Raw genomic sequence first — 72,089 nt, forward strand, 5'->3', positions numbered from 1 at the left:
TAAACTGTCCATGCACTGAGTTAGCTGATGTATTTTTTAGTCGATCTATGAGTTAATAATTAGTAAATTAATTAATAATTAATTCACACCACTCATCACTAGTGTATTTGTTAGTCAGACTAAATACAACTAGTTCAACTAAGTCAAACTGAACACAACTCCATCAACTCCTCAATCAACTCCACAAAACTCAATCACTTGAGTTCTAACTGAAGTCCATCATGCAATAGCTCAACTAACCCATAGGAAAAGCGTATTTCCTTCTGGCAGTTGCATGTGCCACATCCGTAGCTCGAACTGAAGTGCTGCAAGAGAATAAGATAATGTTTATAGTCTAAATATTATTAAGAGCTAATAATATTCGACTGTTCTATTTTTAGCCTGGCAGTCTAAAAATAGACTCCGCCCATATGTCTAAAAATAGAATTCCATCTATTTTTACCAACATGACCAATCTTCCACAAATATCATCCTGCAACTCATAGACCATGATCCATATGTCTAAAAATAGACTTTGCGCCAAAAATAGCTTGCGGGCACACTTAGTGAAGGCGACTTCTTTTCACTAAGCTCCATCATCTTATTGTATTTTCAACAGTCTTGTGTTATCTTACTGTATAGGTTCTAATAATAGCGATCGAGCTAGGATTTGAGCATTCAAACCAAGGAAACAATGAATAATACGACATATTCCATGTAGGCTTCATCCTGATATCTATTTAATTTAAGGAAAACATTAGTGCCTTTTCCTTTTTATTGTTCTAGGTCAGTCCGCCAGGCCTAGAGAAGATACTTTTGTCCACAATCGTAGATTATGCATAACATTATGCGTATGATGTCATGCCTTTTGGACTCAAGAATGAACCAACAATATTCTCAAGAATTGCAGTTGCTTCTTTCAGGGATTATATTCATAGGTTTTCAAAGGTTTACATGGATGACTGAACCATCTACATTTTACTAAAGAAGCACTCCAGTTTTCTCCGAGTCATGTTTGACCGGTTTAGACAATCACAGTCTCCTTAAACTTGAAAAATTGCATATTCGCTATCCCTTTCGGAACACTTTTGGGCCATATAGTCTGCAAAGAGGAAGTATGTGTTGATCCCACTAAGGTCACATTGATGTTGAATATGTCCCCGCCAACAAGCATTAAACAATTGAGATCCACCCTTGGCGACACAGGATATTACAAAAGGTTCATCCACAACTATGCCTCAATCACTGCACCACTTGAGAAGATATTGAAGAAATATGAAAGGTTCGCCTGGTCGAATGAATGTGAAGTTTCCTTCAATGTGTTGAAAGAAAAACTGGAAAGTTCTCTAATCTTGGCTTATCCTAATTAGAACAAGCAATTTCATGTTCATATTGACGCATTGGGTATCGCCTTGTGGATCGTCACGGCTCAACCCAAAGAAACAAATATTGATCACTCCATCTACTTTGCTAGCAAAAAATTATTGATGACAGAAAGGAATTATACCACGAGTGAGCATGAAACCCTCGCATTGGTCACTAATAGAAAATGGCTAATTAGTTACTAAAAAATGACTAAAATTCACATATAAATGACCAATTTTCAGTCGATGACCAATAGTAGCTAATTTACAATATCTTATAGCGCGACCAACTTTTTAGTTGTTTTTAGCTTAGTCATTAACTGATTGTCTCAATTTTATTGTCTAGTAGTATATTTAGTCATAAATTTGGTCATTAATTTAGTCATTGATTTAGTCATTAATTGTCACAATTAATGATTAAATATACAACAAAATATATTACTATATGATCAACTAAGAAAACTAATTAATGACCAAAAACATATGACCAAAATGTTGGTCATATTATAAGATACTATAAATTAACTATTAATGGTCATATATATGCAAATTTTAGCCATCGTTTGAAACCAATTAATAACCAAATAAATATCTCTGACTTTTGGTCGTGTTATAAGATACTGTAAATTAGCTACTAATAGTCATACATATGCAAAATTTAGTCGTCAATTGTAATCACAAATTTATCATTTGCGGTAGTCATTTATCATCTTTTGGTAGTTTCATATTCATTATATAAATGACTGATTTAGTAGTTTATATTCATTTCATTTACTTTCATAATAATTATGATAAAAAAAATAAAATAATGACATCAACGCGCGCTCCCCTCTGAGAACCCGCTGCTGCGATCGTTGTTCTTGCTTCGCGGCCGCCTCGGCCTCGGCCTCCTGCCATGGCCCCTCCAAAACCTCCTTCGGAGGGGGTTGATCCACAATGTGCCTTTTCAGATCTGGTGAAATCTCTTCCACCACAACGCCCTCAGCCAGCTCTTTCTAAATTTGTTAAGAAGTTGGATGTGCTTCAAGAAGTTCATTTACCTCCAGTCTTGCCCCGCATGGCCGCTTTGTCTCTTGCAGAAAAAGGTCTTATAGGTCAATTTACAGGCCTCTGGCCTTCTCCAAAAATTGTTCAAAGATGAGTAGAAAGAAATTGGTCTGACAAATTCAAGGGAAAATCTCCATCAGGTTTTGTGGGAAAGGGTATTTCACATTCCACTTTGAATCCAAAGAGGATAAGGATTTAATTTTCAGAAACGGGCCCTATTTCATGGACTCCAGGGGCCTGTACCTCAACAAATGAACCCCAGACTTTGACCCTGAACTGGATGTCCCCAGTGCTGTTCATGTTTGGGTCCGTCTCCCCCATCTCCCACTCCACTGCTGGGGAGATGAATCAGTGCATGCCATTGGGAATGCAGTCAGCAAATATATTGATTGCAGCGAACCGAAAGAAAACATGCAGGCCTGTGCGAGGATTTGTGTCAAAGTGGACCTTGGCAAAGGACTCCCTGAAGCTATAAAACTGAAAGTGGACGAGTGGAGCCATATCCAGCAGCTGGACTATGAGCAGATACCATTTAAATGTAAGGTATGTCATGAATACGGAAACTTTGCCAATCGATGTTCTAAACTTGTTGATGCAGATAACGGCGTTCAAGAAGACCAATTGGAAATTGTCAAAAAGAAGAAGTCTGCCTCTTCGTCCAAAGCCTCCCTTAAATCTGGCCCTCCTGTTCCCAATGCATCTTGTCCCTCTTCATCCTCCCCTCTCTTGTCTGCCCACCCCCCTCCTGACCATCCACCCCTCCCCTCTTCATCTAACCCCTTTCTAGTCTTATCTCCCCCTGAACCTCCTTCCGTGGATCCCTCTCTCCCCCCCTTGATTCTTTCCGAAGCTTCCGACCCTTCTCCCCCCTTGGTCAACCCATCTCAGGCTACTCTAAACCCCCCTCTTATCAGGCTTACCAGAAGCTCCTCTAAAGACCATGGAACTACTAGCGACTCTTACAAGAAACTTGGACCTAGTAGAAAATCAGCCAAGCAGCGCAGAGACGAGAATGCTCAGAAATACATAGCCATGGGCACTCAAACCCCTATAGAATCTTACATCCTGGGGCATCATGAGAAAGAGACAAATCACAAAGATCAAGGGGAGTGAGCACCTCTCCGTTCACCCAATACCCAATGATGAAAATTATGTATTGGAAAAGTAGGGGATTAGGGCACCCCTCCAAAGTTTCAGCCCTCAGAGAACTTATAAACAGTGAAAAACCAGAAATTTTATTGATTCAAGAGACAAAGCAAGACCAACAAGAAATGAGAGGAATAATAGATCAGCAGAAGCAGTACAAAGGCAGTATCAGTGAATCAAGAGGAGCATCCAGAGGAATTGCCACTCTCTGAGATCATAGTAAGTGGAACTGCACATCAGAAAACTCTCATCAGCATTGGATCAAAACTGTTCTGGAAAATAGAATAGACAACCAAACTGCAATCATTTATAATGTTTACGCCCCCAACCACTATAGAGAAAAGGAATGCTGTTGGGATGATCTTAAGGCTAGCATCAATGGTGAAATAAACTCCAATATTATTGTGGCAGGCGATTTTAATCTTATTTTACATGCCAACGAAAAATGGGGAGGTTGCTTTTCACCTGATCCCTTCAGAAGTCGTTTGGAAAATATCATGCAAGACCATGAACTTGTGGACGTTGCACCAAAAAACTGCAGGTATACTTGGAGCAATTGCACGCTGGGCATTGGTAACATAATGGAAAGGCTGGACAAGTTTTTAATTAATGTTTCGTTTCTTTCTTCCTTCTCTGTGGGGTATGCTAGCATCCTTTCCTCTTCAGCCTCTAACCACTATCCTATAACCCTTACTCTGGAAACCCACTGCCCCCTTGGGCCCATTCCGTTTAAATACAGTCCCCTCTGGAATTGTGTTCCAGCTGTCAAAGAAATTGTTCAGGAAACTTGGAATCAACACGTTGAAGGCTCTCCTGGTTTCATATGGGAAACCAAACGAAGAACCAAGCAGGCTATCAAAGAATGGGCAAAATCTAGTTACAAGGACCCTGAGGAGACCAAAAAGAAAATCAAGAATGACTTAGACAACATCCAAATAACAATAGAAGAGCATGGCCTCTCTCAATAGAATAAGGAACAAGAAAGCGCTCTCTATACATAGCTGTGTCATATAAATAGAGAAGAAGAATTAAAATGGCGATTAAAGTCGAGGCAACTCTGGCTGCAAGGTGGTGATAAGAATACAACTTTTTTTCACAAACAGGCCACCACACGAAAAACCAAGAACAATGTAAGCTCTATTTTAGATGCTGAGGGCAATCAGCAAATCACCCAAGAGGCCATTAGAAAGGCTGCCACAAAACATTACAAAGAACTTCTAACTGAAACAAAAGGAGAAGAGGATTACGCTGATTTTCTTCAATATTTTCCCAATGGAATCACCAAGGAAATGAATGACAGCCTGAATAAGGAAATTGATGAGGAGGAAATCAGAAGAACGATTTGGACTCTCCAGCCTGATAAGGCTCCTGGCCCTGATGGATTTCCCATTTGCTTCTATAGGGCGTTCTGGGGACTAATCAAAAAATATTTGACAAAAATGATCAGATGGATCTAGCAAAAGGGTAAAATAGGAGGATATACCAATGCCACTTATCTTGCTCTCATTCCTAAAGAAAATCAGCCCACTTCCTTTTCTCGGTTTCGACCCATTTCCCTCTGCAATTCCTCCTACAAGATCCTGTCCAAAATCTTAGCCTCCCGCCTTAAACCCCTCCTCCCCTCTCTTATTTCAGAAAACCAAGGAGGGTTCCTGGCCAACAGACAAATAACTGATTCCATACTCCTAGTTCAAGAAGCCATTCATTCGAACCTCTCTAGAAAGGAGAAAGGGTTCATCCTCAAGCTTGACCTTGCCAACACCTTTGATAGAGTTAGGCATTCCTACCTTATAGCTATCTTAAAAAAGATGGGTTTTGAGGCGCCCTTTATTAACCTCATCACTGTTTGTATCTCTGGGCCCTGGATTTCCCCTCTGGTTAATGGTAGACCAAGTGAAGCTTTTCAATCCTCTCGTGGTCTCAGACAGAGTTGCCCTCTTTCTCCTTATCTTTTTATTCTTATGGTTGAATCCTTTAGCCAAGCTTTGGACTTCAACCGAAGGGTGGGTCTCATCACTGGAATCAAATTTGGGAATGGAGTCAAAAAATATCAACCACTCACAGTTTGTCGATGACACTTTGCTAATTGGAGGAGCCTCCACCACTATAGCAAGGAGATTTAAGACTCTTTTAAACAAATTTATGAGATATTCTGGCGGTTTGGTCAACCAGTTGAAAAGTTGTATTTATGGATGGAATGCAACAAATCAGGTCATTCACAATATTGCAAATATCTTTGGAGTCCCTTGCAACCATGAGTGGACTCATTTCTCTTACTTGGGCATGCCAGTGAGTCTAGGACCTCTGAAGGCAGAAACTTGGGACATCATCATTGACAAGGTGAAGCGGAAAGTGCAGCAATGGGGATCTGTTTGGCTCAACCCAGCAGGCCGCCTCATCCTTCTTAAATCAGGTATTTCTTCTCTTCCCCTATATCGTTTCTCTCTATACCAAGCTCCAGCTTCCTTTCATTACAAAATGGAAGTTATCCTCCGCCAATTCCTCTGGCAAGGAGGGAAAAACGACAAAAAGAAATTCAATTTAGTCAATTGGAAACAGGTCATTCAATCCCAGGACAGAGGAGGTCTTGGTATTAGATCCCCCAAATTTCTAAACCTAGCCTTTGGAGGGAAAATTGCTTGGAGGCTTATAACTGGTCTTTCTGCCTGGTGGAAAAGGGTACTGGAAATTAAATACTTGAACTTCCCCAGACAGCAGTTGCTAGATCTCGATATTCCTAACAGAGACTCATCAAAAATCTGGTGTTTATGTAAAAAAGCTATTCCGTTCATGGCTCAGAATATTTCCAAAGTTCCCAAGGGAGGAGCCAGTATTAATATTGGAGCTGATAAAATACTGGGACAACAGCCAATAAATAGTCACGAAGAAACCATTCCTATTCTCACTTTTTTTGACAGCATTGGTATCCATTATTTGGATCAAATCTCTTGCTGGGATCCACTTTCTCATCTCTGGCTTGGGTGGTCCTTTCCTATTATCCCCAATGATCTTAAAGCTAGCCTGTCTACTCTGCAATCTCTTCTCCACAGCAAAGCTCCCATCAAAAAGAATGAGATGGATGGATTTCGATGGGACCCAATTGGATCAAATTACACTGTCCAAGCAGCCCACCAACACATCTGCTATAGCATTTTCCCTATGCCAATATGGAATCACTGGAAAATGGTTTGGAAATCAGAGGCTCTTCCAAAAATTAAATTTTTTATTTGGACCCTTCTAAAAGGGAAAATCCTCACAGCAGAAAATTTACAAAAGAGGGGTATCAATGGTCCCTCTCGCTGCCCCAACTGCTACGCTGCTGAAGAATCTATGCATCACCTCTTTGTCGACTGTCCCTTTGCTATTGATTGTTGGAAAAAATTATCCCCCATTGATAATTTCCCTTGGAGTTCCCAGAACTCCATAGGAGATGTGATTCATTATTGGAAAAAGAACTGTCCTTGGAAAAATAAGAAGAGCAATTTAGTGAAGAGGGTCTGGAATACACTCCCCTACACCATGTTATGGAGTATTTGGCTAGTTAGAAACCGTAAAATCTTTAAGGACAAGGACTCGGCTACAAGAACTCTCTGCAATAAGGCAAAGAGTCTCGCTCTTGAAACTATTTCTGTCAAATCTCAAAACAATATCGATGTAACAATGTACAGTGTTGAAGAAAGGAGTTTTATCAGCTATATTCTGGATAAAAATAATAGCATTCAGAATGGAAATATAGTTAAAGACCAGCGTAGCCAGGAAACCCACAGATGGAAAATCAGGTTAAAAGAGGATGAGTTTGCAAATTGGTTACAAAACTGCAACAGTTACTATCTTTTTTTCGACGGAGCATCAAAGTCAAACCCAGGAATTGCTGGAGCAGGGGGACTGATCTTCAATGCCAATGGGGACTGTATCCTCTTCTATGAATGGGGACTTGGGAAAATCTCTAACAACAGGGCAGAAGCGTTGGCCCTATATCAAGGGCTAATCCAGCTCAACAGACTTGGTATAAGAACAACAAAAATATTTGGAGATTCATCGGTTGTTATTAGTTTAATGGCTCAAAATAAAGAATCACCTAATGTTCTCCTACAGCAGGTCATTCAGCGTTGTCAACTCTTGCATCAGACAATGGCTAATTTGAATTTTCATCATATCCTTCGCTCGCTCAATAAGCACGCTGACATGCATGCCAACAAGGCTTGCGACAGGTCAAGGGGCAATTTACTATGCAATGCCGAGGAGACTCAGCAGCCTTTGCCATGAACCGTATCAATTCAAGCTGCAACAAATCTTATAGCTCTGACAGGTGGAAGTGTATTCAGATCTTTCAAACATACAGCGAGACCATGATCAGCATTGGGATTTGGCTCAAAATCGACTCTCATTCCTCTGAATTCAATCAGTAATTTAGCCGATCTCTATCTTATCGACCATGCCCTTCTGACTCCCCAGGACAGCCTCCTAGGATTCCCGCGCCCTATCCATGTTTCTCTCTTCATTCTGGTGACTGCCCCTCATCGTCCCCGCCCTTCTATATATTTCTCCCTCTCCTTCCTCTGTTCAGCGCCCTTCCTTTTATCTGTCCCCCTGTTCTATCGAACTGGGCATTCTTCCCCGAGGTCCTATCTTCCTCTCGCCTCTGATTCTCGTTGGATCTTTGAACCCTAAACGTGTCCTCTACTTCCTCCTCCGTCCAACCTCATCTGCAAAACATCATTGCCACATTCCGGAGTCTCAACCTCTTCTATCCGATCTCTGCAATGGCCCATAGCGAGGACTGCCTCCACTGTGCAGATCTTCAAGCAGAACCAGAGGAAATAAGAGCTCAACAGAAGACCTTAGACGCAAAAATCGACAATCAAAACCGTATCATCAACGACAAGTATCAAGCTGAAATCAATCTGTTTTTGCACAGGGTTTCTTCTTTACATGAGCAGTTTAACCACTTGTCTAACAGGTGCAGCCATGCGGAAGAGTCCATAGAGGTTCTGAAATATATGATGGACAAGCGCAACACTGTTGCCCCAAGCTCCTCAAGTGCCAAGCACATCGATGTAGATTAAAAACCGAAGAAATCCACAGTGCGGCACGTTAGTTACATTAATATAGATTAGATATGTTTTGCAAATGTCAGTTTTTGTTGTTTCAGTTTGTAAGAGTCTATTTCTGTTTAGACTTTCTCAAAGCCAGTAAAGGCAGGATTAAGAAGAAAATTCCTTTTTGTAACTCTTCTAATCCTGGTATACCACGACATTTCATGTACCTCAGGGGTCCAAGCTCCCTCCTTTTTCTTTTCAGATATTTATACAACAACCGACTTTGTAAAAAAAAAAAATTATTATAAACAGCTAATTTAGTCATATTCATTTTATTTATGTTCATTACTAACCAATATAAATTACTAATTTAGTAGTTTTAGATTGTTTTTTTGTCTTCATTATTAATCAGCATAAATTAATTAGTATGGTTTTGCGATTAAATTAAACCAAAAAAAATTATGTTAATTACAATACTAAATGATATTAAGTGCAACTCTAATTAATTTCCACCATATAAATTATATTATATAAAATGTCAAGTATTACAATATGAGCTTCCAACTTAATATTGGTCAAACTACAATTTACACATGAAATATTGTCTCATCACTTCGAAACATTATCATTGTCTTTCCAAGGCAATTATCTAAAGAATTGACCATCAATATGTATATGTGTGTCTCATGTAGGATATTAACTTTAAGGGTATCGTTAGACTAGCTCTCTTATCTCTCTCTCTTTCTGCTTTTGTGACTCCAGTGCTATTGTTCTCCTCTTTCTTCAATTCTTGCTTCTTACCATCAACACTGAGTTCCTCTTCTGAAAATGAGAGAAGATACAATACAGAGTATAAGACATGAAAGACAATGAACACTGAAATATAAAATAAAGTAGACTAAAAAAATTATACGACATATACCTCAACATCAACAATGTCAATGTCATTTCTCCCCATAAAAGCAAGAAACTCGAACAAATTTTCTTCAATTGGGTGATAGTGGCCACTATGTGGTGAAAGGACCTATATAAACAAAGAAAATAAAATGTCATCATAGAAAATAACACCTTAGGACTTATTAATCAACATTTAGGAAAATCTTAGGCACAATCACGCTAACTAAGTTACATGCCAAAAAGCTCAAGTTGTAAATAACTTGTCAAAACAAAAGGAAAGAAGAAGACAACATATAATAAATTATATATGACAAACCACTGGAAAATTGCATCATAGAAGAAGAGAAATATCCTATGGTTACCCATATATGTGGGTAGTTAACCTAACCCAATATGCCATGATCCTTAGGGTCCAGAGGAAGTAAACCTCCTACTAACATAATGATTAACTGGTTGCATCTTGGCCTCCAAATAACTACCATGATTTCCCTTACACATCATATTATTCAAGGATTTAGAAAACAACACAAGAACCAAGGATACAAAATTGCATTCGATAATGATGATATATTCAAAGCATTGTGATGTTAATAAATTAGTTTTGTGCAAATCTAATAAATATGGTAATCTAAAAATTCTCACTATGCCTTTTTTATCACAAATCTAAAAATGTGAAACAAATATCTATGTAATTATTTGATGAATAACATACTTAAACTCATATTATTGTTTAAGAAAAAATAAAAGCATTTTTTCAATCACTAAATATTTTTTAGCACTCATTTCATTGAAAATAAGTGTTATAAAACAATATCCCACTGGAATGAGACAATTAGCAAAAATTGTAATAAATTGGGTACAATGCAACAAGTGAGTTTTAAAAATTGGAACGAAAGGCACCTTCGATGTTTATAGTATTAATTGCTCAGACATCAATGTTTAATTTCATAACAAGATAAAATAATAATGCAATAGCTAAAGCACATATATCCAATATTCAACAGATATATTTTTTAGTTTTACAAAGGTGTCTGAGCATAATTTATTTTGTAGTTTGACACTTGATCAGTGCCAAATATTTCTTTTTAAGCAAGGGTCAAACCCAAAAAAAAAATCATGTTGGTTGGATTTATCAATATAGGAATAATTCTCTAACACTCCTTTCATAATTTTAAAATAAAATTGGGCAAGTTTTCCTCGGACATCAAACAGAATAAATTGATGTTGATCATAAGCAACAAAGAGAAGGAGAGAGGATGAAAGATCTTAACTGAAAATCATAACACATATTCAAGGGTCAAATTGTCATCAATAGATATGTACTTAAAATTTTTTGCACTGCATGAACAAACTTACCAAAGATTCTGCACCATGTTCTTTTAGAAGTTCAATCATAACCTGATAGTTAACACACTTTGCGTCTACAAATGGCTGCAAAAGAAATTGTCTCACTTAAGTCCTCAAACTAAACAATGCACATAGTGGATTCAATACCACTCGTGTTACAAAATTGAAAAACAAAAACAAAATAATAAATACACCAAACAATGTAAACATTTATAACAACAAAAGATTTGGAAGGCAAAAATTGAAATCCTTGCTCTTGATTTATAAAACAAGGTTTCAGTTGGAAATAAGCAGTGATCCCAGAGATGAGAAGTACAATAAAGCTAAAGTGGAAATAGCTAATGATAAAGAAGAGGAATTCAATGCCAAGATGATAATTTGGAAGACTCTTATCTAGGAGTGGGTGAAGGTAGCCATAAAAACCCTTACCTCACCTCTCTCAAAGGATCTATGATTGTTAATCAACACCAAGGAGGGAAGTTGCCTATGGAAGAAAGGAGAATATTGATTAAGGTGAAATGATACATCCCTTCCTATTTTCATTTTATTAGTCTTGAGAAATGAATCTCATTCTGAGAGCCTTTGTTCACAAAGTGCGCTTTTCGCTGCCTTGTAAAGCACATTCCACGCAAATTGTGGTATCATATCAAATTCCTGGTGAATCTATTCTTTCACCTCTTTAGAAAAGTATATTATAATTATCAGCACAAAAATTATAACCCCCTAGAAAAGGCAATACAAACCAGTTAGGAAAAACAAGTTGAAGAGCATATAATGAATAGTTATGGCTTTGAGCTCAGGAATTATATTTAAACCCAAAAGCCACAAAAGGATACAAACAGTGAAATTGTGGAATCCAAGAAAGATCTATAGCCTATATTATGATACTATTGGAGGCGCTTTGCACACGTGTGTGTCAAACCCTCTCCAACAAGTGGTTGGCTACCTAGAAATAGAACCAAGATATAAACTACATTTTTTCTCCAACAGTCTTCTCATTAAGGCAATGGTTACTGTGATGGAGAAGGAATAATAAAAAACCTGGTCCTATTCAATAGTTGATCTTACAAACTCTGAAATTTTTGAACAAGCACCACGGCCATGCTCCAAACAATCAACGGAATTATTAACTGCAAAACATGTTGAGTAAATATGAATTTCGGAGCCACCCAATCTCATCAGAGAACCCAGCATGAACCATAAGAAAATAACATTCTAGTTATCGAGGAAAATAATAGCCTATAAATCTCTCAAAATACACGACATTGCCCCACAAGTGATGGATGAGATTATTCCATGTTCTAGAGGCTCATTGTCAATAGTGGGAGGTCCCTCAGGAAGCACAGTAAGAGGACGACTAGGAAAAACCAGATTTACATGTGCCAAAACTTTCTGATATCAAAGCAAAGTGAAGATCAACCAACCTCTTGAAAAAAATTGAAAAAAAAACTACATTCTAATGTTTGGGCATTGAAATATTTGAAATGTTAAAGTTATACGCTTGAGTATCATATCTAATCCTTCTCTCCTCAAAAGATACTAACAATAAATGAACTCGTGTACCATTTATAAACCATCACCATTACTCTGAATCCTTATCAGGTGTTACCAGTACAAACAGTCACACAATGCAAAGAAGAAGAATGATACAAACCAAGTTCAATGGAACATAGTCATTCAATCAGATAAGCACGTAGTTAAAAGTTAAAACACCAAAAATTCCATTGATCTATAATCTTGAATAAAAGATATAACTTCTTACCTGCACCTTCCCCTTTGTCGGATCAAGAATAACTTCTCCATTGTCTCTCACACCGCAACAAATTGCAGCTAATTAAAAAAAACTTAATTTTTCTAAGAGAATGGACATCAAAGGCAAAACAACAGCTTTAACCAGAACTAAACTTAAGATTTAGAAAATAATGAACAATACCAATAATGTTTCTCAAAGGAATTTGAGCATCCACCAAAGCAGCGCATGCTGCATTGATAGAACATGCTAGCAGCTGAATTCACTTCATTAAGGAATTCTTATTTTTCAAAAATTTAGTTTGATTTGTGACTCAATGGAGAAATTAATCCCTGATGCAAATATAACACACACCATAACTAAACTAAAATCAATAACCTTCATCTTGTTGCATCAAATCATAATTGAAAAAACTTGTAAAAAATGATAATGAAATAGTAGCGAATAAAGATACAACTCCATCATCATTGACAACCTGCAAAATATAGAATCAAAAAGTGCATATTTGAGAATCAAGAGCAAGTGGTGAAGTATAAATGTACTTTAGAGCAAAAGCACTAGCCGTATTACTCCATGCTTAGGCAGACAAAAAAGGCAAACAACAAAACAACTAGTAAAAATTGCTTACAAAAAGCCTAAGCTTAGGTCACAGATCAATATTCTAGGCACAAAGTTGCAACTTGAAAATCCAATGCATGGAAGGTGATAGTGGTGACCAGTGACCACAATGGAATGAACTCAAAATTCTAGTAATGTGTTTAAGTCTTTGAATAGACATGTTGCATAGACAATGTTAATGAATGATGAAATAATAGGAAGACGACTGAGGGATGGCAGGTGTGGGAGGGGTTTTCTATAGCCATGGAGGAATTATAGAATGCAGTTATGCATGAAACCTTTGAAGCAAGACTAGCAATCAGGTAGAGGCTTATGCCTGTTTTCAAGGTCTTCCACTGGAAAAATCTCCAAATTAAATGTTAGTGGAGATTCCAGTTTAATAATCAAGCTTATGCACAAAGGGAACTCTCCAAGAGATAACAGGTTCAATGTCATCCTGGTTAAAATTAAATCCCTTGCAAAAAATTGAGTCCATACAATGGATACATGTTCTTAGACAAAACAATGAACACACTGATCACTTTGGAAATCAAGCTACATTGAAAATTTTTGGGATTTTGTTATTAATGACATTAGAATTTCAATCCATCCCATAGTCACGGATCGAGGAAGGTGTCAATAAGAAAACTTAGAGTCTCCTTTTAGTGCTTGAGTACCAATCTGGATATGAAATTTGTATCTGTTTTTTAAAAAGGAATTATATGGGTTCTATGTCTACTCAGCGACTCTGTTTCAAGAACACTGGCGCAAACTATGGGTGACTTTTTGTATTATCTTTTGGACGCTTTAGCCTCTTTAGCCTCATCCTTTCTATAAATAAAATTTACCACTTTTTGTTTGAAAGAAAATATATATATATATATATAGGAATATGACAAAGGTTCATAATAGGCTAATAGCTTCTATCTCTCAGAACTGAGCAATGCACATTTTGAAAAGAAGCAAACACTGGTAACTTCTACTTTACAGGAATGGAGCTGATACAGGGGTTAGCTTACTCCACTAATCAAAGACATCAATACATTTGGAGGGGACAGAAAGATGGGCCTCAGGCTTAATAAAGAAGTTAGCTTAGCTGAGGTAAGATGCCAACGTCTTTCTATGCACAATTTAGAGCTAGCTCTTAACTTTTTGCCTAGACTAGATATTAGCAGCAAGAACGCTGCTCAATGTTCATACCTAAGCGTGAGAGCTGTAAACTTTCTTTGACTATATAATGTAAAGAAAGTGACCAACTAACTTCCAAAAGGGTGAACAGATCCCACAAAATCAACATTTCCATGCTATTGTGCCAGAGGCCACTCTGAATGTAAAAGGAAAATATATTTGCATATTCAACATGGAGTTGTAGTAAAAAATAAGCTTTGCACAATCCTGACCTTTTGAGATGAATGTAATTGGAAAAGGAACAACCAAGGATATGACAGAACACTTGTTTGTGCAAGACAAGAATGTTGAGCATGAGCATAACATTTTGGTTGATTAGTTTAAAAAAAAGTGGATGTTGGGTGACTCTTGATGCTTATTTCATAACTTGACTGTAAGATCAACAATGGACATTGGATATAACTTGTATAATGAAATTTCAGTAAAATGTTTCTGCCAAATGGACAAACAAGAAATCAATTTGGCTAGAAGTATAATAAATCCAACGGCTACCTTACAACCATTTTTCTCGATAATGGATTATCTACAGAATAATATATGTTGTAGTATTTGGATGAACTGTAGAGAGAAAAATATAATCCAAAGTTCTCTTCAAAATTATCTCACATTCCTTCTCCTTCTTACCTGAAACATAACAACAAATATTCCATGTATAGTTGCAAACTTAAAGTGAATGCCCATTAATGCAGAGCAATGTGCGTCCATCAATAATGAATTGCAAAATTTAACATTGCAATTCTGGATAGAGTCCTCAACGCCCTCCAAACTAACACAACCATATTGCATGGAATAGGCCTCCTAGGCCTCAAAATCAACATGCTTGCATTCACCAATTAAATTTTTACCTTCCAAATGTTTTATTTCTGCTGCAAACTTCCTTCCTTTAATAAAGTAAGAAGAATCGTCACCATCTGGAATATGTGGCCAAGAATCAGGCAGAAGAATGAACTTGAAATCTTCCTGAAGTGTGGGTATCTCTAAGGCTTTCTTGCAGTCTAAAATAACATTTGGAATAGGATCACAACATGGATCATTGACTTCTTTCATAAGATAGTCACGAGCATTCTCATAAGCGACATTAAAATTATGAACATTAAATTTTGTTTCATTGTATGGTAGTTTTAGAAAAGACCAGGCTGCATGATATGTTGTTTCTGTACACAAAGGTCTCCAGCAGAGAAGCGTTATCAGTGTGTCAAGAATCTGGCACATTGGCATTCTCTCACTAGATTCTATTTCCTTACTAGGGTCACCTTGCCAGTGCTAATGTTGCACCCTTTGAGGAAGAATACCCCGTACATCCAATAATGAATTATCCATCTCTTCACTCTGAAATTGGATAGACAACAAGCTCGGAGATGCCAACACCAATTTGTTCCCAGAAAAAATGAAGGATAGCAATCCACTTGAACTTGTCCTTCTATTTGTATCCAGAAGTGTAATATTCATAAATTGTGTTTCCAAAGGCCCAACAACATTGCCCTAACTTTTCTACTCTTCAATTTGAATACTAGTGTTGACCATAGAAATTCCAGATCCTGCAGCTACCTTTGTGCTCTCATTTAGCAAGTCTCCAACAAATAAATGATCATTGCACTCAGGGTTGAAGGTTGTAGTGGCCAATGTTTGTGGGCACAAGAAAACAGTAGCAATACTATTTACCAACTCTTTGTTATTGACTACTTGTAAAAGATGAGATGTTATATACAACGATATAAGAGTGCTCATCTTGGGAAGAGATAAATTAAGGGATGGTAGCAAATCTTGCAAAACCAATAAATAAAGAAAATTATGTGTGATCAGTCTGCTCAAATCAGAAATACTGGCACAAATTATGTCATTGCAGTAATAAAGGTCATATATGATTTCTTCAACTATAGAAAATAATGTTGTTGTAATCTCAGAAACATCATCAACCTGTACTGCATGAACAACAAGAACATCTAATTTTAAGCTTTTCCGCTTGAGGCATTTCACCAAATACGAGTATGATAACATTATTTGGCTTGTGATAAACTTGTTGACACTTTCATCACATCTATATATAGCAAGTGGGAAAGCACGTACAACTGTATGGACCATGGTGTCTCTATAATAAGTGAATTCAACAACCTCACTATACAATGGGAAGGAAAGTACAACATCCTGAGATTCCATATTGAAAGAGAAATTCCTTTTCATTATAAGTTCCAATCGATTGAGTATTGTATTAGCCTTACTTATATTTTTCACCCTTGAACCTTCCTAAAACAAGCGCAATTTTGGAGGTCCTTCAATCTCATCTTGTAGCCTTTTGATAACATTGTACATTTGATCAAATTTCCTGTTCCCCGTCAAGGGTGCCAGATGATTGTTTGATGAGCCCCAAAATCCCTTAACATCAATTTCTGGACAAGCCAGTAGTTCTTCTATAACATTAATTTCTCCAGTACTTCTTAAAGGGTGGCAATCCTAATCCCTCAAAAGGCATTCTACAAGTAGGCAATGGTTACTGTGATGGAGAAGGAATAGTAACTAACCTGGCCCTGTTCAATAGTTGATCTTACAAACTTTGAAATTTTTGAACAAGCAGCATGACCACGCTCCAAACAAGCAAGGTAATTATCAACTGCAAAACATGTAGAGTAAATATGAATTTTGGATCCCCCCAAACTCATCATAGAACCCAACAATGAACCATAAGCAAATAAAATTCTAGTTATCCAGGATAATAATAGCCTAGAAATCTCTCAAAATACCCGACATTGCCCCACAAGTGATGGATGAGATTATTGCATGTTCCAAAGGCTCATTGTCAATAGTGGGAGGTCCCTAGGGAAGCACGGTAAGAGGACAACTTGGAAAAACTAGATTTACATGTGCCAGAACTTTCTGATATCAAAGCAAAGTGAAGATCAACCAACCTCTTGAAAAAAATTGAAAAAAAACTACATTCTAATGTTTGGGCATGGAAATATTTGAAATGTTAAATTTATATGCTTGAGTATCATATCTAATCCTTCTCTCCTCAAAAGATACTAACAATAACTGAACTCATGTACCATTTATAAACCATCACCATTACTCTGGATCCTTGTCAGGTGTTACCACTACAAACAGTCACACAATGCAAAGCAGAAGAATGATACAAACCGAGTTCAATGGAACATAGTCATTCAATCAGATAAGCACGTAGTTAAAAGTTAAAACACCAAAAATTCCATTGATCTATAATCTTGAATAAAAGATATCAATTCTTACCTGCACCTCCACCTTTGTCGGATCAAGAATAACTTCTCCATTGTCTCTCACGTCGCAACAAATTGCAGCTAATTAAAAACAACTTAATTTTTTTAAGAGAGTGGAAATCAGAGGCAAAACAACAACTTTAGCCATAATTCAACTTAAGGTTTAGAAAATAATGAACAATACCAATAATGTTTCTCAAAGGAATTCCAATATCCACCAAAGCAGTGCATGCTGCATTGATAACACGTGCTAGCAACCGAATTCACTTTGTCAAGGAATTCTTATTTTTCAAATATTTAGTTTGATTTGTGACTCAACGAAGAAATTAATCCTTGATGAAAATATAACACAGACCATAACTAAACTAAAAGAATAACCTTCATCTTGCTGCATCAAATCATAACTGAAAAAACTTATAAAAAATGATAATGAAATAGTAGCAAATAAAGATACAGCTCCATCATCATTGACAACCTGCAAAATATAGAATCAAAAAGTGCATATTTGAGAATCAAGAGCAAGTGGGGAAGTATAAATGTACTTGAGAGCAAAAGCACTAGCTGTGTTACTCTATGCTTAGGAAGACAAAAAAGGCAAACAACAAAACAACTAGTAACAATTTCTTACAAAAAGCCTAAGCTTAGGTCACAGATCAATATTCTAGGCACAAAATTGCAACTTGAAAATCCAATGCATGGCAGGTGATAGTGGTGACCACAAAGGAATGAACTCGAAATTCTAGTAATGTGTTTAAGTCTTTGAATAGACGTGTTGCATAGACAATGTTAATGAATGCTGAAATAATATGAAGACGACCCAAGGACGGCAGGTGCGGGAGGGGCTTTCAATAGCCATGGAGGAATTTTAGAATGCAGCTATGCATGGAACCTTGGAAGCAAGACTAACAATCATGCAGAAGCTTATGCCTGTTTTCAAGGTCTGCCACTGGTAAAATATCAAAAATAAATGTTAGTGGAGACTCCAGTTTAATAATCAAGCTTATGCACAAAGGGAACTCTCCAAAAGATAACAGGTTCAATGTCATCCTGGCTAAAATTAAATCCCTTGCAAAAAATTGAGTCCATACGATGGATACATGTTCTTAGACAAAACAATGAACACACTGATCACTTTGCAAATCAAGCTACATTGAAATTTTTTGGGATTTGGTGATTAATGACATTAAAATTTCAATCCATCCCATAGTCACGGATCAAGGAAGGCGTCAATAAGCAAACTTATAGTCTCCTTTTAGTTCTCGAGTACCAATCTGGATATGAAATTTGTATCTGTTTTTTTAAAGAGATTATATGGGTTCTATGTCTACTCAGCCACTATGTTTCAAGAACACTGGTGCAATCTATGGGTTACTTTTTGTATTATCTTTTGGACGCTTTAGCCTCATCCTTTTTACAAATAAAGTTTACGACTTTTTGTTTGAAAAAAGTTAAAATTAAAATTAAAATATATATAGGAATATGACAAAGGTTCATAATAGGCTAATAGCTTTTATCTCTCAGGACTGAGCAATGCACATTTTGAGAAGAAGCAAAGACTGATAACTTCTAGTTTATAGGAATGGAGCTGATACAGGGGTTAGCTTACTCCACTGATCAAAGACATCAAAACATTTGGAGAGGACAAAAAGATGGGCCTCAGGCTTAATAAAGCAGTTAGCTTAGCTGAGGTAAGATACCAACCTCTTGTTATGCACAATTTAGAGTTAGCTCTTAACTTGTTTCCTAGACGAGATATTAGCAGCAAGAAGGTTGCTCAACGTTCATACCTCAGCATGAGAGATGTAAAATTTCTTTGACCATATAATGTAAAGAAAGTGGCCAACTAACTTCCAAAAGGGTGAACAGGTCCCTCAACAAATCAACATTTCCATGCTATTGTGCAAGAGGCCACTCTAAATGTAAAAGGAAAATATAATTTGCACATTCAGCATGAACTTGTAGTAAAAAACAAGCTTTGCACAAACCCGACCTTTTGAGATGAATGTAATTGGAAAAGGAACAACCAAGGATATGACAGAACACTTGTTTGTGCATGACAAGAATGTTGAGCATGAGCATAACACTTTGGTTGATTAGTTTAAAAACAAGTGGATGTTGGGTGACTGTTGATGCTTATTTCATAACTTGACTGTAAGATAAGAAATGGACATTGGATATAACTTGTATAACGAAATTGCAGTAAAAATTTTTATGTCAAATGGACAAACAGGAAATTATTTTGGCTAGAAATATAATAAATCCAACGGCTACCTTACAACCATTTTTCTCAACAATGGATTACCTGCAAAATAATAGATGTTGTAGTATTTGGATGAACTGCAGAGAGAAAAATATAATCCAAAGTTCTCTTCAAAATTAGTTCACATTCCTTCTCCTTATTACCTGAAAGGTAGCAAAAAATATTCCATATATAGTTGAAAACTTAAAGTGAATTCCCATTAAGGCAGAGCAATGTGTGTCCATCAATAATGAATTTCAGACTTTAACATTGCAGTTCTGGCTAGAGTCCCCAATTCCCTCCAAACTAACACAACCATATTCATGGAATAGGCCGCAAAATCAACATGCTTGCCTTCACCAATTAAATTTTTACCTTCCAGATGCTTTGTTTCTGCTGCCAACTTCCTTCCTTTGATAAAGTAAGAAGAATTGTCACCATCTGGAATATGTGGCCAAGAGTCAGGTAGAAGAATGAACTTGAAATCTTCCTAATGTGTGGGTATCTCTAAGGCTTTCTTGCAGTGTTTCCATTCCTCTAAAATAACATTTGGAATAGGATCACAACATGAACTATTTACTTCTTTCATAAGATCATCACGAGCATTCTCATAGGCAACATTAAAATTATGAACATTAAATTTTGTTTCGTTGTATGGAAGTAGTTTTTGAAAAGACCAGGCTGCATGATATGTTGTTTCTGTACACAAAGGTCTCCAGCAGAGAAGCCTTATCAGTGTGTCAAGAATCTGGCACATTGGCATGCTCTCGCTAGATACTAGTTCCTTAGTAGGGTCACCTTGTGAGTGCTTATGTTGCACTCTTTGAGGAAGAATACCCAGTACATCCAACAATGAATTATCCAGCTCTTCACTCTGCAATTGGAAACCCAACAAGCTCGGAGATGCCAACACCAATTTGTTGTTCCCACAAAAAACAAAGGATAGCAATCCACTTGAACTTGTCTTTCTATTTGTATCCAGAAGTGTAATATTCATAAATTGTGTTTCCAAAGTTCCAAGAACATTTCCCTGACTTTGTTGCTCTTCAATTCGAATACTAGTGCTGACCATAGAAATTCCAGATCCTGCAGCTACCCTTGTGCTCTCATTTAGCAAGTCTCCAACAAATAAATGACCATTGCACTCAAGGTTGAAGGTTGTAGTGGCCAATGTTTGTGGACACTAAAAAATAGTGGAAATATTATTCACCAACTCTTTGTTATTGACCACTTGTAAAAGACGAGACGGTATATACAACGATGTAAGAGTGCTCAACTTGGGAAGAGATAAATTAAGGGATGGTAGCAAATCTTTCAAAACCAATAAATGAAGAAAATGATGTGTCATCGGTCTGCTCAAATTAGAAATACTGGCACAAATTATGTCATTCTAGTAATAAAGGTCATCTCTGATTTCTTCAACTATAGAAAATAATGTTGTTGCAATTTCAGAAACATCATCAACCTGTACTGCACGAATAACAAGAACATATAATTTTAAGCTTTTCCCCTTGAGGCATTTCACCAAATCTGAGTATGATAACATTGTGTGGCTTGTGATAAACTTGTTGACACTTTCATGAACTCTATATATAGCAAGTGTCAAAGCACGCACAACTGTATGGACCATGGTATCTCTATAATAAGAAAATTCAACAACCTCACTATACAATGGGAAGGAAAGTACAACATTCTGAGATTCCATATTGAAAGAGAAATGCCTTTTCATTATAAGTTCCAGTCGATTGAGTATTGTATTAGCCTTACTTATATTTTGCACCCTTGAAGCTTCCCACAACAATCGCAATTTTGGATGTCCTTCAATCTCATCTTGTAGCCTTTTGGTAACATTGTAAATTTGATCAAATTTCCTGTTCCCAATCAAGGGTACCATATGATTATTTGATGAGCCCCAAAATCTGTTAACATCAATTTCTGGACAAGCCAACAGTTCTTTTATAACATTAATTTCTTGAGTACTTCTCAAAGGGTGGCTAGCCTAATGCCTCAAAAGGTTTTCTATAAATAGAGCCTTGCAGATTTTGTAGGGAGAAATAACTCTATAGTAAGAAAGATCATCATCTGGCTTCATCCTATGCAAATGTGCAACTAACTCTCTAAGGGTATAGATTGTAATTTCTTCTTGAACGACTCCATCGATTGGGGTAGACCCTGAAGAGATTGAATGCAACATACCCACAAACACTGATACATATTGATATAGATTATGTAACAAGAATTTATCTCCGTTCGAATTTGATTCTTTGAACTTTCCAATAGCGCCAATAATCTTCTTCAGCGTAAATGTCATAACAGAAATTAGTGCACATTTAGGAAGGCATCTAAAATAAATGTACCAGGCTGTATTACTGAATTCGTCACACCTAATTCCTTCAGGGTTTTTCGAGGTGTTCGTTTCAAAATTTACAAAGCCTCAAAAGGAGATGGACTGCTGATTGACTGATAATCATATTCATTTAAGAAGGGCCAAAAGGTACTAGGCACACCTTCCTTTAACGATGTTTCCAGATTTAAAGTCTTAATACCCTATGGCCTACAAATTTCCTTAACAAAGAGTGGAGGAAATGGTTCTGCAACTTCTTCATTGAAAGTATGCCAATGGCCCATTTTCTCAATTAGGAAATTCCCGAAGGAACTACACCATTTCTAGTGTATTCTCCTCTTACCTCGATCAAAAACTAAAACTATGTTGTTGGGTAACTGAGTGGAGGTATTTTTGTTTCTATCTCGATGATGATACATATCCCCCAATTCGTAACTGCCATTTTACAAGAGTTGAAAAGAGTCTCCTTCATAATTTGATCCTTGTTTGAACTTTGGGCAAATTTCATGTTTCTTCCTTGTAAAGTAATCACACATGGAAATAAACCCAAGGTCCTACTACTCTGGGTTGGATCAATAATATTTTCTTTAAGAGTACTAGGGATAGCTGGATTATCCCTCTCCAATATCTTCCTTTCAGGTCCAACGTGTTCTAACAAGGCTTCAAGTCGTCTGATAGACAACTCAACTTGTTGTTCCTTGATAGTGGTAGAATAATGTTGTTGTAATCTCAGAAACATCATCAACCTGTACTGAACAAACAACAAGAACATCTAATTTTAAGCTTTTCTCCTTGAGGCATTTCACCAAATCTTGTTAAAATTGGTAACTAAGGCCAAACTCCATGTGGGTCATCTCATTTATGGCAGCTGATATTTTTCCTACATTTCTCTTGTCGAGAGGTGTAGGATTGATCTAAAGATCATCTGGTTTCGACAAGTATTTATGGAGATACGAATTTATTTGTATTTACTTGACAAATTGTCAAGGTTGGCCAACAGCTAAATGTGTGGCACGCATGCCCAGCTAATCATATAAATACAAGTGAGGTTGATTCATTTTCAACTCATCTCATCTCTCACATTCTTCTCTCTCTCCTTGCATATTGGGTACACCTAAGGAAGAAGATTTCTCTCACGTGGGAAGTAAGAGGACGCAGGCTGAAGGAGGACGCAGGAAAAAAGGACGCATAAATAGTTTACTACATTGACCGAGTTTGACCAGGGCTGCTGAAGGTCTCTTTGACCAGCGTTGACCAAGTTTTGACCTCAAAAAAGTGTGGTTTTGGTGTGGCTGCCTCTCCTAGGCAAGCCGCAGTTTTTGGCACGAAAATCAAGGCAATCCAACCACATGTTTGACCAGCGTTGACTGCGCTAGTTTGGGGCAGCAGGTTGACTTCAGTCAACTGCAGTTTGACTGTGTATTTAGGGTTAATTCTTCAGGCTGTTCGAAGACTAGTTGACTAGGAAATTGACCAAGCATATTGGAGGTCAATTTCATCCCGTTTGACTAAGTTTTCTATCGTTGATTTAGGTTTACTGCTGCTGATATAATATTACAGAATTCTGATTTTGTACTATTTATCTCTGTTGAATTATTAAAGATAAAAGAAGATTTGATCAAATGGTTTCCCCGCATTGGGGTTTGTCCCTGGCTAGCCACCACATCTTCTGTCTCTTGTCTTGGCTTGTTTTCTGTCGATCATTTAATGTTCTATATCGCTTTACTTAATGCATATGTGATTGCTAAATCAATGGTTAATAAGAAGAAAAGAAGTAAACTGCTCTAAGCATAGAACATACCATAACTTAACATGGTATCAAAGCTAAGGTGAAGACAAATCCCAAGCAAGAGCAAGAGCAAGAGCAATCACCGAAGGTTGGCAAGGCTATCCTAAAAACTACATGGGGTCCTCAACACTCTTCCCCGCCGAAGACAAGCTCCGTGAGAAGTCTGACTATCACAGATGGAAGATGTCTCTCGATCTGACTTTAGAAGATCAGGAAGTGTTGGACCATGTGAGAGGCAATATTGTTGCGCCTCCATCAAATGCATCTGTTGTTGCCAGAAGCAAGTGGACCAAGGGAGAAGTCAAAGCAAAGAAGATCATCCGCGACTCTATCAACAAGCGCCTGGTGGCCTATATTTCCAAGCTAACCACCACCAAGGAAATCTATGATAGAGTGGTGAGTTTATTTAAACTTAATGATGCAAATCAAGTTTTGTTCCTTAGAAATAAGCTGAATGAAATTAAGAAGGGCAAAGATGAGAGTATGCAAGCATATTTCTTAAGGATCACCAAGATCAAGAATGATCTCTTATCTATCGGGGAAGTAGTTCCTGACAGGGAAATGACTATCACAACTCTTGGAGGACTGCCACCTGAATGGTATATATTCAGGACTACTCTTCTCAACAATAATGTCATCCCAGGATTTGAGGAATTGATGGCTAGATGTATTCAAGAAGAAACAAGGAAGGAAAAGCAAGAAATGCCCTCACTTAAAGGCAATCCCTCTGCCTTTTCTTATCATGCTAAAAGAAGAAACCATTCTAGGGCTAAATCCAAAAGAAAGGTTGGACCGAAAGGTGGAAGAAAGGGACGATGTTACCATTGCAACAAAATGGGCCACTATGCGAGGGAGTGCCTAGATAAAAGGGACTCACACCATGACGATGATCAAAATCACTCTCAAGGCAATCAAAGGAATGACAGGTCAAATGGAAAAGGTAAAAGAAATGCCGAAAATCAAGGAAGAGGACAACCCTTCAAGAAGGCAAGAAACTCCAAGTATGAATCTAACGTTGTTAACAATAACCAAGATGAATATTGTCTACCAGTGGCCCTCTCTACTACTGCTCCCCCGGACTTGCTAGGAAATTGGCTTATTGATAGTGGTGCCTCAAGGCACTTCACTAGTTACAAAGAAGCTCTCTCTAATCTGATAGAGAAGGAGACCAACCTGGAAATTGTCCTTGGGGACAACGCAAAATATCTCGTGAAAGGTCTAGGGAATGTCACTCTTCAATTGAATCAGGGTAATACAATTCATTTGCAAGAAGTCATATATGTACCTGATCTCAAAAAGAACCTGGTGTCCGTTTAGGCAATGGAAGACAAAGGCTACAAGGTGACCTTCATCGATGGCAAGGTACGCGTATGGAAAAAGAATTTTAAAGAAGCTTTCACTCTTGGGTTTCGAGTTGATTCATTATATTAGGTCGGAGGAAGTCCACTGGGTGTCATGTCTTGTGACACATCACTTCAGTCTGAACTATGGAATCGAAGGTTTGCTCACCTTCATTATAAATCTCTACCCAATGCAAGACAAATGGTGACAGGGATGCCCAAGTTTCGAGCAGAGAAAGAAGGTGTATGTCCTAAATGTTCTGAAGGGAACCTAAAAAGGGGACCATTCCCCTCAATCCAAAGCAAGACCTCCGATATATTGCAGTTGGTTCACTCAGACATATCTGGTATGATGCCTATGAACTCCTTGGGAGGATATTTATATTACCTCACTTTTACAGATGATTATTCTCGCAATATTTCGATATACTTCTTGAAAAAGAAGGATGAAGTGTTCACTTGGTTTCGTCACTTCAAAGCCTTGATCGAGAATCAAACCGAAAATAAGATCAAGATCTTAAGGAATGATAATGGGATTGAGTATAAATCCAATGAATTCCATGACTTTTTCAAAGAGGCTGGCATTAAGAGGGAGACTACAACACCATATAATCCTGAGCAGAATGGTGTGGTGGAAAGGAAGAATCGGACGATTGTGGAAGTTGTCCATGCTATGCTCCATGATCAAAGACTTCCGAAGTTTCTATGGGCCAAAGCTGCGAATACCACCGTATATGTGCAAAACTGATGCCCTCATCAAGCATTGGGTTCCAAGACTCCCGAAGAGATGTTCACTAGTAAGAAACCTGACGTATCTCATTTTAGAATTTTTGGAAGTCCTGTATATTTTCATGTTCCGAAGGAGAAAAGGAATAAATTGGGTGCATTTGGAAAGAAAGGAATCTTCGTGGGCTATAGCGAAAATACTAAGGGCTACAGAATCTATGTGCCTGGTCAAAGAGAAAATGAGATTACCCATGATGTCACCTTTGACGAAGATGTGGCTCTTAGCAAAGTTGACAATCTTCCTACTCAAAGGGGATCTAAAGAAGCTGACCCCCGGGAACCAAAGGAAAAGGAAGATGAGATGATGTCCGATGTGGAAGAACCTTTGGATCCTATTGATCCCCCTCTGCAAGAGCCTTCCTCTTCTAGGAAAAGGCCTTCATGGCTTAGGGGGACACTTGATGATTCTGAAGGACACATTGCACCCAAAGGGACTTTCCGGGAAAGTAAGAAGTCGGTCAGGTCTCAGGGATACTTGACCATCATGAGCACGATCATCCAAAATGAGCCTTCATCATTTGCGGAATCTATCAAGCACCAAGTATGGAAGGATTCTATGACTGAGGAATATGAGTCCATCATGAAAAACGATGTCTGGGATGTGGTCCCCAAACCCCAGGACAAAGCAGTTATCACCTCAAAATGGCTTTAAAAGATAAAGCATGTAGTTGATGGAAGTGTTGAAAAGTATAAGGCTCGTTTTGTCGCTCGTGGCTTCTCTCAAAAGGAAGGAATAGACTATGACGAGATATTTGCACCTGTTGCCCGATATACCATCATCTGTTCAATCATAGCCCTTGCTGCTTCGCAAGGATGGAACCTACATCAGATGGATTTCAAGACCCCGTTCTTGCATGGTTCGATCAAAGAGGAAGTCTATGTGGAACAACCCGAAGGATCTGAGATTCATGATTGGGAATCTCACGTGTGCAGGTTGAAAAAATCAGTGTTGTGAAAATCGCGATAAAATCGCGATTTTATCGTTTTATCGCGATAAAATCGTGATTTTATCGTTTTATCACAATTTTTTCGATAAGCCGAAAATATTGCGATTTTTATACGAAATTATCGCGGGTAATTTTTTTTGCACGATTTTTATGAAATTATCGCGATAAATTCGAATTTATCGCAATAAAAATCGCGGGGCTTCGCGGCAGCGAGGTTTTATATAGTTTTTTTGGTTTTTTTTTATGAATTCATTTGGACAGTCGCGCGTGGAGGGCAGAGGAGAGCTGGGAGACTAAGCTGGAGAGGGTTTGAAGCTAATTCGAAGTGCTTAGAGGAGAAAATCAAGAGGAGACCACTGATTTCTCCATAAAAACAGTATGTGGATTAATTTTTTTTTGTTTTCATTGTTTAAAAACATTGTTTTTGTATTTTTTTCATTGTTTTTGGTTGGGTAACTTGGTATGGGCACCATTTTTTTTTTTCATTGTTTTTAAAGATTGTTTTTGTATTTCTTCATTGTTTTTGGTTGGGTAACTTGGTATGACTATGGGTACCAATTTTTTTTTTTTCATTGTTTTTAAACATTGTTTATGTTTTTTTTCATTGTTTTTGCCATTTGGTTGGGTAACTTAGGTTTGGAATGGTTGGGTAACTTGTGTTTGAACATTGGAATGGTTGTTTTTGGTTGGGTAACTTGGGTTTTCGTTGTACAATGTAAAAATTAAAATACTAAATTGTAAATTTGTAACTTGTAATTTTGTAAATACTAAATTGTAATCCTTATTTTCCCATAGGTCCACAATTGCACCGAAACACCATTCAAGTTTGCAACTTCAAAGTTCAAAAACAAACATGCCAAGGAAATTGGATCATTTCTGGGAATATGGTGAACCTAATGCTTTGAATGATAGACTAAACTTGAGTTGCAAGTTGTGTGTCCACCCTATGTCCGAGGGGGTGTACAAGTTGAAGTATCACCTTGCATAAATCCCTGGAAAAGATGTGGGGCCTTGTACAAATACAAATCTTGAACTCATCCAAAGAGCCATGAGAGCATTGGAAAATTTAGACCAGACTAGAGAGGCCAAAGAAGAAATCAAAAGGCAACTAAAAAGGTCAGCTGAAGGAAGTGGCACTGGTTCTACTACAGCATCAACCAATCCGATAGCCGCCACATCATTTTTTGTTCCTCGAACCACACCTGGTTCACAGCCATCTATCAGTGCAATGCTAAAAAGAACTGAGAAAGAACAAGCTGATAAGTTGCTGGCAAAATTTCTCCTCTGGAGTGATATTCCTTTCAGCATTGTAAGGAATAATCCATTTTTCCAACCTGCTATTGATGCTATTGCAAGTGTTGGCCTAGGGTACAAAATCCCTTCTTATCATGATTTCAGAGGCCGGATTCTTCAAAATGAAAAGCGTGACTGCACTCAAAAATTGGAGGATTTTAGGGCATCATGGGCACAAACAAGATGCAATGTTATGTTATATGGTTGGACTAACCAAAAGGGGAGAACCCTTATAAACTTCTTGGTTAGTTGTCCCAAGGGGACTATGTTTATCAAATCTGTTGATGCATCTGCACAAATCAAAGAGGCAAGAACTTTATGTGATTTGCTAGATGTGTTTATTTTGGAGGTGAGTGCAGAAAATGTTGTCCAAGTCATAACGGACAATGCTGCAAATTCTGTTGCTGCTGGCAGGATGCTTATGGACAAGCATCCTACTTTATTTTGGACACCTTGTGTTGCACACTGTATTGATTTGATGTTGGAGGACATAGGGAAAATTCCCTTTGTCAAAGATATTGTTGATTCATCCAAAAGCATTACAAAATTTATATATAACCATACATCTGTGCTTAGCTTGATGAGAAGATTCACCAACAACAAAGAGTTGGTGTGCCCCGCCATTACACGGTTTGCCACCAGTTTCATATCTCTTCAATCCCTCTTGAATTCTATGTGGGATGTGAAGAGAATGTTTCTTTCATAGGAGTGGCGTGCTTTGCCAATGAGCCGCAAACCAGAGGGAGAGGTCGTATGCAAACTAGTTTCATAGCAGGAAGACTTCTGGGCGGGAGTGCAGGGGGTGTGCGCCGTTAATAAACCTTTGGTAAAAGTTCTTCAGTTGGTTGATGGTGAGAAGCCCGCAATGGGCTATTTGTACGAGGCCATGGACAGGGCCAAAGAAGCCATTCGGGCCTACTATGATGGTAAGGGAGATGATGGGTTTCAGAGACAACTCCTCCTATGGGGAGTGATTGATGAGCGATGGAACAACACACTCCATCGTCCCATTCATGCTGTTGGGCTTTTCCTGAACTCTGCATTGTCTTACGCATGTGGGTTTGATTTTGATGCTGAGATCATGGATGGATTCTTATCCTGTGTCCAGAAGATGGTGCAATCTCCAGAACAACGTATAAAGATCTCTAAACAAATTGGGTCATATAGGATGGCAGGTGGCACATTTGGCTTTGAGATGGCTGTCACTGATAGAACGATTAAAATGCCAAGTATTTTTTAGTTTGTAACTTTGTTTCAAATTTCATTGTCTCTTCAAATTCCATTTTTTCTTGTGTTTATTTAAAATTTTATTTGTAATTTTGTTGTAGATGCATGGTGGAAAATGTATGGTGGCAAGGTACCCCTTCTGCAAAAGCTTGCCATTCGCATCCTCAGCCAAACATGTAGCTCCTCAGGATGTGAGCGCAATTGGAGTGTATTTGAAAAAATACACAACAAGAAGCACAACAAGTTAACACTTAAACATTTAAAATATTGCAAATTTCCAAATAAATTTTTGAATTCATTAAACAATATTTTTTTATAATTATTAATTATTATTTCATGATCTTTGTATAGGTTGGAGTCCCAGCGACTTAATGACATGGTCTACGTCTACTACAATCTTCGATTGTGGGTGAGGCAACTTGAGAGGACACCTGATGTGGATGCCATCTCATTGGATGATATTGACACCACTGCTGCATGGAGGGTTGGGGCCGAGAGGCCTCTCATGGAGTCTGTTGATGATTGGTTAGTGCAAGATGTAATGGAGGAAGAGCAAGAGGAGGAGGAGGAGGAGGAACAGGAGGAGGAGGTGACACCACCTGCCTGGGCTACCACTGCCACTAGTAGAGGACGTGGTCTACCTCCTATAGCTCCTACTTCTAGTTCTTCAGCTTCTAGAGCACATCAAACTCCACTGCCATCTCCACCAGCACGGGCACCAGCATCTACATCTAGAGGGAAAGGGAAAGTTGTGGCATTTTCTCGCAAGAGGGGCAAAGGAAATCAATAGGATTAGACTTTAGTTATTTTCTTCATTTTATTGTATATGACATTATGACATGATGAGATACATTATCATATTTTTTGTTGATATTTTGAAGCTGAGTTGGGACTAAGGAGTCAGGACTTACTATTCAGGACATCATTTAATGTTATGTGTGATTTTAGCACTAGAAATGATATTAAACGTCTTATATATTAGTTCTTTTATCATTTTTATGTGTCAATGTATTTATTTTATGTTGTAGGTGGTTTAGATATTAAAAAATTGAAAAAAATGAATATTTTTGTACCAAACAATTATTTCCCGATAATTACGATTTTTCCGATTTTTTCCTCGCGCCGATATTATCCCGATAACGATTAATGCAACATTGGAAGAAATCCCTCTATGGGCTGAAACAGGCACCCCGAGCATTGTATGAGAGGATCGATAGCTACCTGATGAAGCTGGGACTCACTAGGAGTGAAGTCGACCCTAACCTTTACTTTAAGGTTGAAGATGAAAAACCTCTCATACTGGTGTTGTACGTTGACGACCTCTTTCTAACAGGTGTAGACCCTCTCATTCTCAAATGTAAGAGGGAGTTGGCTTCTGAGTTCGAAATGAAAGACCTAGGAATGATGCACTATTTCCTAGGACTGGAAGTCTGGCAGAAACCAGAGGAGATTTTCCTATCTCAAAGACAATATGTGGTGAAAATATTGGAGCGATTCAGTATGGTGGACTGCAAGCCCGTGACTACCCCGATGGAGCTTGACTTCAAGAAGTTAAGCGGTAGTGTTGCCGGACTTGTTTTACGAAATGCTATCGAGTATCGTCAACTCGTCAGAGCATTAATGTTCTTGGCAAACTCCTGTCCAGATATATGCTTTGCAGTCAACACGTTGAGTCAACATATGGTTGAGCCTCACAACACACATTGGATTGGTGCCAAGAATCTGTTGAGATATCTTCGTGGCACAATCACTCATGGGTTGAGATACATTGTTGGAGATGTGAGACTACTTGGATATACCGATGCTGATTGGGCAGGCAGTGTGGTGGACAGAAAGAGCACTTCCGGGTGTTGTTTCTCTTTGGGATCTACCTCGATATCCTGGATGAACAGGAAGTAGAATTCGGTGACTTTGAGCACCGCCGAGGTAGAGTACATTGTTGCTAGTATGGTCTCTTATGAGGCGGTCTGGTTGCAGAAGCTCTTCAGTGAGATGTTTGGATTCACATTGGATACTACCGTGATCCTGTGTAGCAACTAGAGTGGGATTCATCTATCGGAGAATCCCGTATTTCATGATCGCTCCAAACACATCGATATCAGGTACCACTATATCCGGGATATGGTACAGCAGAGAGCAATAAGGCTCCAACATATCGGTACAAATGAACAGGTCACCGACATTTTGACGAAGCCCTTGGGAAAGGTCAAATTCCTCACTTTCCGAGAACGACTTGGTGTCATTAAGAGGCCCTCTTATGAGGGTCATGTATGATGCATATATTGAGCTTTGGGAGCTCTAGGGGGGGCGCGGGGTACTTCTTGGAGCGACATGCGACCACAGAGTGATTCACCATCCCCTCGTGGTGCACTATGTACAGTGTGAAAGGTTCAACCTTCCCCTGTGACACCCCGTGGCGACTGTAGGAGAGGATGATTAGTTCTCTTGTGGGCCAGGATGATTAGTTCTCTCATGGCGACTATAGGACAGGATGATTAGTTCTCCCGTGGGCCAGGATGATTAGTTCTCCTGTGACGACTATGAATAGGATGATTAGTTCTCCTGTGACGACTATTGGATAGGATGATTTGTTCTCATGTGGATAGGATGATTAGTTCTCCTGTCGAGGCATCCTACCCATGTAGTCTAGGACTCATGGGAAGTACCTCTCATATGATCAATGAGTAGGGAAATGGGATTAGAGACCATTAGTAGTACTATCGATGGATGCATCGTTGTATCTACTGTACTCCCTATGCTAGGATGACCTCCACTGATATGGGATCAATGATACTGATCTGGGATCAGTGACAGTGGTATGACACACTCTGATACTAACTTCGGGCCAGTGGAGGATGGTATATCCTTGATCATTTATTCTTCTTCATAGTTCAGTAGAGCAGAACAGAGTAGAGCCAGCAACATAAGGCGGTGCATTTGATCGCTGGGACAGTACCTAGGGTCAGGCAGATTAGCTGATGTAGCTTTCCCTAGTTGAGAGGGAGTGTTAAAATTGGCAACTAAGGCCAAACTCCATGTGGATCATCTCATTTATGGCAGTTGATATTTTTCAGACATTCCTCTTTTCGAGAGGTGTAGGATTGATCTAAAGATCATCCGATTTCGACAAGTATTTATGGAGATATGAATTTATTTGTATTTACTTGACAAATTGTCAAGGTCGGCGAGCAGCTAAATGTGTGGCACACATGCCCAGCTAATCATATAAATACAAGTGAGGTTGATTCATTTTCAACTCATCTCATCTCTCACATTCTTCTCTCTCTCCTTGCATATTGGGTACACACAAGGAAGAGGATTTCTCTCACGTGGGAAGTAAGAGGACGTAGGAAAAAAGGACACATAAATAGTTGACTGCGTTGACCGAGTTTGACCAGGGTGCTGAAGGTCTCTTTGACCAGCATTGACCTCAGAAAAGTGCGGTTTTGGTGTGGTTGCCTCTCCTAGGAAAGCCGTAGTTTTTGGCACGAAAATCAAGGCAATCCAACCACAAGTTTGACTAGTGTTGACTGCCCTAGTTTGGGGTAGCAAGTTGACTTCAGTCAACTAGACTTTGACTGTGTATTTAGGGTTGTTTAAGGGTTGATTCTTCAGGCTGTTCAAAGACTAGTTGACCGGGACATTGACCAAGCATATTGGAGGTCAATTTCATCCCATTTGACTAAGTTTGTTGTTGCTGATTTAGGGTTTGCTGCTGATATAAAATTACAGAATTCTGATTTTGTACTATTTCTCTCTACTGAACTATTGAAGATAAAATAAGATTTGATCAAAGGGTTTCCCCACATTAGGGTTTGTCCCTGGCTAGCCGCCACATCTTGTGTCTCTTGTCTTGGCTTGTTTTCTGTCGATCGTTTAATGTTCTATCTGTGCTTTACTTAATGCATATGTGATTGCTAATCAGTGGTTAATAAGAAGAAAAGAAGTAAATTGTTCTAAGAATAGAACATACCATAACTTAAAAATCTGAGCATGATAACATTGTGTGGTTTGTGATAAACTTGTTGACACTTTCATCACCTCTATATATAGCAAGTTTCAAATCATGTACAACTGTGTGGACCATGGTGTCTCTATAATAAGTGAATTCAACAAGTTGACTATACAACGGGAAGGAAAATACAACATTCTGGGATTACATATTGAAAAAGAAATGCCTTTTCATTATAAGTTCCAATCGATTGAGTATTGTATTAGCCTTACTTATATTTTGCACCGTTGAAGCTTCCCACAACAAGCACAATTTTGGAGGTCCTTCAATCTCATCTTGTAGCCTTTTGATAACATTGTAAACTTGATCAAATTTCATGTTCCCCATCAAGGGTACCAAAATTATTTGATGAGCCCCAAAATCCCATAACAACAATTTCTAGACAAGCCATGAGTTCTTATATAGCATTAATTTCTCCAGTACTTCTCAAAGGGTGGCAAGCCCAATGCCTCAAAAGGCATTCTACAAATAGAGCCTTGAAGATTTTGTAGGGAGAAATAACTCTATATTAAGAAAGATCATCATCTCACTTCCTTTTATGCAAATGTGCAACTAACTCTCCAAGGGTATAGATTGTAAGTTCTTCTTGAATGACTCCATCGAGTGGGGCAGACCCTAAAGAGATTGAATGGAACCTACGCACAAAAGCTTATACATATAGATTATGTAACAAGAATTTAGCTCCACTAGAATTTGATTCTTTGACCTTTCCAAAGGCGCCAATAATCTTCTTCAGCGTAAATGTCATATCAGAAATTAGTGCACATTTAGGAAGGTAATATAAAATAAATGCACCTGGTTGTATCGCTGAAGTTGTCACACCTAATTCCTTCAAGGTTTTTCGAGGTTTGCATTTCAAAATCTGCGAAGCCTCAAAAGGAGACAGACTACTGGTTGACTGATAATCATATTCATTTAAGAAGGGGAAAAAGGTAATAGAACACCTTCCTTTAACGATGTTTGCATATTTAAAGTCTTAATACCCTATGGCCTACAAATTTCCTTAACAAATAGTGGAGGATATGGTTTTGCAACTTCTTCATTGAAAGTATGCCAATGGACCATTTTCTCAATTAGGCCATTCCCAAAGGAACTGCACCATTTCTGGTGTATTATCCCCTTACCTCGATCAAAGACTATAACTATGTTGTTGGGTAACTGAGTGGAGGTATTTTTGTTGCTATCTCGATGATGATACATATCCCCCAATTCAATACCTGCCATTTTACAAGAGTTTAAAAGAGTCTCCTTCATAATTTTATCCTTGTTTGAACTTTGGGTAAATTTAATGCTTCTTCCTTGTAAAGTAATCACATATGGCAATAAACCCAAGGTCCTGCTACTCTATGTTGCATCCATAATATTTTCTTTAAGAGTATTAGGGATAGCTGGATTATCCCTCTCAAATATCTTTCGTTCACGTCTAACGTGTTCTAAGAAGACTCCAAGTCATCTGATGGATAACTCAGTGTGTTGTTCCTTGATAGTGGTTGTTGGCTTAGTGGGGCCTGACCCAGGTTCAGAAGTGATTTAGCCAAACAAATCCCGGTACTACTAGCCCTTTCGGCAACAATCCGCGGAGCGTGGATTGAGGTCTCACCCGAAGTAGTATGGGAGGGTGCTAGAACCAGGTTTCCGCACCCTGGAGATGTCTGATGGTTTCAAGTGGTCCGCAGTTTGACCCAGCGTGCACATCGCTACACACACTTACTCTTACCTTGCAGCCTGAGATGCTGCCTTCGCGCAGCCCTATTCAAGGCCCGAACAAATTTATTACCCAAGTTCCTACTCGCAGTCCAAGATTAGTTGATTAACTTAACTTATGTGTACGCTTTCAGTTATACTTCACAATATTCACAATTCATATAAGTGCACGCAATAAACAAGCAGTATAATTGCCAATGATATCAACCATGAAATAACTTAAGAACATATACACGCAATTCAAATAAAACTTCTCTTTATTATTTTCTTCCTTCGGTTACAGACTCGACTCTACCCTGCGCACTCAGCTGCAGGGGTCCGCGCACTTAGCTGCAGACTCTACTAGGCCTCTGCGCACTCAGCTGCAGAGCCTCTTCCTACTACTACGACCCAAGACACTTAGATTCTTCCTCTACATTTTGCTAACCATCAGATTTCATCCAATCAATCTATTTCATGTCTATCTCTCTTCACAACATAGAGCCTCGCTCTATTTATACAATCCGATGGTCTGCAGAACATGGGTAGGCCAACACTACATTCAAAACTTTAGGGCTAACATACAATTCGCGCTTCACGTCCGCACTTCACGGATCTTTGCAATAATATTATTCAAAACTTGGGCTTTGAGCCCGAAAACATGCTGTGGGGAGATTCCATGCCCAACAGTGGTAGAATATTTCTTATTGATATTATCACCAACGTTATTTATAGAATGGCCAGTGTCACCATAATCTTCCTAACTAGGTTTGGACATTTTTGGTCCTTTGTTACCTGTCAAATAATCATTTTCATTGATGCCCTGAGGATGCTTTCTGAAAAAGTGATCTTCATATCCTTCTCCATATCCTTTGTTTGATTCATCACTTTTCTTCTGGCTCCCTTCAGATGTAATCCAAGGCTCCTTGATCTTTGGCAGTCTTCAAGTATTCATCTATGCCTGCCTTGGTATACACCACTAGGTCTTTAGTTCTGCTTATATCATCATCTTCAGACCTGTATATACTTTCCTTTTTTCCTTGCCATCTTGATGATACCCACGCTTCCATGACCTCTGTCACCCTCAAGAAATTTGTAGATAATTGCTCAAACAATTCATGTGTTGTCCTTTGTTGCCTTGGTATTTCTTTAGCAACTACTAGCCCCTCCTTCTCTCCCATGGTACCTTGAATTCTAACTCTAGTTCACTTGTCTTCAGGCCCACAGCTGGCCAAGACCAAGGCTCTGATACCACTGTAATGTTCCTTTCCGGAAAAGCCTTAAATTTTCAATAGGTTTCTGAGTGTGTGAGAGGTTTAGTGACGTGTTCTAGCAACAAATTAGCCACGTTTAGCTGTAGGTTCACCTTTACAAATTTCACCCAATTAAATGTGCATAAAAACCAACGTGCATACCAAAATAAAGTACTCCAAGCGCTCAAATAGATTTATGAAAGTTCAGAAATTTACATATGTATATAGCTGGAACATCACAGAGAAATAAACTAGAGGAGCTTCTTTCACATTAACCAACTAAATACACAAAGACATAAGAAAATAAAGGAACCTGTGACCTCTATCTCACAGTGTGCTTCTAGAGTGGCAGTTGAAGAAGTGATGCGACCAACAATACATCATAAAATTTAGCAAGGAAATATTCTATGTGTTATTCCCTCAGGGTACTAGGATTTCAATGGTTCACAATTAACAGATTTGTAATCCAACAGATGGGAAACTCGTGGCCCTTCCTTTGAGGCTGATATGACATATAAATTTTGCCCACAAACTGTCTAAGTGCACCCAGAATTCTTAACACTGCTTCAGTGCAAAGTAAAAGGTAACCGGTTGATCCCCTGCATCCGGACCCATCTTTCATATCTCAATGCATGCGTTCAACACTTCGAAGGGGGTTGGCTCCATGTCATGGTTCTTTTTTGTAATTAATATATATCGAAGAGCCGGATTAGTCACTAAAGCGATGTCATCCTTAGAGCTAGTTCACAGTTCTTGATGTCCAGAAAGCCCACCTGGGATTTCAATTTCGTTTGGTCATTGTTACTACCACTGAAAGTCCAAGGCCAATGCAGAGATAAAAGTATTATGTGCAATAGTGGATGGGTGAATTCAGTAAAGAGTAGGCAAATATTTATTCATTGGAAAGAGAAAGCATTGTTTTATTGTTGATCTCCATTTTGTTTTCTTTTCTATTGAGAAATGACCGATGACCACAATCTATGTGAGCAGAGCTTGCTTGGGCATATAGATTTGTGGAAGAAAATTATGTACATCAGGTTGTTAGCCAATGGTGGATCCCATCCAAACCTTTAAAAAGAACCACCATTAGAGTATATCTAGTGAAAATCTTGTAAGAGGAGGTGAGGGACTTGGCGGTGCTCATGAACTGGATGCATGAATTTCCAAACACTCAATACATATGGGTGAGTTCGATATCAATTATGTATGAGGTCCTCAAACACGAACATTGTGTTCAACTGGGCAGATTTAATTATGAGCAGCCTTGCTGGAATATACCGAAAGACAAGGCGACTGGGAAGGGTGAAACGACCTGTTTCTACATGAGATCATATCTCATGTTTTGCATATGTGCTTGTGCAGTTAGTTTTTTAGGCTTCAAACCAACCTAGGAACCTACATTTGGGCCAATGCATGCAGATTACCAGAGTTTGTGGAAAACCAAATATTTGTGAGAGTATATTGCCATTTGTACCTATGTTTTAGCTCTCCTGCATGAAAGTATTTATGATGAAGAATGCCCATTATTTTTAGTCAATTCGATATTAAAGTAATGAAATTGATCGGGGATTGGTATGTGCAAGAAGAAAGCTGCTATATCAAGATCTATAGGGTATCTACTGCTGCCCATTAATTGTCGAAATACATACCAGTCATTTTGTTTATTTTGGAGACAAATTTGCACGGTGTGACAAGGACTTTAAGGAAGAGTAAGGAGCAGTTGTGGCCTAAGTTTACTTTCACTATGAAGGATTTGAAGATAGAAGATGTATCCCATGGTGAATAGTTTGCAGCTCTAGATGGCCCAGAAATTCATAAATTCGTGGCATTGGTGTCTATATACTACTCAACACTGTGGGTGTCCCTAAACTTAGTTAGGGCAGAGAGGGACGTTTCCTTTATGCCCAAAATATGTCCATTTGCAAGAGAAAATTACCACAACATTGGTATTGGCAAGGGATTCAACTCGATCACCCTTAGGAATCCTCCAACAAGTGATAACAACCCCCGTTCTATATCAAAGCCAGGAATGTGATCCCCTTCATTCCTAATCTCTGCCTCTACAGAACTCAGGGAAGTCGACCCACAAACTTGACTTATTTCTGGCTTGGGAAACAGTGAAACTCGTGCTTCGTTGAGGAAGGAATACTAGACTTGTAAAATCAGATTATGATTCCAATAATCTCTGTGCCAAAATTCTCTTCAGATCTTCAGAAATAAGCACGAAAATAAAATCCCACTAGGATGGAAAGAATGTCCACGAAGAAGGGAAAACCAACTAGGGTAGTAATGAAATCCACCGTTGAATCTCCGAAAACAATCAAAGTTGCTGCCAATCGTTTAACATGTCTCAGAACTAACCATGTTATCAAACTTCTCCAACTTGATATCGAATGTGGTCTTGTCGGGCTTCTTTTCCTTGGTTTTCAGATCACCAAAGGCCAGATGCACCTGAGGGATTTCTGCGGAAGCCTCTACTAACATCATCTCAATGCGGGGCACCCTCAACTTATCCCTCAGGCAGGGACCAATTTTCTTTCGCTCTTCCGGGGAGACGATAGTAATGCCTTCAGCGAACTTGAGGATTTTATTAGAGAGAAGAGGTCTCGGGCCGTATGGATCATAGTAGGGAATGCCAGTTTGAACTCCAAATGGAATGTACAAAAGTGATCTCTGATATTTATTTGTGGCTTCATGTCTAGAAGCGAGAATGGGAATTTTTTTAGAGGATAAAGAAAACCTTAATCTGTACCAGAATGGTAGTCTCATGCTTTTAAAGATGAACTAAAAGTTGGGAATGGACTCACCAGGTTTTGAATATATCGAAAGGAGGACAACTGCTTCAGGAAGACATATTTTGCCAACTGCAAGAGAATAGATGCCTCCAAGGTTTTGAACCTGCAACCATCAGACCTTCAGGAAGACAGATATTGCCAACCACAAGAGAATAGATGCCTCCAAGGTTTTGGACCTGCAACCATCAGATCTTGATAAAACGCTGAACCCTAACAGATGTTTTTCGAATTATGTAATACCAACAAATGAACTTTTTGAAGGAGCAATGATGAGTGATACGATAGCTCCCTCCATGTGACTTATTGCACAACACGATCATTATTTTCCAAACCAAATCGCAAACCAGCGGATGGGGAAGATATGTTTCAGGTGATTACATTTAAGAGGATGTGAATATAGATAATTGAAACGTATGCGACTGTTATTGCACAACAAGATCATTATTTCCAAACCAAATCGTCAAGCAGGGATGGGGAAGAGATGTTTCATATGATTAGATTTAAGAGGATGTGAATATAATGTTTCATACTTGAAACGTCGAATAAATGAGAGCCCGATAAAAACCAAAAAAAACCCATTTCCACTTACGGACACTTACACTTCTATGTATCTAAAGTTGCCATTGGAGCATATTTCCTTAGAAAAAATTCACTGAATTGGTATCTTGTTCGGTATCTTGGTCGAAAGCCAGAAATTAAAATAAATTATTATAAATTTAGACTTCATTATGATGCATCTTTTTAACTCCATCAAGTTATGTATTTTTTTAACTCCATCAAGTTTAGTAAATAAGATTTCATTTCCCGTCAAAAAAAAATGCATGGTAGAGTGGAAATGTTTTGGTGGGAAATAAAGGATACAATAACATTTATGTGTAGAATCTATTTAAATCACCAAATATATAACCAAACCATAAAAATCACACATTTTTTAGTAAAATTATGAAATACTATGGAAAAATTCAATTTAAAACTTATAGCGAAAGCATCAAAAATATATTAAATATGTTTCACATATATGACATGATATTCTAATATGTGCAACATCTAATGTTCAGGCGATATCAAAATCCTCATAGGATTCAAAACAATTTCATAAAAGTCTAGTACTGTTATGTTCATAATGTACATTCAAATTACTAGATAAACAACTTGATATCCAAGTTAAAAACTGGTATCATAAGTTCAATGGATATGACCCTGATAATAAAAAATGTAGATATGCATGAAAATTTAAGTGTTCAACTAAAGGAAATGTGTCATCTCCTAATTAGCCAACACTTCTCCTTGTAGGTATTCTTCATAATGTATTTGACCCAGTTGTAAGCCCACTGATTCCATTTTGGATAATATGTCAACTTTTGAATTTAATTCCCTGTGAATGTGATCAAAGGATATAACCCTAAAGATTTTAATCAACTCCATAACTCTAATCATCCACTGATCCAATAAAAAAGTGTTTAAGGAAGTATAACCTTTCAACTAATCTATAACAACATTTGAATCTCCTATCACTTGTAAGTTTAGATTGTTGAAGTGACACAATTCAAATGACTAACATAAATGATTGATTCATATTATTGTAGTACTCGTTAGGTAGTCATATTTTTGTTCCTAGACTAAATTAGTCATTTATGATAGTCATTTTTAGTTGTATTACTTATTAGCTAGTCATATATCTTAACCCGAGACTAAATTAGTCGTTTATCTTAGTCATTTTTAGTTGGGTCACTTAAGATTGCTCATTTTGGTAGTATTTCACTTGCAAAAGTTGTGGTGACTAACATTTTTAGTCACCTAGTCACTAATTTCTCATTTTTTACTAGTGGGTGTATTTGCTACAAACGTTTTGGCACTATCTTCTGGAGGGTCTATTGAGATTCTTCACTGATCATTCATCCCTGAAGTACTTGGTGAAGAAGCCTAAACTTGAAGGAAGGATTTGTATATGGATTCCATTTTTCCAAGCGTTCACATTTGAAGTAATCGTCAAGCTAGGAAGACTAAACATGGGTCCTGATAACCTTTCTTAGTTGGAGTCAAGAGAAGTAGGAGGATCATTAGATGATCATTTGCCATATGATGACCTATTTAGGGTCGAAGCCATTCTAGACTAGTTGGAGGATATTGTAGTATTTCTAGCCATAGGTAAATGCATAGAGGGCTACATAACAACACAATGAATGCACATGGTGGTTCGCATTGTAGATTACCAGTTGATCAAAGGATAGTTGTACAAGTTGGGCCTTAATCAGATATTGCGAAGGTGTGTTTTTTATCATGAAAGGCAAGAGGTATTGAGGGAAATTCATTCAGGAGTTGCAGGTGGGCATATTGGTGGAAAGGCCACCATGAGGAAAGTGTTGCAGGCCAGACTTTAGCGGCACACATTTTTCTGAGACACGAAGAAGTAAACAAAGAAATGTGTCATTTGTCAAAGGGTTGGAAATACATCACACCAGGATGAAATTCCTTTGGAACCAGTACAAGCACTTCAGATCTTTGAGAAATGGGTAGTCAACTTTATGGGACTATTAACCCACCAGTGTGTCACTCACATGCTAGATATATTATTACCACAACATAGTATCTTACCAGATAGGATGAAGCTATGCCAATCAAAGATTTCACTGCAAACACTACCACTAGATTCATCTTTGAGAATATTATCATTCAAATTGGGTTCCCCCGAAGCCTCACCACTGACTAGGGGACTCACTTCATTAATGAGATTATCAATTAAATTGATGTGAAACTTTATGATACAACACCATAAGAGCATCCCATATCACCCTCAAGAAATTGGTACCGTTGAAACTCTTAAGAAAATCTTAGAGAGGAGACTCACCATGATATGTTCGACTAATAGAGACGATTAGGACGAATGGGTGCTAGCTACAATATGGGATTATCATACAACTTTCAAGCACTTACACAAGTATACGCCCTTCAGTTAGTGTATGGATGAGAAGTCGTATTACCTATTTATTTTACCATCTCCAACCTTTTTATTGCACAGACCACACACATGACATTGGATGAATCAATTCCAAAATGGTTGGAAGAACTCTGGGAGATGGAAAAAGCTAGGTTTCTGGCAGACTTCCACCAAACTGTCGAGAAGCAGAGGCAAAACTCATGCCAGCATGACAAGCACATCAAATGGATATCTTTTACAGTTGGAGGAAATGTTCTTCTATATGATAGTAAGTTCTTAAAGCATCCTTGAAAGTTGAATATGCATTGGTTAGGACCATTCATAGTTGCAAAAGTGAAATAATTAGGAGTTTTCAGGCTCGCACAATTGGATGGGGTCCTAATTCCTAGATGGGTGAATGGTGCACAACTGAAACCTTCCCATGGCTCAACTAGTTCTACATCAAAATAATTTGATCTCCGGAAGGGGATCATAGGTAGGTCCAGATAGATTTGGTTAGTTCCTTTAGTGTGTCAGTTGCATTAGTTAATTAATCAGTTGTTCTAGTCAAATTCGACCATGAATAAATTTCCGTCAATTCATTTTAATTGCGGAAGTAGCTTCACCCCTCAGTTAGCTAGTCACATGTGTTAGTCATCGTATCAGAAATAATTAGTAATAATTCCATGTTTCAATTCTAATTTGGGAAAAATATCTCCCGTAATATCCATGGCACGATCCGTTCATCAACTTCTAGGCACTTACCATCATAACACTATAATCACCCATTATTCCCACCCTCCTTTTCAGTTTTTGCATCATCCGAGTCAGGTCCAACTAAGCCATAATTACTAATGCCACGGTTGGGATGGAGTAGGGATGTTATCGTATTAATTAGTCAAGTGGTCTAATAAAAAACTTCATGCCGATCCTTTCTATTAAATTTACATGGAAATAATAATCTTCTCGGTATCAAAAGCCGAGGTGGTCAAATTAACTAGTATGGAGTCTATATCAAATTTTCCCTGTTCCCAGCCCAAGTTCAAGCCCCTCATGTTCCCAGTGTATCATTGTCGCAGTACAACCGTAAAGAATACCATAATCTTCATTCCAAACATTGAACCAAACTCAATAATTACAAAAACCGAGAATCTCTATGGCAAGTTTGAAAAGATTGTGCTGGTAGACAATGATCTCTCAGAGTCGTTCGATTTTCCAGCACTCAAACGAGAAGTATACACAGAAGATGTCACCAAATCCAATGAAATCCATTCAATGAAAGTTAGAGAAGAATTCAGAGGACTATTGTAACACCCTCCTCCCACATATACCCAAGCAACCAACCAAACGGGGAAAATATGCGACGAGAGGATAATATGATATGATTCAACCTCCTAGGTAACCTTAAGTAAATGGAATCGATGGAAACACAACACACATATCTCCCTCAGGTGCTTTAGGACCTCCAGGATCTAATCCACCACTCCAGGTGCCCAACCCCTGAGTTAACCTAGCATTGAGATGAATTAAACCCAAAGTCATTCCCATGACAAGGCATGCATGTGACTGTAACCCTATAGTCGCTCTCACAAGCTTGCCTGGCAACGACCAGAGACCTAAATTTCTAGTGCTATGCCAATGACTCCGAGATTTGAGCCACTTTTTCAAGCCCAAAGCCCAGGTCACTACCCATAATTGAACCATCTCTTTAAATCAGTAAAATAACATGGAAATGATAGTGCTAAAGAAAATACTTGTTTAAGACCTTGACTAGACCCCTACTAGCCATGACAGACATTTTTTCAAACACTTAGTAAATATGCAACCTACAGGTGTAAATAACATATATGAGCATAGGGGTCTCATACTTATCTGAGATTCACTATGAAGCATTGTCTCCTTATCACATTAGCTGCCATTTCATCCATTAGGTCATAGATACATCGATCATTCAATAAGAAGTAAGAACAGATGAGAGCCACTCATGGCTGCTGTATAAAACATGTAAATAACCAACATAATAGGGACAAAAATACCAATTAAATCACATCCATATAAACCACATATAATCCATCATAATTCTCATATATGTACAAGGAGAAATAACATTTCATTAATGATGCAAAATCCAAACCTAGGATGGGACTTCCACGTTCCACCTGACCGTAGAATAGTTTACCCAATTCTCTCTTTAGTCATTCATCCATGTGCCATATTCCAAACATGAATGTGGGATCTCATAGAACACATCAATCAAAACTCATTCAGGTCTTTTAGAGGCCATCCACTTCAACCCATCAAATAGTGATTCCACATCACGGTTAGACATCACCAAAACCATCATTTGATTTGTCTCTATCCTAGCCTTCTATGGATCCAGAGCGTTTATTCCAACCCGACTCCCAGGATTAGTAACTCAACCCATGGTTGTTGCCGGTCTCCAGAGCATTTTTCCAACCAAGGCTCAAGGACTAGTAACTCAACCCACAACTTTTGTCGGGCTTCTAGACCGTTTGTCCAACCAAGGCTTCGAGAACTAGTAACTCAACCCACCAAGGGCTTCCAGAGCATTTGTCCAACCAAGGCTTCCAGGACTAATAACTCAACCCAAGTTGTTACAGGGCTTCCGAAGCGTTTGTCCAACCAAGGCTACGGGACTAGTAACTCAACCTAAATCATAACAAGGCTTCCAGAGCCTTTGTCCAACCAAGGATTTTAGGAACTAATAACTCAAACCAAGCTAAGGAAACATGAGAATCAACCAAAACAAACAAGGAAATAAACACACAATCTCAATGGCTATCTAGGAAATGGCAAGGCTTGGAGATCCACTGTCAATCTAGGAAATCCTCCGTGCCAATGAAAGATCACAACTAAGAAACCACATGCATGTGCCATGCATTCCAAAACTAGTGAATAAAACATACATGCAACTCGATATGTGTAAGAAAACCTTGATGTAGCTGCTGATATCGATGCCCTCTTGCGCTTTCCTGCTCTTCCTTTTCCTTCTTGTTCCAAAAATCCAAGTATGCCACGCCCTCCAAGAGGGATCCAAGAAAACTCTAAGTATCCAAGAGTATAAGAGAGAGAGAATAACGTGAGAGCTCCAAAACTAAACTGATTAGCCTTACCCACTGATCCTCAAAAGCCTTTTCATTAATGATGCCTCTATTTTCTTCATTTTCCATTATTTTTCTTCATTTTCCTACTCACATGCAACGTGTGACCTTTCACATTCCTTTTCTCCTAATTTCCATTATTTTCATAAATAAAATGCCAATTAATGCCTCATGCCTTTCCAAAACCTTAGCTATTGCCTTTTCCAATTTCCTTAGCCATAATGAACCGAATCAACATCCATTAGGATGTTTCCCCCACCATTCAACATGGAATACGTGTCCCATCACCATGGCCTTATATATAGTTTTACATGGAATTTTCACCAAGGTTGTTACAACTACATAGGTCGACGCTACTAAATTTATGGGGCCTTCCAGTATTCAGCACTGCGGGAGCATCAATGCAATGCACAAAAATTCTCATCAGTAGGATGCATGTAGGATCTCTATGGATCGACAAGGAATACCCAATCCATGCCATCGACATTCAGAGGCTCATAAGGTTTTCTGCTATTAGAGTCATGCTAAGCACTGCATTTCAAAATACTTCTAAGCGAGGGAAGAAGATAGGTGATGACAATTACTACAATAGGTATGGTACCCAACATGGTGGTAAAGGTGCTCTAATAGAACCAATTAACAAGCCTAACATCAAATTTTCTTGTTATACAATTTCTGGAAAGCTCATGTGACACTTCTCAAGAGGTGAATGCACATTGGATACTATCTCAGTCATGGAAGCTTGTGTGCAAGACACACAAATAAATTGGTGTAGTTTTCTATTGAATGAAATCTTCAATGCTTGTGAAGATGGTTATAAAAGGGCCACTCATTTCATATATGGATATTTTATTGTTTCCTTTTCTATGTGGAAATGGTGCCCACCAAAGGGAAGAGAAACACGACGGTTACTAAAGACCATCCCCTTGCACTCAAGCATTTACCATGGTGTACCTCTGGGGACCATAGAAGTAAAGAAATCAAGGAGGCCTCTTTTGTCGGATGGTACAAGAAAATGTTGGACATCACTAAGGGTAGATCAAGACTCCCACTGTCGCTCCTCGATGACTATGTTAGTATCCTATAGTCATAGTAGTCAGAAAACAAGTTTTGTCATTCAAATTATTTGGCAAATGTGTAAAAGGTTAAGCTTTGATCTTCTAGAGATCAAGCTATTGGTCTTATTATAGAATAAATTTTTATTAGTGAATGTAATTGTGTCAAAGTGTGTGAAGGGTCGATGAAATTAAAATTATAATATTAAGGAGTTATGAAAACTTGTGCATCCCACATCCTGCTGCGCGCGGCCCGATCCTCTGCAAACTAGGGTTCTGAGTCCGCTGCGTCGTCCTGGCTGCTGCGCCCCTGCGCACAGCCCCACCCCTCCCTCTGCAGTCAGATGGAGGCCCCTGAGAGTTCTGCTCCCCCTGCGGATCCGCCCCCCGAAGTCACAGCATTCAGGAACTTGATAGCGAATGGATCATCTCGGCCACCTTCAGCGACCCAGCAAAAATTCATCAAAAGGTTGGAATCGATTCCTTCTGTTGCCCTGCCAGAGGAGGACACCTGCAAAGCTGCTCTGAACTTGGCGGAAAAAGGCCTCATAGGTCAGTTTACAGGCCTATGGCCCTCTCCCAAATCTGTGGAGGATTGGACCCAAAGAAACTGGCAACCTCTCATAAAAAATGGAGTGAAGAGTTACTTCGTGGGCAAAGGGTACTTCGTCTTTGTTTTTGAATGCTCGGAAGACAGAAGCCTAATCTTCAGAAATGGCCCCTACTTCATGGGGCCGCAGGGACTGTATCTAAATCAATGGAATCCAGACTTTGATCCCTCTCAAGACGTACCATCCGCGGTGCCGGTGTGGGTAAGACTTCCCCATCTGCCCCTTCACTGTTGGAACCAAAAATCGTTTCAGACCATTGGGAACGCATTAGGCAAGTATATAGACCAGGCAGTAAGAAGAGATCAATACTCTTGTGCGCGTATCTGCGTCGAAGTGGATCTTGAAGAAGGATTGCCTGAAGCGATCAAGCTCACGGTGGCAGGATGGACTCACATCCAAGAGCTCGATTACGAACAGCTCCCTTTTAAATGCAGACACTGTCATGGCTACGGCCACTTTGCCAAGAATTGTAAGAAGAAAGCAGAGGACCAGGCTGAGAAACAGAATGGAGAGCAATGGACCCTAGTCCAGAGAACAGTCCAAGCAAAGAAAAACACAGGAAAAAGCGCTGCAACAAGTGACAGGAACAACGTCACCCCAACTCAGGAAGCAGGAGACAACGAAAAAGGAACTGAGGAGGCGCAATCAGATCCACCGATCAAAGACCAGGTAAAAGAGAACCTTGAGGAAACCCCTCCTGAAAATAAAGAGGGAGGGGGTGACATTCACATCGAAGTCACCCAAGGCAGCCCCTCAAGCCCCACGTATGCTGAAATCACGAAGAAAAAGTCAGCTGAAAGCTCTGAGTCTTCAGAGGAAGAACTCTTTGAGAGGCCATTAAAAAGACCAGGAAGGAAATCTCGCAAGGAAAAAAGAGAAGAAGAAGCAGAAAGGCTCAAAACCCAAGGGAGCCAATCCACGATAGAAATGACAATCGGGAGAAGTAACAGGCCCAGGTCTTCCAAGGGCGGATCCACCCCAAGCATAGGTAAATAATGAAGTTAGTCTCTTGGAATTGCAGAGGACTGGGGAACCCCGCAAAAGTCGAAGCAGTTAAGGACCTCTTAAAATCGGAACCTACAGATATCCTCATGCTCCAAGAGACTAAGATAGCAGGACAAGCCCTGCTAGAAACCAGCAAATCAAAATGGAAGAAAAACTCAGGCATAGCTGTCAGCGCTCGGGGATCCTCGGGAGGCCTGGCAACGCTCTGGAATGAAGAACAATTCCAGCTGATCAGCACTCATGAGACCTTGCATTGGATTTATACAGAAATCACCCACATTCCAAGTAAGTTATCTATCTCTCTGGTCAATCTATATGTTCCTGTCAACTATTCAGAAAAAAGAGACTGCTGGAAATCTTTGGCAGATTTTCTCGAACAGGAAGCCCCTAACAACATCATTCTCGCTGGAGACCTCAATATTGTTTTGAAAGCCAAAGAAAAAAGAGGAGGTACTGACTCCAAGGACCCTATGGTGGGTGTTGTGGAGGAGCTTGCTCAGCTTTGGGACCTACAAGATTTCAACCCAATTCATGGTTTATTCACCTGGTCAAATAATAGAACTGGAACAGAACACATCTCTGCTCGGCTTGACCGTTTTCTAGTGCAATCCCTCCTCATGAACAAGAAAATCATAACATCAAAAATTCTGCCCAAATTGTCCTCGGATCACAAGCCAATACAGCTCTGTCTAGAAGACGAAGAGGACTTGGGTCCCATCCCATTTCGATTCTCTCCTCAATGGATTGAAAGAGAAGGCTTTATGGACACGGTGAAAGCATCCTGGAACATCCCCATTTCAGGTTCCCCAAGCTTTGTTTGGGAGCAAAAACTGAAGCTCACCAAAAAAGCTTTGAAAGAATGGATCAAGAAACCAGCGCCCAACCCCACCTCTCTTAGAGTTGCAGCAGTCCAGGCCTTGCATTCCCTTCAAAATGACATGGAATGTAAAATTATTAATGAAAACCTCTTGGACAAGGAAATAAAAGCGCAGAGAGCAGCCTATCAATCTTTTAGAAACGAGGAAGAATATTGGAGATTAAAATCTAGGAGCCTGTGGCTAAAAGGAGGGGACCGCAATACATCTTTCTTCCACCGGCAGTACAGGGCTAGATTGTCAAGGAATCATATAACAGAAATAAAGACTATGACGGGCCAAATCTGCAAGGGCAATCAGCAAGTCAAAGAAGCTGCAGAACAACACTTTCAGAATCTCTACAGCTCGGATGACCAAGGTGAAGAAATGGAGGAAACAGAATTTCTCAATCACATCCCCTCCTTAATTTCACCAGAGGACAATGCAGATTTATGCAAACCTGTCACAGAGGAAGAAATAATCAATACTATCTGGTCCATGGACTCCGACAAGGCCCCCGGGCCGGACGGATTCTCCATTCACTTCTACAAAGTATGCTGGGACATCATAAAAAATGATCTTCAAAAGATGATAAGGGGTTTCATGTCTAAAGCCAAAGTAGGTGGCAGCACTAACTCAACCTACTTAGCCCTGATTCCTAAAGACTCTAACCCGGAAACTTTTGCCAGATTCAGGCCAATTTCATTATGTAATGCTTCCTATAAGATCTTGGCAAAGTTGTTGGCCAATAGAATGAAGCCCATGCTCCCTAGAATCATCTCTAAAACTCAAGGAGGTTTTGTGAAAGGTAGACACATCCTGGACAACGTCATTCAAGTCCAGGAGACCATTCACTCAAGCAAGCAGAGAAAAGAGAAAGGTATGCTAATAAAGTTAGATATGGCAAATGCGTTCGACAGAGTTAATAGAGCATTTCTCAGTAAAGTCTTGCTTTCCTTTGGCTTCTCCATTCAGTTTGTCAACCTTCTAAAAGCCTGCATGAACAATCCATGGATAGCTCCTCTCATAAACGGCAGACCTGCAAACTTCTTTAAAGCCAAGAGAGGCATCAGGCAGGGATGCCCGCTCTCTCCCTATCTTTACATCATATTGGCTGAAGCATTAAGCCGAAAACTTGAAGTTGAAAGACTGTCAGGCTCCATCCCGGGCCTCAAAACCTCCAACAGAATAAGCCCCCTGAACCATGCATTATTTGCAGATGATTCGATTCTTCTGGGGGGTGCCTCAATCAGAATTGCAAAAGCCTTCGGCACGGTCATTAGGAACTACTGCAAAGTCTCAGGAGCATTGGTAAATGAAAGCAAAAGCGAAGTTTACAGCTGGAATACAGATCATCAGGAGCTCATCAATATAGCCAACACTCTTGGATTCAAAGGGCATTCACAATGGGAGAGCATCAGATATCTCGGTCTTCCCATAATCTCAGGAGTGAATAAAAGATCGCTTTGGAGCGACATAATCTGCAAATTCAAAACCAAAATCTTGAAATGGGGAGGCCACTGGTTGACAAAAGGAGGTAAGGTCATTTTAATCAAATCACAGCTCTCTTCATTAATAATTTACCAAGCTGCCTTTCTGCTTGCTCCCAGAAATATCATGGACCAAATCTCCTCTCTTCTTAGAAATTTCCTCTGGCAAGGAGGCAGGGGCAATGACAAGAAACTCCACCTGGTAAATTGGGAAACAGTCAAGAAACCCTTCGATGAAGGAGGATTGCAAATCCGAGATCCTTCTCTGGTTAATCTCGCTCTAGGCAGCAAGATCCTGTGGAAAATGTATAAAGAGCCAAGTCATCCTGTAAGCGTCATTCTGCGATCAAAATACACAACCAGAAATGAGTTGAGAAACCTCCGATTGGAACACACAGCCAACAGTACGCTGCTGTGGAAGCTCTGTTTCAAGAGCAGCAAAACCTTCAATCGTAATATCTATAGAATCCCGGGGAATGGCAAGAAAATTAGTCTCTGGCAGGACAGGATAATGGGGCGAGATTCTATAAGCGATAACGAAGAAATCGCAAGATTAAAGGACTGGTTAATCTCAGCTGGGAAGTCAAGTCTATACGACATATCTGTCTGGGACCAGAGAGGCGACTGGGCAGGTTGGGCAATCCCTGCACCACCAGCCCATCTTCAACAGCAACTGAATATCTTTATGGACCTGATCGAAGAGGCCGCCCCGATTCATAGATCGATGCAAGATCGATGGGGTTGGGGCCATTCTGGCGATTACTCTGCAGCGGAAGGTTATAAAGCATACCAAACAAAGGGAAATAACAAACACAGTCCAGCGCTTTGGAAAAACATTTGGGATCCCACTGCTCTTCCGAAAGTCAACTTCTTTGTCTGGACTTTGATTCACAATAAGATTCTAACAGGCGACAATCTAGCAAAAAGAAGCTTCGCTGGCCCTCACTGGTGCGCCCTTTGCAGAAGCAATGCCGAGACAGCTCAACACCTCTTCATCGACTGCCAATTCGCAAAGGAAGTTTGGGATCATACGCTTCAAGATTTACTTATAAGCTCTCCTGCTCAGATATCAGTTCCAGACCTCTTTGCAGAATGGAGCCATCGGTACTCTCGACATATCCCTCAAAAATCGATTTGGTATAAAATCTGGAACGCATTGCCCAAGTTTGTCTGTTGGAAGATCTGGTTGGCCCGTAACCAGAAGGTCTTCAAGGAACACCATCTAACTCCCTTGCAGGTAGCAGCTAAGGCTAGATCCCTTCTCCTAGAAACGGTGCAGCAACAGTATTATAAAGAAGATGCATCTTTACAGCAGTCAGAGAAGCGATGGATTGGAAAGCTTGAACTGCAAAATAGGAAAATCCTCTTTTCTCCTAAACTAGAGCTCCCAACCTGGAAGAAGAGAGACGCAGATGAAACATTCCAGAAATGGTGGAGAGCTCAAAACACTCATACAATATTCTTTGACGGGGCTTCTAAAGGAAACCCTGGTCCCTCGGGCGCCGGTGGGATCATCTTCTCCCCTGAAGGGCGCTCCAGAGATTCTTTCTTCTGGGGTCTTGGCGTGAAGACTAACAATCAAGCAGAACTGCTCAGCCTTCTTAAAGCTTGTCAAATCGCCAGAGAAAAAGGGATCAAGGATATTCAGATTTTTGGAGACTCGGAGATCCTCATAAAGAAGCTGATCGCTGGAGAGTTATTCAGAAATGCAGGTCTCAACAGAACTCTGGAAAGACTGAAAAGAGTCCTCTCATTCTTTGCATCCTACAAATTATATCATATTCTCAGAACTTCAAACAGTGAAGCGGACTTGATGGCAAACAAAGGGAGCGCATTGGACAGAGGGTGGTTGTACATCAATGAGGACAGATTTGTAGAAACTCCTCCATAATTGTTTTGATATAGCAGCTGTTTTAGAAGTGCAAGCAGGATGTAATCAGGGCTGCTTCGGCAAAGCCCCACTCTTTTTTCACTAGATTTAATAAAAATCCATATCCGTTACAGTTAAAAAAAAAAAAGTGTGTGAAGGGTCATGAAAATAGTCATTGATATCTTGAGAGGTTGAGTTTAATAAGTCTAGGATCATATCTAATTAAAAATCATGGGTGAGGTCATGTTGTCATGTCTTATCATCATGGGCACAAATTTGAAGGGTCACTTAGGTCAGTTAGAGTGCCAAATCGTAGTCTTCCATGACATCACTTTGGTACAACGGTTAGGATGACAATGCTACATTTTTTACAGGTGCTGCATTTTTATGATTTAGTTACAAAATCGTAACCATCACCCTTGAAATGCGCATTCAAAAACCTTGGGAGTTCAAATGCATGGTTAAACTTCAGAAATACCTCAGAACCTTTCATTTCTCCATCAAAAGCTTGTTGAATAGTTATTGGAGTTCACTACACAAAGTCGGCAGGGGAAGCGTTGCACTTGCAGACAAGTGTTGCGCTCACACACATTCGTTGCATTTTCCAAATTGGTGGTGAATTACTCATTATGGGTACAAGTTCCATATTCCCCTAGGTCATTAGTATTGCATACTGACAATTTTGTTTCGATTTGTTGAGAAAATCATTTCAAAAATCCATCAAAACTCAAATTTTGGCCTTGCGGCGTTTTTGAGGAATTCGTTGTGTTTTCCTTTAGCGCTATGTTTTTATGATGTCAACCTTTTCTAAAGCCCAAAATCTTCTCTGCCACCTTGGTATTGAAGTTTCCCATGTCATTCAATTGATTGAAAACTTCTTACCTGGTCATTGCTTTCCTTAGAGGTCAAGAAACAACTTTTCCTCCATGCACTGCGCTTTTGAAGCTGCACCTATGTTTCTAATTATGCCATTGTGACCAAGTAAACACTATTTACCTTTGTTTGGTTTTGAGAGGTAATTTTTGTTGTCCAGGTTTGATCTATAGGGTTTTCATCCCTAATTTTCACAAAACCCTAATCCGGAGCTCTATTTCATCAGTATTATCTTATTTGCTACACTAAATAAGCTTACATTCAGATTGTATTAAAGAAACCCCAGAGCATACCTCTATTGTGAAAAATCATGTCAATCCTAGATAGAAATAAACATAAGGGAGGAGCCATTATTAGGTTTGAACCCCAAGACCTCACCTTGACCAATTCAGACCCAAAAATTAGAGTTGCCTTTGAGCAAGTTGGATGCATCAGATTCTGTGAAAAAATCCAGGGATTTAATGTACATCTCACCAAAGAATTTTCCATCAATTTCAATGGATTAGATGTTAAGGTTGGAGAGCTCAACTTTCCAGTTTCAGATGTCACTATATCAGCTGCAACAAAGATTTCCCTTCAAGAAGAACAATGGTTCAAGGGCATGCCTCTTGACATTTCCAACTATAAAGATTTCCTAAAGCTTGAGTGCAGAGATAAAGGGTATGGAGTCATTGTCCCTAAGGATTATTTACTTGGGCCCTACAACGATCTTTTGCAAGAAATTTAGAGGTACTTTACATATGAGGGTACATTTGGGAGGATCTATCAGTACCATTTTAGACTTTTGATGCACTTTACAGGGAAGTGCCCCTTGAATCTGCCCTTCTATCTGTTCAAAAGTCTTAGCAAGAAGGTCGACAAAGTGTAGGTAAAATATATTCAAGTGGAACCTATCCCTTTCCACTTCTGTTTAACTAAATTGCTGGTGTTGGAGGAACTAAATAAGAGAAGTTAATCATGGAATTCATTTATAGATTCTTCAAAGTTGGAATTTGACTTACCAACTAGTTCTTTGAGCAAGAAGGAGACACAATCATCAATGGTAAAATATATACAGTCACCATCTGGAAGTTTTGTGTATATTCCCTTAGATGACATTCATTCATTGTATAAGAAGAAAGGTAAGAAGTTGCATTTTTCTCCTGAAGTAGTGAATGTCCCCAAGAAGTCCCTCACTAGATATTTTGCAAAGAAGTTTCCCTTGGAGCATACATTCCAATCCTTGGAAACCATACCATAGGATGATGTTCCTGATGATAAAGATAAAGAGATTACACAACTACAAGAGCAGCTAAAGAATGCACACATGGTTATTGTACAGTTGCACCAGGACAATAGGGAATTGAAGAAGATTGATCTAGAAAGGATAATTAGGCTTAATGAAGAAGAACCAATGACAAAGGCTACACCATATGTCACCAAATACAAAGGAAAGTAGAAGATAGTAAAAGAGGATATTTAAGAGGTAGAAGCTCCAGCAGCTAGAGTCACTAGATCTTCAACTAGAAAATTGCAGATTCATGAAGAGAAATCAATAAAAGAGGAGAAGAAAACAAAGATATATGAGGGCCAACATACTTTGAACGGGTTTAGGATGCAATTGAAGAAGGCCCATAGTGAGATTTTTTAGCTCAAGGAGTAGGATGAATGGCTAGGAAAAAGGTGACTGATGTTTTGGACATGTATCAGCCAAGAATGGAAAATGTTAAATATATGCTGAAGAGGTCTCTCCCATTACATAGGCTGCCGAAAAAAATATGCAGGTAGAACCTTTCTATGAGGAGGAAGTTGAGAGATCCCAAGCAGCAGTTGAAGGAGATACAGGAGAAAGACAAAGGTAAGTTGGATTTGTTGGCTAAAGCAACACAAGTATAAGTGTTGGAACAAGTAAAACAAAGCAGTTTTGATTTTTTTTGTTTTTTTACCTAAGTGTGCTTGTTGAATGAGCTTGAAGTTAAGAGGTTGTATTTTGCATGAAGCCTTTCTTGAAAACACAGTTTTTTAGAATACTCAAGTGACTTTCCAAAAGAAGAAGCTCACACAACAGTTCTGTATCCTGGCCAAGCTTTAGGTTTAGGGTTTTGATGTAAAGATGGAAGTTTTGTCATTTTTCTTGGGGAATATGGGTTTGAATGGGGGTTGAAACATTATCAGTATCATTTCAACATCATCAGCAGGAAGTGTCTTGCTCAGAGGTCTTAGCATCGATCAAAACCATGAAGAACAGGTCGTGTTGTGCTTTCTCACTAGTGCTACGTTTTCGTCGTAGGTGAAATTTTGAGGCTTGGGAGCTTGGTGTGATGAAAGAAAGTTTCTAAGGAGGAATTTGTCGATGTCTAGGCCATTTCACACATGAAAATTCCATCAAGAAACTCAAGGAGTGACCGGAGTGACATCAACCATGGATTCACTATGCTTTTCTGTTGCGTTTTTGTGTTTGTGCAGCGTCGATGTTGCGTTTCCACACAATCATCCTTTTGACCGAGATTTTCATGTCAAAACTTCATGTAATTTGATTTTATGCTCATGGTAAATGTTACGAGGCATCTAAGGACTTATAAGCTCGATTTAGACTTAATATTTAATGTAAATATGCTTGAAAATCTTTAGTCAAACAGTTCCTATTAAAAAAAAACACACACAGTTATATTTTCATTGCATTAGGTAGAAACATAAATCCTATTATGGAATTCGATTCCTAGAGGTGGGAACTGATTTGTTTTCTCTATTTATCTTGTAATTATAATGAAGCAAAGGGTTGGTCAGGTTTGAGAAGAAAGAACACTATGTGTATTGTATTTTCTTGATTTTCCAGTGAATGAAAAGATAGAGGTAAAATTTTACAGGGATTCCTTTGTTAGTTGCTTTGGAGATGTGCTTCTCGATCTTGTAAGTTATATTTTGTTATCAATCATGCTTTGAAATGTGTTCTCTTGTTTAGTTGAACAAATATTTGTCTCCAAATTCGCTTCAAAAAGTGTTATGTTCCAGTTTGCTAAACATTTATGTTTTCCACTTGAATGGCATTTAGAATTCATCATGTTGTTTGATGCTATGTATGTCATTTTCCACTTATCTTCTACTCACCTTCCTACGATGAATTTGACTAAACAAATCCAAAAATACTACCTACCTTGCCCCTCTAGAAGATCCCTCTTTCTCTTCATCCTATCACCGGAAGATAATCAACTTATATGACCGTATTGCTCAATGGATCTATCTTCTCCCTTGCCATCAAACCTTTAAAACTATTCCTTTCTGAGCACCATACCTATCTTAAAATCTAAGTGACTGAAGTTTTAGATAGAGAGAGTCATAATACATGACTCTAAAATATAATTTCTCTGCTATTTAAATAAAATAAAATAAAATAATTCAATTTAATTATTATTTCTCTTTAAAATAAGAATAATAATAATATTTTTTTTTTAATTTCAAATTTTATCTTCAATTCAACACACAATTACATAATTAATTAACTACATATAATCATGGTGGCATAGGTGTTGAGTAATCAATTTAACAAAAACACATCACAATAAATAAACATCATATATAAGGATATTTAGTGTTAATTGAATCCAAAGCATGAATGTCATTAACTTCATTATATTTTATTCATAAATAGAAACACACAAAATTATTATAATTCTAATAAAGACTTCATATAAAAACAAAGGAAGAATGACAAACATAAAATAAATACCTTATGAAGTTAACCATTCCTCATGCATTTAAGTATATTTGCACTAATTTAGTTACATCCTCAATATATTAGGAGGTTATTGGTTTTCCTAAGTATACTTTAATAGACAATAAAGTGGTTAACCATTCCTAATGCATTTAAGTATTTTCTCATAATTTAATTACATCCTATAAGTATTGGTTTCCCTAAGAATAAAGTGGTTAGTTTTTTTTTTTTTTTTTAATTACTCTGATTTCATATCGAGGTAGTAAACATTCTTAGCAATGATGAGACATTTCAGAAAAGTTAACAAAGGTTTGAAGGGGAAATGATATTTGTTATTGCCAATGTTTAACATTAATGACCTCCAAGTTGATGATCATTTGACATAAAATATTGTATGTTGTTTGTTGTGCTTGTAAATCTATTTGCCTCATTGTCTTAGTTGCTTACTGAATTACAAAAGTTGGTGTTAAAAAATACTTTCAATTGAATGCAAATTATCATAAAGAGTTTTGATTTTGCTCAAAGTCACTTACAATTTACAAGGATTGTAGAAGAATTCTCCAGCCATGTTGAATTATTCTTGCGAGAATTTCTGCATAGTAAAAAATGTCAAACTAATAGAAATGTTACATATAAAAATAATAGGTCAAAACTCACTTTAAATACTATTGAAGTTGAAATATATTTCTTATAAACTTAATGAATGTGAGATTAAAATGAATATATATTAATCCATTTGTTTTATAAATAAATTCACTATTCTATTATTATTATGGATAATTTCAAAATTGATTAAAGATGACAGTGTTTTTTTTAATTATATCAATTAAAATCATTCAATTCAATTCATAGTAAATAAATAAGTAAAAATATATTTTAAAATGAAACAGTTAACAATTTTATAGGGCTAGCTTAGCATTTTATTCATCCATTTTTATAGTTATCTATTTATTCAATTAAGTAATTAAGTTAAGTTGTTTTTTGTTTTTGTTTTTGTTTTTTGATTTTTTTTGTTTTTGTTTTTTTTGTTTTTTGTTTTTTGTTTTTTGTTTTGTTTTGTTTTTTTTTTTGAGGAAATTACGCTATATTCTCATTTTGATTGTGCTATTTTCATATTAACACTGCAAAGTTAATCAATCAATGGGTTGAGATTGCACTTCTCATTTTCTTATTAAATAATGTTGTATTCCATTGAAAGACTCATAATATTGGGATTCTAAATTCAAATGTACATGTGTCATTGAAATTATCACAATTTAACAATCTTATCGGCCCCTTTGCACCTTTTGGGGCAATTGCTAGTTTCAAAATCCCTATTATAACTATTCTCAGATATTGCTATTAAATTGTAACTTTTAGTCCACTTTTAAAATCTTCCAAGTAACAAAAGGAACAAAAAAACTCGACGATAGAAAAGGAACAATTATAACAATGGTTATAAAGCCATATCCTAGAAACTCGACTGTTAACCTCCAGAACCAATGAAAAGGATAATTCACCAAGGTGTAGAGAGAATGTCTTGCCAAGCAAGGATCACTAACCAATGCAACACTTCCACTTCCCAGTGCAACTACATAGCTATCGACCATCAACCATGTCCACCCAAAGGAGCTCTGAGAACTAGAGGACGAGGTAAAACCCATGCCCTAAAACCCCTGATGCTACCTCCGACAAACATCTCTCCTCAGGAAGAAAATTTTAGAACAATTAATAGCACACATATCTACAACCTTCACATTAACTACACGTATCCACCGCTTCGCGGAAATCAACCAAGTAGTACACCAACACTCATCCCGAAGAGAGAGACACACCCACTTGTACACCCCCATCATACTTGTACACCCCATCAGGAAAAGTATAATAACACATTAAAATAATAACCAAATTTCTTTTAAAATGATATTAATATAAAAATCCATATTAAAAATATAATCTTTTTAATTATTCAATTAAAATCCTTATTAAGATATAATTTCTCCATTGTTTAAATAAAATATAATTCTTTAATTTTAATTATTATTTCTCTTTAAAATAAGAATAATAATAATAATTTTTTTAATTTCAAATTTCATCTCTAATTCAACATATAATTGATTAACTACATATAATCATGTTATTGAAGGTGTTGACTATTAGATTAAACAAAAACGCATCACAATAAATAAACATCATATAGAAGGATATTTGGTGTTAATTGAATCCAAAGCATGAATGTTATTAACTTCATTATATTTTATTCATAAACAAAAACACACAAACTTATTATAATTCTAATGAAGAGTTCTTATAAAAAAACAAAGATAAGAATGACAAATATAAATAAATACCTTATGAATTTAATCATTCCTCATGCATTTAAGTATATATTTACACTAATTTAATTACATCCTCAATATATTAGGAGGTTATTGGTTTTCCTAGGTATACTTTAATAGACAATAAAGTGGTTAACCATTCCTAATGCATTTATGTATCTTCTCATAATTTAATTACATCTTATAAGTATTGGTTTTCTCAAGAATAAAGTGGTTAGTTACTTTTTTTTTTTTATAGGTAGTTTGGTTTCATATTAAGGAAGTAAACATTCTTAGCAATGATGAGACGTTTCAGAAAAATTGATAAAGGTTTGGAGGGGAAATGATATTTGTTATTATTGGTGGTTGGTATTAATGACTTACCATTGGGAAATTTTGTAGTAATCTATTTTGAGCATATTGATTGTCAGCAAAAAAGCAATCTGGTTGAAGCTTATATATGGAGGGGGAGTTACATGATTGCAAGTAGGAATTTTAAATTTTATTTTTTGATTCGACTAATCATCTTAAATGTTGTATTGACCTTGTAGCGAAGAGGAAATTTTGGCTTATATCTACCAAGTTTAAGTTGGAGAAAATGCATTCATCCTGTAGTTTATGCTTGAATTTTATTTTTTGAGTATTTTTTTTTGGTTTTTAATTTATTTGAGTATGCATGCCCTCCATGTCGATGATCATTTGACATAAAATATTGTATGTTGTTTGTTGTGCTTGTAAATCTGTTTGCCTCGTTGTCTTAGCTGCTACTGAATTACAAAAGTTGGTGCTAAAAAATCCTTTCAATTGAATGCAAATTGTCATAAAGAGTTTTTCTTTTGCTCAAAGGCACTTACAATTTAGAAGGATTGTAGAAGAATTCCCCAACCATGTTGAATTATTCTTGCGAGAATTTTTGCATAGTAAAAAATGTCAAATTAATAGCACTGTTACATATAAAAATAAGAGGTTAAAACTCACTTTAAATACTATTGAAGTTGAAATATATTTCTTAGAAATCTAAAGAATATTGAAGTTGAAATATATTTCTTAGAAACTTATGAATGTGAGATTAAAATGAATATAGATTAATTCATTTGTTTTATAAATAATTTCACTATTCTATTATTATTACGGATAATTTCATAATTGGTTAAAGATGACAATTTTTTATTTTTATTTTTAAATTATATCAATTAAAAGCATTCAATTCAATTCATAATGAATAAATAAGTAAAAATATATTTTAAAATGAAACAGTTAACAATTTCATTGGGCTAGCTTAGCTTTCTATTCATCCATTTTTTATAGTTATCCATTGATTCAATTAAGTTAAGTGTTTTTTTTTTTGGAGGAAATTACGCAATATTCTCATTTTGATTGTGCTATTTTCATATTGACACTGCAAAGTTAATCAATTAATGTGTTGGGATTGCACTTTTCATTTTTTTATTAAATATTGTTGTATTCTCTCTTGAAAGGCTCATAATATTGGGAGGATGCTAAATTCAAAAAAACACGTGTCTTTAAAATTATCACAATTTAACAATCTTATCGGCCTCCCTTTTCACCTTTTGGGGCAATAACTAGTTTCAAAACCCCTCTTCTAATTATTCCTCAAATATTGTTACTATTAAATTGTAACTTTTCATGCACTTTCCAAATCCTCCAAGTAACAAAAGGAACAAAAAAATTCGATGACAGAAAAGGAACAAATTATAAGAAAGGTGATGACCCTGATTGGGGTGTGTGTCGGTGGTTGGAAATTCCTGCAGGAAGTAATGAGGTGTACATATGAATTACGTACCACCGCCCCCAACACACTCAAAACAATGGGTGCGGTGGCCCTTAGCATGAGTGCATGCAAGGGTGGTGGGAAAGGTGGCAGAGACGACAGTGGAGAGACAGGGTTTATAGAAGCAAATGCTAGACAGGTGGGTAAGGATGGTGAGTTTGCTTGTGGAGTAAGGAGTTGGAGCAGGAAAACGGGAAGGCGTCGATACCAGCGGCATCAAACTTGGAGACGGTCTACAAGCAGCAACGTGTATGTTTCTTGGCTTTTCGCCTCCTTTGCAATGATGACCTGGTTTGGTTTTTGCTGGGGGGAGAGGGGGATAATTGGGGGAAATGTTAGGGGAAATGGAGGAAGTGACTGGCTGCAATGGTTTGGTTATGCGTCTTTGTAATGAGCTTGCCGGGTATCAACCCTGCCTCTGGCTATTTTGACCTCGCATTGTATGGCAATGGGAACTCGAGTACAACATACCGAGGCTAAATGGGGTTGGTCGATGGGGTTTGGTAGGGAGAGGCTTTGTGTTTGAGGCTGAAGGCAATGAGGGTCAGTTAATATGTCGTGTAAGAGCTTGGCCCTGCTACTGAAACCACTACAACTGTTGGGGCAATGAGAGAAATTCCTGCGTTAAGATAATTGCTAGGGTCCTTGAGGGTGATTTTGGGTATGAAAATGATAGGGGTACTGTCACATGGAATGGGTCGTTCTTGCGGACAAGATCGACCTCCCTAGTATCTAATGATATCTAGTGACAAACACACCAACCAAACCCTATCTTTCACTAAATATGCAATTTATAAATAGAGGCAAACAAGTGTTTAGGCCTACCTTGGGTCCAGTGCAAGTTTGTAGAAGCCAAGCTCCTTTGATCCAAATGAGCTCCTTGATGTAGAATCTGTAGACACAAACAAGCACACACATTAAATAGCACCTGAAAAGCCAATATAATAAAGCATATCCATCATAATGATCAAGGAATTTATGAAACAAATCACATAAGACAATTTGTTGAGAAAAATGAGTTTGATTGTATTAACTTAAATCAAAGAAGAACTTTACAACCTGTGCCTTGATGCTGTACAAGCTCCTCCCAGGGTCCTACAAAAAGTTTCCTCTACTTTGACAAGTTCACTCACTTCCCAATGAAGCCAAAAGGTATGTAATCTCTCCTCTCAAGCTTAACTAGGGAGTCTTAATTTCACCAGCATTTACCCTTAGAAATGTTCAACTTCTAACCTCTCCAGCAACCAGCCCAATGCCTTAATTTATAGTGCAATGGAGGGAAGTTACTAGGTCCACCTTCAAAGGGATAAGCTCCTCCTTCAAAGGGATAACTCCTCTCATCAAGGGATTAACTCCTTTAATATTGGGATGCATGAACCACCTAGGAGCGAACCATCCACGTCAAGAAACCTTCTAGAATCATCCAGAATCAACCACAAGTAAGTTTTTTGAAGTTAAACTTGCGCCTTTTGACTTTTACAGGGGTCCGCACCCACCCCTTTATAGACAGAGCGGGCAGGTCCGCAGGTAACACGAACATGGGGTGCAGCCCGCAAGCAATAGTAGGAGAAAGTGTGGAACCAGAGATTTATTGTTTTTAAAGGACTTTCTCTCTTTTTTAAAGCTTGACATGAGGAGCTGAGGTATGAGACTTGCCAAGGAGGACAGTATGGATGATGATGGGCCCATACTGACTGCAAATAGTCATGGTGACAATATTTTGTGTAACAGGTACTTCTCTAGCTTTCTGGGCAGAGGGGAAAGGAGTTGTAATTCATGGAAGGAAACCTATCAGTCTGAGGTTATGCTCACTTGCATGGCCTTGGCCTAGGATTGCCAACCTCATGGCATATGAGATGCACTATGGGTGGAAGGGTGAGATGATAGAAGGGTTTTGGAGTATGACCCTTTCTAAGGACTGGATCTCCATCCATCTTGCCTCCAACACTGATAGTAAATGGAAAATGGAAATGAATGGGGAGGATGACAATATCGACAATTCAATTCACAACAGCAACTAGTGGTATAGTATGTCAATTTATTTATTTTTTGTTAACAAAACTTTACTGTGAACAGGTTTCAGGCAGCGTTGACATGGCTCGGCCTGTGAGAGGTCGTGGATGTGGAAGATGGGGCCGGGAGCCCATAAATGATAAGGACTCGAGCACATCGGAGCCCCGCAGAGGGAAGAAGTCAGTAGAGCATCTTATCAGTGAAGCTGCTGCGACATATCATGAAGGCATGGATGAAGGCATCCTGAATCTGTTAGAAGAATGGGAAGAGGAAATTAAGCAGGATAGTGAGACGGAGGAGGATATGGAAAATTGGAGGACACTCATCTAGGATCCTGGGAACACCAGAGGAAGGATAACACAATTTAAGCAGACATTATACCTCTACTAGCTAATGAAAAGCCTATTGGGTAAGGCCATGGAACAAATCTCGGTGGATATGGCGGTTTCTCTCCAAGGGATGCCGAGCTACAAATGTGATTTCATATCGAGGAAGTAAACATTCTTAGCAATGATGAGACATTTTGGAAAAATTGACAAAGGTTTGAAGGGGAATTGATATTTGTTATTTCCAGTGGTTAACATTAGACTTGCCATTGGGAAATTTCTTAATAATTTGTTTTGAGCATGACTTGCCATTGGGAAATATCTTAATAATATGTTTTGAGCATATTGATTGTCAGCAGAAAATCAATGTGATTGAAGCTTGTATATGGAGGGGTAGTTACATGTTTGCAAGTAGGAATTTTAACTTTTATCTTTTGAGTCGGCTAATTATCTTAAATGGTGTATTGGCTTGTAGCTAAGATAACATTTTGACCTATATCTACCAAGTTTAAGCCAGAGTACATGCATGCCTCATGCATGCCTCCTGCAGTTCTATGCTAGTTTTTTTATTTTTTGAGTGTTTTTTTATTTTGGGGGGGGGGGAAGGTTTCAGCATGCATGCCCTCCATGCTGATGACCATTTGACATAAAAGATTTTATGTTGTTTGTTGTGCTTGGTAATTTGTTTGTCTTGTAAATTTGTCTGCCTTTTAAATTACAAAAGTTAGTGCTAAAAAATCCTTTCAATTGAATGCAAATTGTTATAAAGAGTTTTGATTTAGCTCAAAGGCACTTACAATTTAGAGGGATTGTAGAAGAATTCGTCATGTTGAATTGTTATTGCGAGAATTTGTGCATAGTAAAAAATGTCAAATTAATAGCACTTTGACATATAAAAATAATAGGTTAAAACTCACTTTAAATACTATTGAAATTGAAATATATTTCATAAAAGTTTAAATAATATTGAAGTTGAAATATATTTCTTAGAAACTTAATGAATGTGAGATTAAAATGAATATATATTAATTCATTTGTTTTATAAATAAATTCAATATTTTATATTTATTATGAATAATTTCAAAATTGATGAAAGGTGACATTTTTTTTTATATAAATTAAAATCATTCAATTCAATTCACAATGAATAAATAAGTAAAAATATATTTCAAAATGAAACAATGAACAATTTTATTGGGTAACTTAGCTTTCTATTTAAGTAATTAAGTTAAGCTTTTATTTATTTGAAGAAATTGCCCTCTATTCTCAATTTGATTGTGCTATTTTCATATTGACATGCAAAGTTAATGAATTAATGACTTGAGATTATAGTTTTCATTTTTTTTATTAAATAGTGTTATATTCTCTCTTGAAAAACTAATAATATTAAAATGTTAAATTCAAATGTACATATATCTATCAAATTATCACAATTTAACAATCTTATCTGGATATCTTTACACATTTTTAAACAGTAATTAATTTCAAAATCCCTATTCTAATTACTCCTCAAATATTGTTAGTATTCAATTATAACTTTTCATTTTCTCAGGTGAATAATAGTTAATAATACAAATTAGAGTTATGGATGAGGTTCCAACCTTACGCTGCTTAATGTGAAAGGTGTGTATTTCCCATTAATTTTTTCTAACTATCCTATTCCATATGCAACACTACACCTATCAATTTGATTGACACGTGTGAGGGGTCGTTCAATTGAATAGATGCGTGTCAAGCTATAGTCCATAAGATTCACATTAGAGAATATGCTTTCGAGGTCAACCATTTTGTGGGGTTCTGCTTTTTCTTCGTAGTGTGCTTTCTGGGATGATGCCGACGTCTCCTTCACGCATTGTTCACGACATGTGGAAGGTGCAGGTGAGTCTTTTATGTCCACTTAAAATAATCAACACAAATTTCAAAGTAAATAAATGATAATTTATTATCAACTTTTTGGCTTTTTTCATGGTGAATTTGATTATTTGTCATTGTCTACTCATTGTATGTTTTGGAGTTTTCTAGTGGATTTTTCTTAAAGCCTTACAAGGATTGGCTTGAATCACAAGTTTGAGCTGTAAAATCTCCACAATATGAGTGTTCTAAGAGTTTTTCAAGATGTTGAATCTATATGTGTAGTCAAAAACTCATTTTAAATAACAAAATATCATGATTTAATCAAAAACATTTTGTAGGATTCCATCCCAAAACTTCAAAAAGTATAATAGCTAGAGAATGCCTTATTTTTTACTATTTATGTCCAAAATAATATGTTTGGACCAGGGGTTAAATTTGATACCAGTATACCCGTTTTTTGTTTTTTTACACGTTAAATACTGTTGGTTTCTAAATCTACATGTCATCACTGACTGGCCAATAATTTTTGAAAATGTCATATTGACGGGAGTATTCGAAATTGACCAGTTTTAAATTTATATATATATATATACATACTGATATACTGCAGTGACGGTATGACGATACTCTGGTGAGAATCATCCCACCTTGGTACAAAGAAACGAGAGAAATTGGAGGCTGGAGCTATTAATGGCACGCCGCATGGATGATGAGGGTGGTAATGCGAAATGGTCTTGTCAGCGAATAAAAATTAATTTCGAATATTTGTTTGGTACGAATCACGATTTCCAAATCTGAAAAAATCTATTACTTCACAACTTTGAAATCCAAATAGATCTTCTTCCCACGAAACTTTGCCTAGTGAAATATGCCGTGAAATATGGTTTGCGCTCTAATTTTTCTTCAGAAACTCCAAGTTATACACGTGTTACAATGATAACGACCAAAGAAATGGCCATTTGAGTATGTATCTTTAGCATAGTTACCAAGTTCAAATTCGAATTCAGATTCAGATTCAAATTCGGTACAATACGATAAAACTTCAAATCAAAAAATTTCAATTTGAAAAAAATTCAATAATAAATATCTTAAAAATAATGTGTTTGTTAGTTTTTTGTTTATTTATCTCTAAATTTAAATAGCTTTTATTAACTCTGAATAATATAATAATTTTTCACGTAAAAAATCATCTAAAAAAATTTACAATTCATTTTTTCTTCTAAAACTTCTCTTTTTCAAAATTCAAATATAATATATATATATTTTTTAATTTAAAAATTTATTATATAATAAATACATATTAATAAAATATATATTCAACACTGATTTATCTATAATTTCTCAATATTATCTATAATTTTTCCATATATAAAAAACAATAACCAATAAAACCATCAATCACTTTCTTACCTCTTTCTTTTCCTAATTTTCAGGATGTTTCTAAGTTTCCGGGAAAAGAGTTTTCTAATTTCATAAACTCGTTTATCTTTAATTTTTTTGACATTATCTATAAGTTTTCCATAAATAAAAATATCACCAATAAAACAATCAATCACTTTGAGACATTATTTCCTTTCCTTGTTTCTAAATTTCCACGACGTTTCTAAGACTGAAAAAACTAAGTTTTCTAATTTCATTTTAACCTTTTTTTTCTTATATGCCCTCTTTTATCTATTTATGTTTAGACGGTAATAACTAATAACTAATCTGAATCATAAATTTTCAATAATATGATTTATTACATTAACTAATTAATCTTGTGTTAAGAAGGTGTGCTATGCGACTGAATGAACCAACTAAATTAACTTCGTTATACTGCCAATCGAATTGAATTTGGGCAAATTATTCGGCACTCGAATTGAATTGGCGAATTTCCGTATCTTTTGCCCCAATACGGGCTAATTTGATAACTATGATACTTAGTTATCATTGAATTTGATAACTATGATACTTAGTTTTTTTTTCTAGAAAGAAAATCATGATATTATATTGAGGATATATAAACATATTGTTCAGATAGATCTGAAAGAGTTTAATGAACTCCTGATAACTACCGATAGACAGCATCTCAAAACCAAGTTGAGCAGATAACCATCATGTATGAACATGTTCACAATATTTTCAGAAAGAAACAAAAAACCATTGAACCATTCAGCTGATCGGAAGATAAAGAGCAGTGATGGACGATAGAACATATTTGGCGGATAAAGAAGAGTCCTCAAAATTTTTTTGATTCCGCCACCTCCAGAGTGACCAGATGGTGATGGGAAGAATGGGCCGGAGAGTCTTTTGTCGCCCCCACCAGGCAAACGCTGCATCCACAGAGATGAAGTTAAGATGTTGAAAGGAAAAAAACTGTGCAAGGTCATACCAGATTTGTTGAGAGACAGTGCATTTGAAGAAGAGGTGGTAGTTTGTCTCCTCGTCCATATTGCAGAGAGCACATCTACTGGGGCCGTGCCATGAGCGTCTTCTCAAGGAGTCCCAAGTTAAATTCTTGTTGAAGAGCACCAACCAGGAGAATAAAATAACCTTGAGGGGGCAGCCAAGCTTCCACCAGAAGACTGGAAAGCGCCGATTGGATGAAATGTTTGCAGAAATGAGATCAGAGTAAATGTCCTTTACATTTGCATGTGAGACAGAGAAAGGAAGGGACCAGATCAGGTGGTCGTCATTGGTGGATCGCTGGATGCCTCCCTGCTGGAGAGAGGAAGATAGATCGAACCAAAGAGGATGTAGGTCTATTGGAAGACCAATATCATCTGCATCCCGAAGCATGGGCAAAGGGCCGCACCAATCCTTTATGATACGATCCCATGTGAAGTAGCCAGCTCTGCGGAGGAAGAAAAGAAGAGGGGGAGGAAACTGTAACGTTCCCCTGAAACCAGCGAAGGAGTCCAGGCCTATGATAATCTTTCTGCCTGAGAAGATTTTCCATTTTAGATTGCTGAGAAAATATCGCTGGACCCTTCTAAAACTGAGCCATATTGCGGAGCCTCGTTTGATGCCAATAGAATCAAATCTGAACCAGAATTCAATTCCCCTGCCTCTTTGATATTTCTGTCGAATGATGTCGCTCCACGGATTGGTGCCATAAATACCCCTCCAAAGTGATTTACAAATAAGAGCAGCCCCAAAAGTTTTAATGTTCAGTATGCCCCATCCATCAGAATTTTTCGGTAATGAGAGAAGGTCCAGCTTTGCGAGATGAATTTTGCTACGCTCGGCCTTGGCACCCCATATAAAGCTTGATATAATCCTGTTGATTGCTTGGATAATGCAGGTCGGGAGGAGGAAGAGGTGTCCCCAGAAGACTGAAAGCTGTGTTAGGACCGATTTGACGAGAACGACCCTGCCTCCTAAAGAGAGGGTGCGGAAACTCCAGAGAGAGAGTTTATTGAGAAAGCGGTCTACGAGCCAGCGCCAGTCCGACGACTTGTAGGAACGACCTTTTAATCTGAAACCAAGATACTTGATTCCATCTGACAGTGGCTTATATTGAATGTCGAAAAGTAGGGCTATCTGGCAGATGAGGTGTTCATCAACTCCATTATGGTAGAGAATTGTTTTTGCTTTGTTCATGGCCAGCCCCGAAGCTTTGTGAAAGCGGTCCAGGATGGATTTTATGCATAGCCAAGAAGCCATTGTGAGCATAGCAAATATAAGCACATCGTCGACAAAGAGGTTGTGAGACATATTGATGTTCTTGCATATCCTTATCGGTAAAATTTCTTTCAGCGCCACAGCACGATTGATATGAAGACTCATGGCATCAATCGCAAGGATAAAGAGGAGGGGGGACAGAGGGCATCCTTGCCGGAGGCCCCTCTCAGCCTTGAAGAAAGGGGAAGGCCGTCCATTCACCAGAATTGCATAGTTAACATTTTCAATGCACCCCATAATCCAGCGGATGACAGCAGGAGATAAACCTATTTTGGCGAGGAGGCATTGAAGATATCCCCAATCGATAACATCGAAAGCCCGCTGCAAGTCAATTTTCAGGATGGCTGCTTTGGTGTTATTGACGGCAATGGAATGGAGGCATTCCTGAGTGGAGGCGACAGCATCATGAATGTTTCGACCCTTAAGGAAAGCATGCTGGTTTGGAGAAAGATGGCGGGCCAGTGATCCCTTTATTCTAAGTGCAATGATTTTTGTGATGATCTTGAAAGAGATGTTGCAAAGGGAGATAGGGCGGAAATCGAAGAAAGATTCAGGCTCATCTTTTTTCGGAATGAGGGCAATGAGAGTGGAGGAGGTTAGGCTGTGGACTTGACCAGATAGTCTGGAGGCCTGTACCATGCTTAGCAAATCTTTTTTAAAGAGGTCAAAGAAGTGTGTAAGGAAACCAATAGTCCAGCCGTCTGGTCCGGGGGCTTTGTCCTTTTTGAAAGTTTTCATGGCGGTGAGGAGTTCGTTCTCATCAACAGGACGAAAAATTTCCTCATTCATATCATGATCAAACATCACAGGCATTGGGTCAATCCCCCATCGGATATCACTGAAAGCAATATCATTTGTTCTACTATACTGTTTATTGAAAAAACTTACTGCGAGCCGAGTGATGTCCTCCTGTGTGACAGCCTCATTCCCCTGTTCATCCTTGATTTTCCAAATGTAGTTCCTCTCTCTACGAGCATTGGCAAACTTGTGGAAAAATTTTGTGTTTTATTGAAATTAATTTTAGTTGTTTTGAATTGTCAATTGTATGGCTAATTCTTCAAGTTTGTTTAAGGGTAAAAGATTCAGAGAAATCCAAATCATTGGCCAATTTTTCAAGTTTGTTGCAGAGTACAGAAAAATACAAATCATTCTTCAGCGCAAGAATTCTGATCATTTTAGCCATCACACTTTGAGAAAAGATTGCAGAGCACTCGCACACTTTGAGAACAAGAATCTGTTCTATTGTCCTTAATCTTCTTGCTGGTAGATTTCGCGCCACAGGTAAGTGGTTTCTGCTCACGATTCTTTTGTGTTTTTGTCCGAAAATTCTTTTGAGTTTTTGTCTAAAAATTTTGAATTAGTAACTCCATTGAATATATTTACATTCTTGATCAAACATGATTTTAATATATGAACAGAATCTTCTTGTGCTTGTTCTTGCCAGACTTTTTCTCTATTCACATGGATTATTAAAAAAATTATTTACAATTGTAACAAATGAAAGACTATTGATTAGAAGTAAAAATCAATTTATAAAATTCAAGGTCTTATCGATGAGTAGGAAAAATTAAGAAAAATTAACTTGTCTGCTTGGCTTTCTATTCAAAGAGAGTTTTTTTACATTTTATTTCGGTAAATAATGGGTTTTTCCAATTCATATATTAGGAATTACGCATTCATCACCCAAAAATAAACTTCTTCGCCACTTAAAACAACCAAGAACGCAATTCTGAAATACAACTTTCTTAAACCCAATTCAGAAATACAACTTTCTAAAACTAATTTTAATTAGAAACCTACAACAATAATCAATACACCAGATTAAAACGACATGGTAGTTGCAGAATGGTAACTAATTTGCCGTAATTTATGATCCATCAAAAGCCAAAAAGCAATACAGCTGATTACAATAAAAAAGGGTAAAAATGGCCATCTCGTATATAATTTTTATTTTTATTTTTTTATTTTTAATATGCTAGCAAAACTTTATATTTATATATGTCTTTAATACTATTTAAACCAAATAAAAATTAGTTTTTTTTATTTGCTAAAACATTAGATGATTGAAATAAATAGAATTTAAACCAAATAAAAGATTAGTTTTTTTTATTGCTGAGATGTCTGAAATAGACAAAAAAAAAATAGGCACTTTATTGTAAATATTGAAAAACTTTTACCTAGACTAGAAATTATTAAATATTTTAAAGAATTAATAGGCATATTATTAAATGTTATAACGAATAAATAGGTATATTCCTTGGTTAATATATTTTCTTGAAATCAGTGCAAGATTAATTTTTTAATATGTTTTTAATTCATGAATTTAAATTCATATATACTAATTAATTTATTTTTATTATATAGGTATTATATATCAAAAAATGTCTTCAAAAAAAGGGAATCAACTTTCTATCAAAAATTTCTTTGGATGGTCTAGTACATCTCAAGTTTCATTGCCTGATAAAGAAGGTCGTGATTTTGATCTAAATGAAGATTTAGATGTCTTGGGGCATAATGAAGAATTTGATATCTTGGGGCATAATGAAGAATGTGATGAAGAATTTCACGAGGGCGAACCTAGCACCCAAAAGAAAAAAAAAATGAAAGTAAGAAGAGAGTTTCGTGATCAGTGGAAAACTATGGCATATATTGTGAAATGCATAAGGCGATGGGGCCATGGGGAACTGGGACGGGTTGCTCTACATTGCAACATGATTCTATAGTTGTTCATGCTAGTTCAAGCATGCATAAACTCTCACAGGCAAAGTGGATATGTGGAAATGAGAAGAAAGCGAAGCCTATTACAGAACACATTGCATGCATTGATGATATGAACAAAGAAAGAGTCATCACTACTATGAAATTAGTGTATTGGATGGTGCAAGAGGATCTACCACTCTCAAAATATGAATCTCTTTGCTTGTTTACAATGTCCTTACACACACCAAATATGCCAAAGAATAAATATTATACATCATATACAAATCACATGGCTGCAAAAGAATTCCTTTTTGCTATATCTCAATATCTTGAAGAGCTACAAATTTAAAAAATGCTAGATAGCCCTTTTTTTCATTGATGCTAGATGAAAGTACAAATCGTAGCTTAGAAAAGCATCTTGTGGTTTATGCCACGTTTTTAAACTCAAAAGGATTGGGGCCTCCAATTTCACAGTTTTTAAAGCTCATAAATGTTTGTGATGGAAGAGGGAAAACAACTTATGATGCAATCAAACATTTAATGGAATCAAGGGGTCTTTCAAAAGAAAGATTGATAGGAGTTTCCACAGATGGTGCTTCTTCAATGGTTGGTAATGAAAATGGTTTTATTTCTTTCTTGAAGAAAGATGTACCTAATCTTGTAGGTG

At 37.7% G+C, this 72,089-nt stretch overlaps 1 protein-coding gene across 11 annotated transcripts; it reads right to left on the minus strand.

Annotated features, from left to right (window-relative positions):
* Positions 1-9,262: 9,262 nt before the first annotated feature.
* Positions 9,263-39,798, minus strand: LOC149199412 (IQ domain-containing protein IQM2-like). 11 transcript variants are annotated; one of them, XR_016253775.1, is made up of 10 exons: positions 39,302-39,798; positions 18,036-18,056; positions 17,766-17,831; positions 17,595-17,662; positions 16,574-16,962; positions 13,024-13,044; positions 12,753-12,825; positions 10,829-12,649; positions 9,498-9,599; positions 9,263-9,394 (listed from the first exon to the last, which is right to left on the minus strand). XR_016253775.1 is itself a non-coding variant. In XM_089402424.1 (8 exons), exons 6-8 carry the CDS (start codon positions 10,865-10,867, stop codon positions 9,359-9,361), a joined length of 177 nt encoding a protein of 58 aa, XP_089258550.1. In that variant the 5' UTR covers positions 10,868-13,044; positions 16,574-16,962; positions 17,595-17,662; positions 17,766-17,831; positions 18,036-18,056; positions 39,302-39,789; the 3' UTR covers positions 9,263-9,358. The 11 variants fall into 11 exon arrangements, 5 of the variants coding, with proteins under 5 accessions (XP_089258550.1, XP_089258548.1, XP_089258549.1 ...); XR_016253771.1 differs by having other exon boundaries at positions 10,829-13,044; positions 16,574-16,677; positions 16,874-16,962; XR_016253773.1 differs by having other exon boundaries at positions 10,829-12,825; positions 16,874-16,962; positions 39,302-39,797.
* Positions 39,799-72,089: the final 32,291 nt, after the last annotated feature.

This window comes from Pinus tabuliformis, chromosome 2_1 (assembly GCF_031772625.1).
Source record: "Pinus tabuliformis cultivar Carrire ecotype Pingquan chromosome 2_1, CPIR1, whole genome shotgun sequence".
Classification (NCBI taxonomy): domain Eukaryota; kingdom Viridiplantae; phylum Streptophyta; class Pinopsida; order Pinales; family Pinaceae; genus Pinus; species Pinus tabuliformis.

Excerpts from the sequence above, each read along its gene's own strand:
- LOC149199412 (XM_089402423.1), bottom strand. The coding sequence starts at position 10,867 with ATGATTGAACTTCTAAAAGAACATGGTGCAGAATCTTTG. Across the intron at positions 9,600-10,828 it reads AACATGGTGCAGAATCTTTG|GTCCTTTCACCACATAGTGG; the intron begins GTAAGTTTGTTC and ends TTGTTTATATAG. Across the intron at positions 9,398-9,497 it reads TTGACATTGTTGATGTTGAG|AAGAGGAACTCAGTGTTGAT; the intron begins GTATATGTCGTA and ends TCTCATTTTCAG.